Source organism: Eurosta solidaginis, chromosome X (genome assembly GCF_040869045.1).
Source record: "Eurosta solidaginis isolate ZX-2024a chromosome X, ASM4086904v1, whole genome shotgun sequence".
Lineage (NCBI taxonomy): Eukaryota > Metazoa > Arthropoda > Insecta > Diptera > Tephritidae > Eurosta > Eurosta solidaginis.
Window position 1 is genome coordinate 125931202 of NC_090324.1, and position 72089 is coordinate 126003290.

Genomic DNA, 72089 nt, shown 5'->3' on the forward strand with positions numbered 1-72089 from the left:
CAGGGATGCATACTGCATATACATGTGAGTCATGTGGGAAAAACTGCGGGAACGTGAGTCACTGCAATACTCAATGAATCTTCACATGGCGTGAGCCATGAAAGAGTGTTTTAAGGGGAGCAAGTCACTTAAACATCGCGCCCCCTTTGCACTGGTGCAAGGCTGTCCCTTAGTCTCTCCAATTTCTGAAGCGCTCTATACGGGTACGCGTATCTAACGATAATGACGGTGATCTGCGTGCTAGCTGAGTCGGTGCGGCCCATGGCAAATTTTGCACGATTCAGACGACTAACACTCGCGTACGTTGTCGTGGCTGCGCTCCAAACAATTAGGACAATATTTATGTTGTCATACACACTGAATATTCGAGACAATAACGCAAGGCGTGATACCGCTAACAAAGCAGACATATATGACGCCGTGCGTTTCGTGGTGTCCGAATCGGTGACGGAAGTTGTGGGGATCATGTGTAAATAAGGATGGCTTTAGTAAAATTTCAAAATAAGTTAAAATATGTGTATATGAAGATTGTTGTGTGAGATTGTGAAGTTAATATATGTGGAATTAGGAAGTTGAGGGATTTTGCAAATCGGGAGAAATTGGTAGGTGACAAATTTTTACGATTAGTGTAGTGAAACGAACATGCTGCATGAAGCAAGTAATTTCTACGACCATCGCCACTTACGGGGATATCTTTCTGAGGGTGTTTTCATTTATAACGCCGAGGATGTATGTAGCTCCTTGAGATATTCATCCTTCCATCTCTGGCTGGATTTTTGATTAAGAGTCTTTGGTTTCTTCCATCGATTTTGAAGTGAAAGATTATCTTTTCGTGGTTCTGGGGGAGCAACGGGTCCCCGCGCAGGAAATGACCTCGTGTTAAGCGAACAATTCTTCAGGGCTGTCCGACATAGGCGTTAGCGGACGGGAATCGATCCGCGCGCGAAATGTAGCAAATTCTTCAAAGGTTAAGTGATGGCTTCCAGCGGAAAGTTTAAAATACAACTTGAAAATTTAAGAGCTTCCTCTCACAGGCTACCCATGTGAGGTGCATTCAGTGGTAAGAACTGCAATTTAATTTAGCTTCCCAAGGCAACCGGTTTTGCGCGAATGTCCATATTCTAATGCTCCGGGAAGGTATCGAGGCCAATCTGTGACTTGTACCTGATCCCGGTCAAGAGAAATGGTTTTGCTGCGGTTGGCCGAAAAGAAACTTTTTAGGACGGTCACACACTTATCAGTGTGTCAGGGATGGTTACAACGGACGGGATGATCTGGGCTAGACCCAAAAACCCGTCGTCCTCGTAACTTTTACAAATCTTTAGTGGTACCTTGCTGTTCACGCCAACGGGCGTCCCGTAGTCTGCGCCTTAGCAATTGGGTTGGAGAAGCTGGCAACCCCTTGAGAGGGTTGCGCTACACAACCCCTTGAATCAATTTAGTATTTCAGTCGCTTCTTACGACATGCATACCTAACTTGGGTATATTCTAAGCCCTCTAGCCCGCTGGGGCAACCGCCCCACTGCGCCACTAGCTCATACGGACACTCCTATTCATAGCTACAATCGTCGTAGTAGAGTAGGTAGGCATGCCGAGCATCAGCCCCTGCCCCCGGTTTCTTCTCCCCCTCTTTCCAGCACTAGCAAACGAGTAGGTTAGAGAAACAGACTCTTAGTCCCTACCACCCTGTACACCGTTTGCCAGTGTTATATATGTATGTAAAGTTCTATTTCACTCAAATATATCCATATTGCTATACATATATGTATATGTAGTTAATGCTCCATTGCACATACTCTTATATAACCATGCAAATTCACCTCACTTCTATTCTATATTTTATACGTAGTTTTAAGTCTCATTATTTGAAATAAAACAAGTAAGGATGGGACTGTCTTCGGATGTGCCGAAGACTTCATACCTTTCATGAATGGGGCTGAAAAATAATCTTATCCCGTTCGTAATCTCCAAATAATCGGATGTATAAGATAAGAAATATATAGTGAACAGACCTACATACCCAAACGAATTTTAAGATAAATATAAAATAAAAAATAGGTAGGTACTTTGTGTGAGGATGCAAAGCTTCAGGTTTTTTGTGGTCTGCGTGTAAAAACTATGACTACGAATCACGTATTTCAACAATATATGACGTAAACGTAACTATGTGATGAAATTTGATGAATTTTGAAGCTTCTAGCCGTAAAAAAGGGGCAAAAATGACAGTTTATATGGGGTATTTAATATATATAACACCGACCTCTATGATTTTTTCAGACAACAATATATGCTATATACGTAAGCATTTGGTGAAATTTGAAGCTTCTAGCTGTTAAAACGGGGCAGAAATTGCGCAAAGTTTCTTATCTGAACAATCGGTTGTATGAGATATATACTATGTATTCCACCGATTTCAATGATTTTTTCAGACATCAATATATGCTATACACGTAAAAATTTGGTGAAATTTAAAGCTTATAGCTGTTAAAATGGGGCCGAAATCGCAAAAAAAAAATATATATACTATATATACCATCATATATATATTATATATATCACCGATCTCTATGATTTTTTGACACAACAATATATACTATATACGTAAGAAATCGGTGAAATTTGAAGCTTGTAGCTGTTAAAATTGGGTAGAAATTGCGAATTTTCATATCTGAACATTCGGTTGTATGAGATATATACTATATATACAACCGACCTCTATGATTTTTTCAGACAACAGTATATGCTATATACGTAAGCATTCGGTGAAATTTGAAGCTCCTAGCTGTTAAAATGGGGCTGAAATTGCGAAAATATATATATATACTATATTTACGACCATATATATACTATAAATACCACCGATCTTTATGATTCTTTCAAACAAAAATATATGCTATATACGTAAGCATTCGTTGAAATTTGAAGCCTCTAGCTCTTAAAATAGGGCAGTAATTACGAAAAGTTTCTTATCTGAAAAATCGGTTGTGGGGGATATATACTATATATACGACCGATCTCATAAATTGTTTCAGACAACAATATGTGCAATATACGAAAGTATGTGGTGAAGTTTGAAGCTTCAATCTGATAAATTGAGGAAGATATGACAAATATCCTCTTTTTCTGAAAAATCGGTTGTATGGAGGATATATGCTATAGTGGTCCGATCCGGCCGGTTCCGAAAAATGTCTAATCGGACACCCAAATACACTCGCTCACCAAATTTTATCAAGATATCTCAAAAATGGAGAGACTAGTTTGCTTACAAACAGACAGACGGACAGACGGACAGACGTACATGGCTAAATCAACTCAGCCCTTCATCCTGATTATTTCGGTATACTTAGTGATGAGTCTATCTATTTTCCTTTAAGGACTTATAATTTTGGGTTTCGTGACGAAATTAATATACCATTTCATTTTCATGAAAGGTATAATTAGTCTTTCATTTACCCTCAATCTATACGCGTGTAACTTCTTAAATATAACAAGTGGCGACGAGTTAGAAGTTTAGAAAATTTTTAGTATATTCGGTGGTCAACAACAAAAATAAGAAGTAAAGTTGTCTAACTTCGGGTGTAACCGAAAATTATATACTTAGCGTGAGCTTCAATTCCACATTTCGTTTCAGATAAATTACTTTTCTACATAACACGTGACACCGACCGTTTAAAAAAAATGTGTTCCCTTTTCCTCTTACACTAAAACTTGATAAGTGAAATATCATTGATTCAAAGCTATTTTTTGCTAAGTTATAGCTTATTATTCTTGTCTACGACCCTTTTAAACTTGTTTTATATCTAATATATGGAAAATTTGTGTACCCAATTTTATTAGGATTCGTTGATTTTTCTTCGAGTTATGGCTCCGGAAACAGAAAATTGCTTAGTCATAAGAGGGTCGGTGCCACATCCATTTTCAAAAATTTTAGTGTTTTCCAATTTAATGCTATAATTCAATTTAAAAAGTAAAATTCTATTGATACAAAGCTCTTTTTCGCTAAGACATAGCTTATTATTTTCATCTACGAGGGAAAATCTGTGTACCCAATTTTATTACGATCTGTTATATTTCTTCGAGTTATGGCTCCCGAAAGATGGAATATTACTTAGTCATAAAAGGTGCGGTGCCACGCCCATTTTTTTAAAATTCAAATTTTTATAAGGAGTCTCAATATCAGTCCACACGTCAAATTTCAACATTCTAGGTCTATTATTTACTAAATAATCTGGTTTTTGTGTTCTCCAAAATGGTATATATATATAAAAGGTGGGCGTGGTTATCATCCGGTTTCGCTCATTTTCAATGCCAAACTATTCTGGGTCCAGAGAAGTTCATGTACCAAATTAGGTGAAGATATCTTAATATTTACTCAATTTATCGTGTTATGGGGCAGACGGACGGACGGACGGACATGGCTCAATCAAATTTTCTTTCGACAGTGATGGTTTTGATACATGGAAGTCTATATCTATCTCGATTCCTTTATACCTGTACAACCAACCAGTATCCAATGAAATTTAATATACTCTGTGTGCAAAGCACGCTGAGTATAAAAATGCCAACCGATAATTTTGCAATTTCGCTTGAGCAACAGCAGCAATTTACGAAAAGTCTTATAGAAGAACAGCAAAATTGGATGAAATCTTTCATGGAGTGGACTAGTGGTCAAAGCCGTAGTGCAAGTGGATCAGTCAATTGTCCCCCATTTCATAATTTCAACAAGGACTTGCAGAATTGGGAGTCATATGTACAACAATTAACGCAGCATTTCATTGCTTATTCAGTTGAGAATGAGGAAAAAAAGCATATATTTTATCGTGGATTGGTTCAGATGTGTAAGTACTGTTGAACAATTTATTTGGCACCGATAATGTAATTGCGTGTTCTTACAAACTGTTAAACGACAAATTAACTGGACATTTCCAAATGAACAGACTCATTGTAGCGGCACGATATGATTTCTTTAAGAAAACAATGAGAGACTCACAAGCACATAGAGACTGGGTGGCCGACCTTAGAGGAATCGCGCGCGACTGTCATTTTGTTTGCACTACGGCAGGGTGTTCGTCAAATCTTGTCGATGATATGATCAGAGATCAAATAATTTTTCATACGCCTTACGATTCTGTTCGGGTAGCGGCTCTTCAAAAATTACAACCAACACTTGAAGATGTGTTAGTAATTGCTGAGACGTATGAAACAACAACAAAGACGGTAGCGAAAATAAAAAAAAAATTGCGAAAAGTAGTAAACCTTGTGCAAACACGCAAACAGCAAAGTGCGCAAAATAATAAAGAAGTGACAAACAAGTCTAATCTCAAATCTTGTACCGGTGGCGGACACTCCCATTCCCGAGACAAGTGTAAGTTTCGCAATGCAATATGTCATAACTGCGGTAAAAAAGGACACATAGCCGCTGTTTGTATGAAAAACAAAAGTAACAAGTAAGGAAGGCTAAGTTCGGGTGTAACCGAACATTACATACTCAGTTGAGCGCTGTGGAGACAAAATAAGGGAAAATCACGATGTAGTAAAAAGAACCTAGGGTAACCCTGGAATGTGTTTGTATAACATGTGTATCAAATGGAAGGCATTAAAGAGTATTTTAAGAGGGAGTGGGCCATAAAGGTGGACCAGGCCTGACTCTAGAATTTGTTTGTACGATATGGGTATCAAATGAAATGTGTTAATGATAATTTTAAAAGGGAGTGGGCCTAAGTTCTATAGGTGGAGGCCTTTTCGAGATATCGCCATAAAGGTGAACCACGGGTGACTCTAGAATTTGTTTATACGATATGGGTATCAAATGAAAGGTGTTAATGAGTATTTTAAAAGGGAGTGAGCCTTAGTTCTATAGGTGGACGCCTTTTCGAGATATCGCCATAAAGGTGGACCAGGGGTGACTCTAGAATTTGTTTGTACTATATGGGTATCAAATGAAAGGTATTAATGAGTATTTTAAAAGGGCGTGGGCCTAAGTTCAATAGGTGGACGCCTTTTCGAAATATCGCCTAAAGATGGACCAGGGTGACTCTAGAATTGGTTTGTACGATATGGGTATCAAAGGAAAGGTGTTAATGAGTATTTTAAAAGGGCGTCTTAGTTCTATATGTGGACGCCTTTTCGAGATATCGCCATAAAGGTGGACCAGGGGTGACTCTAGAATTTGTTTGTACTATATGGGTATCAAATGAAAGATGTTAATGAGTATTTTAAAAGGGAGTGGGCCTTAGTTCTATAGGTGGAGGCCTTTTCGGAATATCGTTATAAAGGTGGACCAGGGTTGACTCTGGAATGCGTTTGTACAATATGGGTATCAAACCAAAGGTGTCAATAAGTATTTTAAAAGGGAGTGGGCCTTAGTTCTATGGGTGGACGCCTTTTCGGGATATCGCCATAAATGTGGACAAGGGGTGACTCTAGAATGCGTTTGTACAATATGGGTATCAACTGAAAGGTGTTAATGAGTATTTTAAAAGGTCGTGGGCCTTACTTCTATATGTCGACGCCTTTTCGAGATATCGCCATTAAGGTGGACCAGGGGTGACTCTAGAATTTGTTTGTACGATATGGGTATCAAATGAAAGGTGTTAATGAGTATTTTAAAAGGAAGTGGGCCTTAGTTCTATAGGTGGACGCCTTTTCGAGATATCGCCATAAAGGTGGGCCAGAGGTCACTCTAGAATTTTTTTGTACGATATGGGTATCAAATGAAAGGTGCTAATGAGTATTTTAAAAGGGAGGGGGCCTTAGTTCTATATGTGGACGCCTTTTCGAGATATCGCCATAAACGTGAACCAGGGGTGACTTTAGAATGTCTTTGTACGATATGTGTATCAAATTAAAGGTATTAATGAGGGTTTTTAAAGGGAGTGGCCCTTAGTTGTATAAGTGAAGGCATTTTCGAGATATCGACCAAAATGTGGACCAGGGTGATCCAGAACATCATCTATCGGGTACCGCTAATTTATTTATATATGTAATACCACGAACAATATTCCATCCAAGATTCCAAGGGCTTTTGATTTCGCCCTGAAAAACTTTTTCATTTTCTTCCACTTAATATGGTAAGTGTCACACCCATTTTACCAAGTTTTTTTCTAAAGTTATATTTTGCGTCAATAGACCAATACAATTACCATGTTTCATCCCCTTTGTCGTACTTGGTATATAATTATGGCATTTTTTTCATTTTTCGTAATTTTCGATATCGAAAAAGTGGGCGTGGTCATAGTCGGATTTCGGCCATTTTTTACACCAATACAAAGTGAGTTCACATTAGTACGTGATCTGAGTTTAGTAAAGATATATCGATTTTTGCTCAACGGTCGACTGTGTATAAAAACTGGGCGTGGCTTCAACCAATTTCGCCCTTTTTCACAAAAAACAGTTATCGTCCAAGAATCTAAGCCTCTAGCAAATTTCACAAGGATTGGTAAATTTTTGTTCGACTTATGGCATTAAAAATTATCCTAGACAAATTAAATGAAAAAGGGCGGAACCACGCCCATTTTGAAATTTTCTTTCATTTTTGTATTTTGTTGCACCATATCGTTACTGGAGTTGAATGTTGACATATTTTACTTATATACTGTAAATATATTAATTTTTCTTTTAAAATTTGACTTTAAAAAAAATTTTTTTTAAAAAGTGGGTGTGGCCGTTCTCCGATTTTGCTAATTTTTATAAAGCATACACATAGTAATAAGGGTAACGTTCCTGCCAAATTTCATCATGATATCTTCAACGACTGCCAAATTACAGCTTGCAAAATTTAAAAATTACCTTCTTTTAAAAGTGGGCGGTGCCATCCCCATTGTCCTAAATTTTACTAGTTTTCAATTCTGCGTCATAAGTTCAACTCACCTACCAAGTTTCATCGCTTAATCCATATTTGGTAATGAACTATCGCACTTTTTCGATTTTTCGAAATTTTCGATATCAAAAAAGTGGGCGTGGTTATAGTCCGATATCGTTCATTTTAAATAGCGATCTGAGATGAGTGCCCAGGAACCTACATACCAAATTTCATCAAGATACCTCAAAATTTACTCAAGTTATCGTGTTTACGGACAGACGGACGGACGGACGGACGGACATGGCTCAATCGAATTTTTTTTCGATATTGATGATTTTACTCGCCGCTTTGTTTTTGTTTTGGGCACTTTCACTTCATCGAGATTCTTTTTATACTCAGTTGAGCAGAGCTCACAGAGTATATTAACTTTGATTGGATAACGGTTGGTTGTACAGGTATAAAGGAATCGAGATAGATATAGACTTCCATATAGTCTATGTCTATCTCGATTCCTTTATACCTGTACAACCGACCGTTATCCAATCAAAGTTAATATACTCTGTGAGCTCTGCTCAACTGAGTATAAAAAGAATCTCGATGAAGTGAAAGTGCCCAAAACAAAAACAAAGCGGCGAGTACGCAAAGAAACAATGCCAAAAGCACGAATAGATATAGTAGACTTGATTGAGGCAGTTTATAGTTTAACGGGAGTCGTAAAATTTGAGTCAAATAAAAATATTACTGACGTCGAACTTTTAAACCAAGTCATTTCATTTCAAATGGACTCCGGCGCAACAGTTTCGGTTATTAACTATACAACATATAAACAGCTAAACAATCCAAAATTAAATAAGTGTACATGCGTTCGGTCAACAACCAATTCGAATTTTGGGCGAGTTGCACACTGTCGCAAATTGTGGAAATAAATCAAAAGATATTGCTATGATTGTGACTAGCCTTGAGAATTGTAACAATTTATTCGGGTTGGATTTATTCAAAACTTTCGGGTTTGAAATTCAACAAGTCACGAACTTAGTTGCGGAAGTAACGCTGCAAATAGCAGAATTATGTGAAAAATATAAAGAGGTCTTTAAACCAGCTCAGTAGTATGTTTATCAGGCTTCTGGTTCACGTTTTGTATGGAAAACTGGGAGCATGTCTCACCCTAAAAACTCATACTTTTGGACAGTCTGTCACCAGTCTGGCCATAGGAATGAGCCAGTTTTATATATTCTGCCCAGTCTGGGTTGAGTCTGGTTGCATTAATGAGAACAGTCTTACATTTATCTTGATCTGACATTTTTACCACCTCTCAAAATCATTCAACAATTTCGGCGCATACGTTCTTCCAGTTTGTGTGCCGTTCTTCCGGTTTGTGTTCTGACTGCAAGAAAAAAAAGCGCTTAGACGTTCATCTGTGCAGGAGAGCATCGAGGTCAGATTTTAAATGGGGTACCTAAATTTTTAAAGGGCCCCAAATTTTTAAATGGCCGCTCATATTTCTAATGAGCTCTAGACTTCGCCTGATCGTTTTTAAAGAGTCCCTTAGATTTTTAAAGAGCCCCTTGACTTTGTCTTGTATACATACTCACACATATGTATGTACGTGAGAATTTCATAATTAACTAAAGTGCATCTTTATCATGAAATTGAGGGTTATTTATCACACAGTTCTGCAGTTTTTACATTTTGTATGGAAAACTCGGAGCAAAAGTCACCCTAACAACTCATTATACGTTCCTCCGGTTTGTGTTCTGGCTGATCTATAAGGAAAAGCTTAGAGCTTTTTGCATTTTGCATGAAAACCTCGGAGCATGTCTCACCCTAACAATTCCATACTTTAGGTCCAGAATGGGTTGAGTCTGGTCGAAGGAATGAGACCAGTTCTATATTTATCTTGAGCTGAAATTTATGTCACCTCTCAAGATCATTCAACAATTTCGTTGCCTAAATTTAGGCGCAAACGTTCATCGAAGCAGGAGAGTATCGAGCTCAGATTTTTAAATGGGCTCAGATTTTAAAAGGGGGCTCAAAATTTTTGAAGAGGCCCCTTACTTTGTCTTGGCGCTCCGATATACCACCCACCACCCATCCCCCACCACTCTTTTTTCACGGATACAAAAAGGACCAGCTGGGCACCTGTAGGGGCAGATTGAACATTTTATTTGTCTTTTTATTAGGGTGTAAATTTCTATGTACATACTGACACATATAAGTATATGAGAATTTCATATTAACTAAAGTGCATCTTTATAATGAACTTGTGGTTTCTTTGTCACAAAGTTTTGAGTTTTTTTTTTTTATTTTCAATTGTTTTTGTTTTTATCGGCCTATTGATAAATCATTCAAGGTTCGAATCGAGCTCAAGGCCAGAACAATAATTTTTTTCTAATGATAATTATTGTTATTTTTTAATTTTTCTAAATTTGAAAAATTGTATTTTGTTTTTGGAATAGTAAGTAGAAAATTTTTCAGACAACCTGCCATAGCTGCGCAGATAGATCCATTTCGAAGGGTGCTAAGCCTTCATCATCAGTACGCTTTAAGCATGCTGCGCTAACCATTTAGCTATACGGCTGTTGTTTGTTTGACTGGCAAATTTACTACTTCTATTCCTTTTTACCAATTATATTTATTCAGTGTTGCGCCATCAGGTGCAAATCACTGATAATGCTGGATTTTTGTTTATTGTCAATTACTTTGTTTGACATTCCCAAGTGCTCATGGTTTATTAACAATTGTTTTTGTTTTTATCGGCTTATTGATAAATAATTCAAGGTTCGAATCGAGCTCAATTAAAAAATAACAATAATTATCATTAGAAAAAAATTATTGTTCTGGCCTTGAGCTCGATTCGAACCTTGAATGATTTATCAATAGGCCGATAAAAACAAAAGCAATTGTTAATAAACCAAGAGCACTTGGGAATGTCAAACAAAGTAATTGACAATAAACAAAAATCCAGCATTATCAGTGATTTGCACCAGATGGCGCAAAACTGAATAAATATAGTTGGTAAAAAGGAATAGAAGTAGCAAATTTGCCAGTCAAACAAATAACCGCTGTATAGCTAAATGGTTAGCGCAGCATACCTAAAGCGTACTGATGATGAAGGCTTAGCACCCTTCGAAATGGATCTATCTGCGCAGCTATGGCAGGCTGTCTGAAAAATTTTCTACTTACTATTCCAAAAACAAAATACAATTTTTCAAATTTAGAAAAATTAAAAAATAACAATAATTATCATTAGAAAAAAATTATTGTTCTGGCCTTGAGCTCGATTCGAACCTTGAATGATTTATCAATAGGCCGATAAAAACAAAAACAATTGTTAATAAACCATGAGCACTTGGGAACGTCAAACAAAGTAATTGGCAATAAACAAAAATCCAGCATTATCAGTAATTTGCACCAGATGGCGCAACACTGAATAAATATAGTTGGTAAAAAGGAATAGAAGTAGCAAATTTGCCAGTCAAACAAACAACCGCTGTATAGCTAAATGGTTAGCGCAGCATGCCTAAAGCGTACTAATGATGAAGGCTTAGCACCCTTCGAAATGGATCTATCTGCGCAGCTATGGCAGGTTGTCTGAAAAATTTTCTACTTACTATTCCAAAAACAAAATATAATTTTTCAAATTTAGAAAAATTAAAAAATAACAATAATCATTAGCATTAGAAAAAAATTATTGTTCTGGCCTTGAGCTCGATTCGAACCTTGAATGGTTTTTTTATTTTAATAAAACGTGTTCTCACACTGATTACAACCATCTGGGCTCCTTAAAATTGTCAGCATTATTAGGAATGTATAAAACCATTTAATTAAATGCATACATTTTTATTAATTTTTCGAACACAATTTCTAAAAGTTCATCAATGAAATCCATTTTTAGTATAATTAAAATGCCTAGTTCAGCATTTAATTTTTCGTGTGAAGATGACGATGGTATTATTTTGGATTGCATTATATCTGAAGGAATTGGAATTTTGTCTCCCTTTTTAAATCGAAGGAGTTCCATCAGAAAGCAATGAAGGAATAACAATACTTGAGCATTTGATTTACAAATACTTTGTGAAAGTTTTATACAACAGTTACTTACAGAACACATGGAATATCATTTTCACTTAAAAACTTATGGAACTCCCAGAAAATTTGAAAAGGAGTCAACATATGGTGAATTTTGTAGTCAATATATTGGCATTTAAGAGAGATGCACATTGTGCTAAATATGCTACAATATTTCTTGTTGCTGTAAATTTTGATGAATGTGTGGTAATAAAAGAATCGGTATTGTTTTAAATATTTTTTTACTTAATTTTTTTTATATATTCACATAAAATATATTAATTCAAATTTAAAATATTTGTACAATAAAACATTTGTTTTGACTCCATATAAACTTTTTGTCAAGTGACAGCACCGATACGTTTATATTTGTAAACAATTCCTAAAAATTCATTAATAAATTAAAAAATAACAATAATTGTCATTAGAAAAAAATTATTGTTCTGGCCTTGAGCTCGATTCGAACCTTGAATGATTTATCAATAGGCCGATAAAAACAAAAACAATTGTTAATAAACCATGAGCACTTGGGAATGTCAAACAAAGTAATTGACAATAAACAAAAATCCAGCATTATCAGTGATTTGCACCAGATGGCGCAACACTGAATAAATATAGTTGGTAAAAAGGAATAGAAGTAGCAAATTTGCCAGTCAAACAAATAACCGCTGTATAGCTAAATGGTTAGCGCAGCATACCTAAAGCGTACTGATGATGAAGGCTTAGCACCCTTCGAAATGGATCTATCTGCGCAGCTATGGCAGGTTGTCTGAAAAATTTTCTACTTACTATTCCAAAAACAAAATACAATTTTTCAAATTTAGAAAAATTAAAAAATAACATTAATTATCATTAGAAAAAAATTATTGTTCTGGCCTTGAGCTCGATTCTAACCTTGAATGATTTATCAATAGGCCGATAAAAACAAAAACAATTGTTAATAAACCATGAGCACTTGGGAATGTCAAACAAAGTAATTGACAATAAACAAAAATCCAGCATTATCAGTAATTTGCACCAGATGGCGCAACACTGAATAAATATAGTTGGTAAAAAGGAATAGAAGTAGCAAATTTGCCAGTCAAACAAACAACCGCTGTATAGCTAAATGGTTAGCGCAGCATGCCTAAAGCGTACTAATGATGAAGGCTTAGCACCCTTCGAAATGGATCTATCTGCGCAGCTATGGCAGGTTGTCTGAAAAATTTTCTACTTACTATTCCAAAAACAAAATATAATTTTTCAAATTTAGAAAAATTAAAAAATAACAATAATCATTAGCATTAGAAAAAAATTATTGTTCTGGCCTTGAGCTCGATTCGAACCTTGAATGGTTTTTTTATTTTAATAAAACGTGTTCTCACACTGATTACAACCATCTGGGCTCCTTAAAATTGTCAGCATTATTAGGAATGTATAAAACCATTTAATTAAATGCATACATTTTTATTAATTTTTCGAACACAATTTCTAAAAGTTGATCAATGAAATCCATTTTAGTATAATTAAAATGCCTAGTTCAGCATTTAATTTTTCGTGTGAAGATGACGATGGTATTATTTTGGATTGCATTTCTTCTGAAGGAATTGGAATTTTGTCTCTCTTTTTAAATCCAACGAGTTCCATCAGAAAGCAATGGAGGAATAACAATACTTGAGCATTTGATTTACAAATACTTTGTGAAAGTTTTATACAACAGTTACTTACAGAACACATGGAATATCATTTTCACTTAAAAACTTATGGAACTCCCAGAAAATTTGAAAAGGAGTCAACATATGGAGAATTTTGTAGTCAATATATTGGCATTTAAGAGAGATGCACATTGTGCTAAATATGCTACAATATTTATTGTTGCTGTAAATTTTGATGAATGTGTGGTAATAAAAGAATCGGTATTGTTTTAAATATTTTTTTATTTATTTTTTTTTATATATTCACATAAAATATATTAATTCAAATTTAAAATATTTGTACATTTATAAATAAAACATTTGTTTTGACTCCATATAAACTTTTTGTCAAGTGACAACACCGATACCTTTATATTTGTAAACAATTCCAAAAATTAATTAATAAATTAAAAAATAACAATAATTATCATTAGAAAAAAATTATTGTTCTGGCCTTGAGCTCGATTCGAACCTTGAATGATTTATTAATAGGCCGATAAAAACAAAAACAATTGTTAATAAACCATGAGCACTTGGGAATGTCAAACAAAGTAATTGACAATAAACAAAAATCCAGCATTATCAGTGATTTGCACCAGATGGCGCAACACTGAATAAATATAGTTGGTAAAAAGGAATAGAAGTAGCAAATTTGCCAGTCAAACAAATAACCGCTGTATAGCTAAATGGTTAGCGCAGCATGCCTAAAGCGTACTGATGATGAAGGCTTAGCACCCTTCGAAATGGATCTATCTGCGCAGCTATGGCAGGTTGTCTGAAAAATTTTCTACTTACTATTCCAAAAACAAAATACAATTTTTCAAATTTAGAAAAATTAAAAAATAACAATAATTATCATTAGAAAAAAATTATTGTTCTGGCCTTGAGCTCGATTCGAACCTTGAATGATTTATCAATAGGCCGATGAAAACAAAAACAATTGTTAATAAACCATGGGCACTTGGGAATGTCAAACAAAGTAATTGACAATAAACAAAAATCCAGCATTATCAGTGATTTGCACCAGATGGCGCAACACTGAATAAATATAGTTGGTAAAAAGGAATAGAAGTAGCAAATTTGCCAGTCAAACAAACAACCGCTGTATAGCAAAATGGTTAGCGCAGCATGCCTAAAGCGTACTAATGATGAAGGCTTAGCACCCTTCGAAATGGATCTATCTGCGCAGCTATGGCAGGTTGTCTGAAAAATTTTCTACTTACTATTCCAAAAACAAAATATAATTTTTCAAATTTAGAAAAATTAAAAAATAACAATAATCATTAGCATTAGAAAAAAATTATTGTTCTGGCCTTGAGCTCGATTCGAACCTTGAATGGTTTTTTTATTTTAATAAAACGTGTTCTCACACTGATTACAACCATCTGGGCTCCTTAAAATTGTCAGCATTATTAGGAATGTATAAAACCATTTAATTAAATGCATACATTTTTATTAATTTTTCGAACACAATTTCTAAAAGTTCATCAATGAAATCAATTTTTAGTATAATTAAAATGCCTAGTTCAGCATTTAATTTTTCGTGTGAAGATGACGATGGTATTATTTTGGATTGCATTACTTCTGAAGGAATTGGAATTTTGTCTCCTTTTTTAAATCGAAGGAGTTCCATCAGAAAGCAATGGAGGAATAACAATACTTGAGCATTTGATTTACAAATACTTTGTGAAAGTTTTATACAACAGTTACTTACAGAACACATGGAATATCATTTTCACTTAAAAACTTATGGAATTCCCAGAAAATTTGAAAAGGAGTCAACATATGAAGAATTTTGTAGTCAATATATTGGCATTTAAGAGAGATGCACACTGTGCTAAAAATGCTACAATATTTCTTGTTGCTGTAAATTTTGATGAATGTGTGGTAATAAAAGAATCGGTATTGTTTTAAATATTTTTTTATTTAATTTTTTTTATATATTCACATAAAATATATTAATTCAAATTTAAAATATTTTTACATTTATAAATAAAACATTTGTTTTGACTCCATATAAACTTTTTGTCAAGTGACAACACCGATACGTTTATATTTGTATACAATTCCTAAAAATTCATTAATAAGTTTACCTTCAGAGATACACTCAATATCGCAACTAACATTATATTCTTTAGTTGAAGTTCGAGCGCATCCCAAATCAGTATCATTCGCTTTAATTTCGTCATCGAACCACTGTTGTATTAAAAGCTTTGATTTTTAATATCTACATCATTTTTATAATTAACTTCAAATGAAATTAATTAATTTTTCGAACATTTAATAACTCTTTAGTTTCTAAAATGTCATTTATAGGAACAGCTGCTTCTGTTGGCTCACAATACAATTATTTACATTGCTGGGGATAGCTTTTGGTTGGATGGCTTTTTGTATAGAACCTTCAGTTATTTTTACCTTTGAAGGTTGTTTTCTCTTGCGCTTATTCTGCTTATCAAATTCTTCTGCTAGTATTATCTTTGAAGGTTGTTTCCTCTTACGCTTATTTAATATATGCGGCTCCACTTCAGTTGTATTTTGTAGGGATTGGATGGGCTCTTCTAGTTTTTGAAGCTGCTTATCAAATTCTTCTGCTAGTATTATATTTGAAGGCTGTTTTCCCTTACACTTATTTAATATATGCGGCTCCAGTTCAGTTGCACTTTGTAGGGATTGGGTGGGCTCTTCTAGTTTTTGAAGCTGATTATCAAATTCGTCTTCATCAAAACTTTTTAACACCTTATCGAATTTCGATTGATCGATCACAAAGTTAAAGAATTGCTGTTCGTCATCAAAGTTTATATAATTTTCAGAATCAATTGTTCTACGTTATTTAAATAAACATATAATTACAAATAGCTCATTACACTTTAAAATTCATATTTATATCTCCTTGAACAGCAGCAATTGTTATCACACACAAAAAGGCAATTTCTCCAAACTGTTTCTTATATTATATACATTAGTCTTTGCCATGAAGTTGCGGTTTCTTTATCGCAAAGTTTTGAGGTTTTTTTTTTCGTATTTTAATAAAACTAGTTCTCACATTGATTACAACCATTTGGGCTCCTTAAACATGACAGCATATAAATTATAAATTTTTTTAAATATGAAGATTGAATATTTTGTTTTTCTTTTTATTTGGTTGTAAGTTTGCATGTACATACTGACACATATAAGTACATCAGAATTTCATAATTAACTAAAGTGCATCTTTATAATGAACTTGTGATTTCTTTATCATAAAGTTTTGAGGTTTTTTGTTTTGTATTTTGATAAAACGTGTTCTCATATTGATTACAACCATTTGGGCTCCTTAAACATGACAGCATATAAATTATAACCTTTTTTTAATGTTTTACATTGGGAATAATATATTTATTTATTATATTTTTGAGACACATTTGGCAAGAAAGTAATACCAATTATTTCCTCTCGCCGATAACACTGTGTGACATTCAAAAAAACCTGAGAAACGATGGTATTTTTCTGGTAGATCTTGAAGAGCTAAGCAAGACTGTATACAAGGAATTTGCCTTGCTTCTGTTTCTGTATCCTCAAGCCAAAGACTTGAGTTTTCCATTTTTTCTTTTAATTTCAACAGAAATTCACATGGAACTTTAGTTTCATCCAAAAATATTTAGACATTATTACCAAGAACACTTTATTACCAAGTTACTTTGAAATTTTACAAGTAATTAGTAAGACTACGCAAAATTTACGTGCACACTTTTTTTGTCACACCGATTAAGTTAACCGCGCACTTATAATTGACTAATTATTCACTTGTTTATACAACAATAAAACAAAGAAAGCACTGCACAGCGCTCATAGCGATAGGGCATAACGGTAAATGTAACTGGACTTTTTATGCGACATACACGTAAATTTACGTATATTACCTTTGTAGGGTTAACAATATATAAATCAATTAAGAAATCATAATAAAACTGTGAGAACTTGGTTAAAATTGTACCGAGTTATTGAAATGCAAAAAGAGCCAATTTGTTACCAATTTTCGGTATCAGTCAATTGCTATAAAACTTGAATAACTCTGTCAATTTCAATGAAAATGGACTATGGTTGGACTTGCTAATAAACGTTGCCTTTATACTTATTCAAGATACACTCTAAAGCGAAAATCGTAAATTTACTACCAAAATGGTAGGCAACACTTTAACCACTATAATTGTGTAATATTACACATCTTTATTTTTATAAATCTCTTTTTGAGTTTTACGCACAAAATGTGTAATAGTTTAGACATTATATGTCTAAAATTGTATGCACCCGTTGCTTATATTTACACCTTTAGAGAGCGATTTTAAACACTAAGTGCCTAATTTTTTGTAGCGAAAAAGTCGGAAGAAGCCATCGAACAATTCAATTTGTGGTACACACCTTCAACCACGGCGTCTTTAGCAGAATCATTTTTTGAAAAATGGACTGCATAGACATTGTAGCTTGAAAACTTTTTATTGCATTTTGGAAACAAACATTCAAACAAATTGGAACTCAGTTCCCTATGCGCATATAAATGCAAATTATAACTCCTTAATTTGCAGAACTGCTTTGCACACACTATACAAACAAACTTTTCCAATATATTTGTAAAGATTATTCACTTACTTATATTTACATATATTTTATAGCTTATTCACCTATTTATAATTATATTTTAAAGCTTATTAATTTTTTTTTCCACCACGAGGCTATAATAAGTGACCGAAATTTACACATTGTTTTGCGAAATTATAAAACGTATAATTTTGCACACTTCCTGCATAAAACTACGTACTTTTCTGGTGTAAATCAAAGTATTACACGTTTTTTTATAGTAATATCATAAATTTTTTTATTTTAAACATAAATACGTACAAAACATTGGCATTTTTACATCAAAATATTATTTCAACAGGAATTTACCCCCATTTTAATCTTAGTTTCACACAAAAGTTTTAGAGTGTAGGTATGGGCTCTATATAAAGTAGCGCATACAGATAGCGCCAAAGTTGACAAAACATGAAAAAAAAAATGTTTGTTGGACAAATTCTCATAGTTTTATTATGTTATCATAATTGATTTATCCATTGATAGAAATGTCTACATCTTTTGTTATAATATCCAAAAATAAAATTGAAAATCAGTCTATAACCAACTAAGTTATAAGGTCGTAAGTGTCCAAAGGTACGAAAAACCGGTTTTTTACCCGTAACTTAAGATTTTGGCGTCCCGCAAATTTCTTGAATGCAGTCTTGCCTAGTTCTTCAAGATCTACAAGAAAAATTCTATCATTTTCCAGGTGTTTTTACTTTTGCCTTTTTTATAACAATGTGTAATATTTTCTATTCACAACTTACAAATTATCAAACATCACTCTGAAGGTACGAACAGTACAAAAATATATGTCTGTACCTACGTGTAATGCTGTTTTATGTGGTTTCACTTCGATATTTTTTTATTTATTTACTTGCAATTATATTTTGCGTACTTTAACTTCAACATTCTTTTACTTGAAAACAGTCTTCACTTCGACGTACCATTTCAATAGAACGGTGACATGCACACATCTGAATAACGGGATATTGGACGCTCGCGATTTGATTTACTGAATTTTGCAGCTGAAGCGGAATAATCAGTGCAGTCATTAGGTATAATTGGGCGCTTTCAGAAAACTCAACTGATTAGTGATACGTGGAAAACATGTTTGCGTCAGTTGAGTAATATAAATTGTGCTTTATAAACATCGTTTTGAGCCAGCTGCCAAATGAAATATTTATTCTTAAATTTTAAGGAAAAGCACTTTTCAAATTATTTTTCGCCCTTCACTATAATATTAAAACGAAATGCAGATATTCGTTGCTTTAGAAATTCGGCTTAAAAATTACACATGGAACAACTAGAAACTCTCCTGAATTAAAAAAAAAAATGTCTTAGTACATCTAAATCGAGGGCCCCCTCAAAAACCCAGACACGGGGGGAATCCTCCCTTTTCCCCTTCCCTCTCGACCGGCCTGGATACGGTCGACCGCGGCACGTTACTGCAAGACCTGGAAGGGACTACCCTTCCCCCAAATCTTAAAAGGTGGACGCAAATTATCTGGGTGGCCGGCAGGCGTCGGTGCAATTTAGAAATGCAACATCAAAAACAAGAAGAATTGAAAAAGGGGTGCCACAGGGTGGCGTCCTATCCCCACGTTTGGTTAACTTCTACATTTCATAGCTACCTTCTCCACCAGAAGGATGACTGCACAATAATGGCCACAGGCCCAGGCCCACAGATCAATGAGCTTTGCAACAAAATAAACGGCTACCTCCCTGATCTCTCCAGTTTTTTTCAACTCGCGACACCTGACATTATCACCGACTAAATCATCGGCTACTTTATTTACAACTTGGACATCCCAAATGTCGACCATTTTGAACATCCACGTCAATGGCACTACGCTACCGACTGTCTTACACCCCAAAATCTTGGTTGTGACGTTCGATCAGGATATACATTTTGGTGAGCACGCAACCGCAATTGTTCCGAAAATCCGGAGCCGTAATAAAATCCCCAAATCCCTTGCTGGGTGTACTTGGGGAAAAGATAAAGAAACGCTCATTACCACTTACAAAGCAATTGGCCAGCCGATTGCATGCTACGCGTCCCCGATATGGTCGCCAAGCCTAAAGACTACTCACTGGAAGAAGCCACAGGCCTGCCAAAATACTGCCCTCAGAACCGCCACAGGTTGTCTTATCTTGTCCCAAGAACACCATCTACATAATGAGGCGAGAATACTCCCTATCAGGGAGAGAAATGAAATGATAACCAAACAGTACCTGCTGAATACCCAGAAACCTGGGCATCCCAACAGATATCTGATTAATGAACCAACACCGCCCAGAGGCTTAAGGAGTCATATCAGTAAGCATTATGAGGAAATACAGCACCTGAAAGCACAGCCGTATGAAGCCAAAAAACACAACCAGGTCCTCAGTGAACTCCACAAACAGGCGTCGGACCTCTATGTCAGGAATTGCCCGGTGAATCCTGTACTCAAAGAACAATACCCAAAACTTGCAGAAGAGGAATGCACACTCCCTAGGGAAACGCGAGTCACTCAACTTCGATCTGGGTACTGTAACAGGTTAAACTCTTACCTATCCAGTATCAACCCCGACATACAAAATGTATGCCCTGCTTACAATGTGTCAAACCATCTCTTCAATTGTAATGTGGAACCAACACCTCTAACACCACTCTCATTATGGTCCACTCCTGTTGAAACAACAAGCTTCCTTGGAGTCCCGTTGGAGGATATTGATGATAATTTGTGATCGGTCACCTATTGCATGGGGCGAAGCACTGATACAACAACAACAACAATTCTCCAAACTTAAGGGCCAAGAACCCGGTCAAAATCACAAGCCGAAGAAGAGGACGCACCTCACAACAAAAAATTCTGGTTTGAAACAACAACGCAAGATAAGTTCTGCAAAAATGGTGGAACATCAGTGAATGCGATCACACACAAGCGAGCCTATACACGTATACCCAATAAAATCTCAAATCAAGTAGAACAGACGTATGAAGCTGTCCACATGAATACGTCGGATGATAGGGTCCGGAAATCCATCGAGGCTAAATATGACGACTATCGGATACAACTAAACACACAAAGACGGGGATAAACGAGATTATCGGAACTCTACAAGTCCAAATATCCCAACCCAAACCTATAGTCCAACAGCTTCCACAAGCAGCAACAACTTCAACCAGAAACTATCTAAAAGTTCCAGCATGCAGAGATATGTTCACAGCAGTATACAAAAACCACCCCACATTGTCCCAAGCCCAAAAACTGTACCACCTCAGAGCGAAAACCCAGGCTGTAATACTGCAAAAACTTACTCACTTCCTGCCCTCGTTCAAGGCTGAAAATTTGGACTTGCAGGAGCTATCTTCACTTACTCTGGCAGACCCCAGTTGCTTCTCACTGACCAGAATAGACATGGTAATTGGTAGTGATATAGTCCCACAAATCCTACTAAAAGGGCTTGAAACCAACGTTGTTGGGAGTCTCATCGCACAGCAAACGATATTTGGATGGATACTGAGTGGCTCTCTCAACGCAAAAATCTCCGCATTCTCCACCCAAGTTATCGATAGTCCAGATAAATCTCTAAACGACCTCCTTAAAAAATTTTGGGAAGAAGAAGTTCAACCAATCTCATCCCTCTCGGAAACGATATATTTTGCGAGGAACTCTACAAAAATACCACTATTAGAAAAAAAGATGGTAGATATATGGTAAAACTCCATTTCTAGCAAGATTTCCCAGAAGCGATAGCTCTCAGTCATTCAAGACCAGCAGCTCAACAGCATGATATCAGCGTAGAAAGAACTCTAGAGGGAAAACCAGAATTAAGAGAAAAATACGCTGGCATATTAGAAGAATATTTAACCCTGGACCACATGGAACCAACTTCACCTCTCGAAGTTATAAATAAAGGCAAATATCTTTCTTTCTACTTGCCTCACCATTCTGTCATAAAACCCGACAGTAAAACGACAAAGGTACGAATAGTCTTCAATGCCTCCAAACTGACTCACTCCGGAAGCTCATTAAATGACGCAGTACATACCGGCCCCACACTTCAAACTGACTTAATACTGATAATACTATAATGGCGCATCTATAAATTCGTGTTCACCGGTGACATAGAAATGTACCGCCAAATTCTCGTCTACCCAGAAGATTAAGATTATCAATGAATCTTCTTTCGTAGATCTTCTAACCCCAAGCTTGAAGATTTCAAGTTAAAAACAGTGAACTTTGGTGTCAACTGCTCTTTTCTAGGCGGAAATTTGATCATATATCAGAGTTTTCCTACAAGATACTTAATTGCAGTCTCGTTAGCTTTCTGAATTATCGCAATTTGGGGTTCCTGCACGATTTAATCCATAAAAGGTAACCGGAATACCTCTTTAGAAATTTACGTTTTTCAAAATCCGACAAAACTGGCAACCTTATTGTTCCACGCTATAAGTATCTTACATCTTCCAGGACATTCTTTGTCAGTGCTATAAAATTATGGAACTCACTACCAAATGACATTAAAAATGAACGCAATAACAGGCGCTTTAAATTGGCTTTATCAGAATTTTTGCAAAATATACATGCATAATATCTTTTTTAATTTTTCTGAATCAGATTCATTCTGTTATTTTTGTTTCTTGTTTTGTTTTATTTTTGTGCTATCATACAAATATACACACATAGAATCAGGGCCATAGAGAGGAAACCGGGCCCGGGACTAAAAAATTAACGGGCCCCCTATAAAAAATCCACTAATATATTCGATTAATTTGCTTTAATGGCATCTCAAGTCATTACTCATTATTTATGGATTACATCAGCAAAAATTTTTGCAACATCAACTAAATGATTTTTGGACTAAGAGCTGAAAATAAAATTAACACTGAATATTTACTATTTATACTGTTTTATTGTAACGTAGAAATAAAATTCTCTTTTAACAGCCACGTCTTGATTTATATAATATTTTTAGTTACTTGGTAACATTATGGTACATTTCTGATAAATATAATAACGATTATACATATTAATTATTCAATATAAAAGGTTCGGATATCAAAAAGCGGTAAATTTTCGCTGCAAAATTTTGTTTAATAATATTACAACAAATTTAGGGAAACTCCGCTTATTTGACAGCTTCTACTAACGTTCGTATTGCTAAATTGTTGAATAAATAGCTCCAATATTCAATAATGCAAAATGGTCTTTATTAGACTACTTTGAAAGTACTTCACAATAACACTTATACTTCGCAACCAATAGCGTGCTTAAATCAAACTGATTACAGATTACTCAGCTTTCGCTGCTTTAATGCCCAAATGTCTAGACGTTTCTTCTGCTAGAACCCTGCAGTCAATAGCCAAAGTAGTCAGAAAACATTCTAGTTCGTTGACTAGAATTTTGTGGGGTTATTCATACTAGTCAGCTTTTGAATAGTTCATTGAGTATAATTTTGTGGTGTTATTTATACTAGTTAGTGTATGAGTAGTTAATTGACTAGATATTTGTGCTTTCATCATACTAGTCCGTTTTAGAATAGTTCATTACCTATAACTTTCTGTTGTTATTCATATTAGTTAGTATTTGAATAATTTATTCGACTGTCGGACTCGGCGAAATGCGCGGGTGCTTTCTGTAGCCATTTTGCAATGCATGCTTCAGTTGACAATGCTAGATATCGTCCAAATCAACGGGCATATAAACACAAGCATGACGAGTCGCACCTCAACGTTACCTCAGCAGAGGTTAAAGAAGCCATTGAAAAGGCCAAGCCTTCCATATCAATAGCCCCAGACGGAAAACCAATGCCGATGCCAAAACACTTTGGCAATGAGGGCATCAGCAGCCTAGCACATATTTTCTACTTGCCGTTAAAAGCCTTTTCCATTCCAGAATAACGGAGAATGGCAAGGAAAAACCCACTACCTAATACCGGAAACCCAGGCAGTATCTACCGAGATTATCCCTTTAGTCCGTAAAAAAACCTTTTAAAGCCGTTATGATTCCCTCATTTAAACGAAATTCTTCGGTTATCCAGCCATCAGCATGACTTCCGTAAAGTGCTTATCACTACCACGTCTGAACTCCATTAACACTCATCATAGGACAGTGCTTGTACAGCTTGACACAGTCAACCATGACTGGCTCGTTCCTTCTCCGTTAGATAGATAAATATTTTATTGAGGATTGCACTGCGACCATTAGTCTATTATGCCCTCACCTCCTTCACAGCACATCATCCAACCCGGCCTTCTTAATGAACCCTAGCAGTTCTCTTGGCTTGAGGGATTTAATTAGGGAATGTTCTGACCATGGCGAGCCCATAAACTTAGTCCTGCGCCTTGAGATTGCGTCACGTTCCAGGAGGATATGGTTCGCCGTCTCCGCTGAACGATCACAAAATTGGCATGAGTTATTCCGTTACTTTTTAATTTTTATATATATGTACGTATTTTTATAAAAATGTATTCCAAAGTTTTATAAAAATTTATTCCAATGTTGATGCAAATATCGACTAGTATGTCAACTGGTATTACAATTATGCATAGACTGAGTAGTATGCCAACTAGTTTGTTGATGTTGAATACACTAACTAGTATGTCAATTGGTATGATATTGGTGTATATAGTAACTAGTATGCCATCTGGTATAATGTATTGAAGTGATACATTTTAAAGTGATATATGCATATATATACATACTTTTTATATATATGAAATATAATGAATTTGAATTTGATCTAACTTATCAATTTTCAAGCCATTTTTCAACCCGACTATGACTAATATATTAACTAGTAGAATATTGATGCAAATATTGACTAGTATGTCAACTGGTATTACAATGATACATAGACTGAGTAGTATGCCAACTGGTATGTTGATGTTGATTACACCAACTAGTATGTCAATTGGTATGATATTGGTGTATATAATAACTAGTATGCCATCTGGTATAATGCTGGCGCAAAGGCTGAATATTATGTTAATTGGTATGACCCTGATAGGTATGCTGACTAGTATGGCATCTGGTACAATGATATGGCATATAATGACTAGGTTGTCAATGGGTATGATGCTGATGCAGAAACTGGCAATTGATATTTCGTAGGACATCACCGTGTTAAAAATACCAGTTCTTAATATGGAAAAATTACAGAACTCATACTAGTTGGGATTTTTGCCAAACTAGTATTTTTCTAATATCCCTGCAGTCAAAAGCCAAAGTAGTCAGCAAACATTCTAGTTCATTGACTAGAATTTTGTGGGTTTATTCATACTAGTCAGCTTTTGAATAGTTCATTGACTATAATTTTGTTGTGTTATTCATACTAGTTGGTGTATGAGTAGTTAATTGACTAGAATTGTGTGGCGTTCATCATACTGGTCAGTTTTAGAATAATTCATTGGCTATAATTTTGTGGTGTTATTAATACTAGTTAGTATTTAAATAATTCATTTGACTAGAATTTCGTCTGTCGGCTCGAGGAAATGCGCGAGTGCTTTCTGTAGCCAATATGCAATGCATACTTCAGTTGACAATGCTAGATATCTTCCAACTCAACGGGCACATAAACACAAGCATGACGAGTCAACCCTCACCGTTACCTCAACATAGGTTAAAGAAGTTATTGAAAAGGCCAAGTCATCCATATCAATAGTCCCAAACGGAAGACCTATACCGATGCCAAAACACCTGTGCCATGAGGGCATCAGTAGCCTAGGACATTTTTTCTACTTGTAGTTAAAAGCCTACGCCTTTCCAGAATAACAGAGAAAGACCGGAAATTCAGCCCGTATCTACCGATATTATCCCTTTAGTCAGTAACGAAAACGTTTAAAACCGTTATAATTCCCTCAATTAAATGAAATTGTTCGGTTATCCAGCCACAAGCATGACTTTCGTAAAGTGCATATCACTACCACCATTATGAACTCCATTAACACTCGTAACAGGACGGCGCTAGTGCAGCTTGGCCTGCTTTTACACAGTCAACCCATACTGGTTCGTCCCTTCTCCGATAGATAGATAATTTATTGAGGATTGCACTGCGAGCTTTGGTCAGCACCTCATCCCATCCGACTTCCATGATGAACCCTAGCAGTTCTCTTGGCTTGAGGGATTTAATGCGGGAATGTTCTGGCCATGGTGAACCCAAAAACTTAGCCCTGCGTCTTGAGATTGCGGCACATTCGTGTGTTATTCCGTTACTTTTTAGTTTTCATATATATGTACGTATTATATGAAATATAATGACAAACATAAATTTGAGCTAATTTATCAATTTTCAAGTAATTTTTCAACCCAACTGAGACTAGTATATTAAATAGTAGGATGCTGATGCAAATATCGACTAGTATGTCAACTATTATTACATTGATGCATAGACTGAGTAGTATGCCAACTGGCATGTTGATGTGGAATACACTGACTAGTAGACTGGGTCGAAAAAAAAAGTTGCTAATGTCCGTCCCTAAATTTGAAGTTTATGTTGAGAGGGTTTCGGAAAAAATTTTTTAAATTTTTTTGATCCTTCGAAATACAGCCAAAAAGGTTTTTTCATTGTAACTTGGTTATTTGCGACCGATTTTTAAAATTTTTATGTCATTATTTTGGCCTTGAGAAGCTCCACATTTCCGTTTAATGTCCTTTTAAGCTATGAAGTCGTTTTAACATGATTAGGTCAGCTAACAAATTTTCCTTACCAAACGAAAGTACTTAAAAATTCAAGAAAATTTTGCTTTGAAACCATATTACTAAAATAATAAACAAAGAAGTTATAGAACTTTCTATTTATTGCAACTGTTATTTTACCTGATTCTTATTATACATAGACCTGAAACTCATGATATTTTTGTAGGAAAAATTGCAGGGTTTGGATTGAAAACTTAATAAATATATGCCAAATATCAGAAATAGGGGAAGTCAAAGTAAATAAGTGAGTCAAACCTGTAGTTTCGTATTTATAATAATAACGCTATGCGACAAAATCAACTTTTTTCCTGGGTATTGGACAAAACCTACTTTTTTGTAGAGATTGAGGCTTAAGTAAACAATGTACTATCTCCGTTTTTCTAACCGAAATTTTATTTTTTTGTTAACGCGTTCAGCAAATTAAAAAGTAAAGGTGAAAAGTTAGAAGTCAGAAGTCGTATTCAGAAGTCAGAGTCTGACTTTTCTCCTTGTATAACAGCTGTTATACTAAATTTCTCAAAAAAAGAATCCAGCCCTTCTAATAAGGGAGAAGGGCGGACCCCGCCCACATTTTTACTTGTTCAATTTGCTGAACGCGTTAACAAAAAAATAAAATAAAATTTCGAAATGTAGAATTTCGAACTTCAAATTTCGGAAGCCGATATCTATTTTTTGGAGGCTAACTTCGAAAAACGGAGATAGTACGTTGTTTACTTAAGCCTCAATCTTTACAAAAAATTGGGGTTTGTCCAATACCCAGAAAAAAAGTTGATTTTGTCGCATAACGTTATTATTACAAATACGAAACTACAGGTTTGACTCACTTATTTACTTTGACTTCCCCTATTCCTGATATTTGCATATCTTTATTAACTTTTCAATCCAAACCCTGCAATTTTTCCTACAAAAATATCATGAATTTCAGGTCTAAGTATAATAAGAATCAGGTAAAATAACAGTTACAATAAATATTGAAAGTGCTATAACTTCTTTGTTTATCATTTTAGTAATATTGTTTCAAAGCAACATTTTCTTGAATTTTTAAGTACTTTCGTTTGGTAAGGAAAAAAATATACATTAGGGGGGTAAAATTTTGTTAGCTGACCTAATCATGTGAAGACGACTTCATAGCTCAAAAGGGCATTAAATGGAAATGTGGAGCTTCTCAAGGCCAAAATTATGACATATCCCAACCCAGTCTACTGACTAGTATGTCAATTGGTATGATATTGGTGTATATAATAACTAGATATATATACTATATATGCCATCTGGTATAATGCTGGCGCAAAGGCTGACTAGTATGTTAATTGGTATGAGTCTGATGGGTATGCTGACTAGTATGTCATCTGGTATGATGTTGGTGTATATAATGACTAGTTTGTCAATTGGTATGATGCTGATGCAGAGGCTGGCAATTGATATTTCGTAGGACATCGCCGTGTTAAAAATACCAGTTGGTAATATGGAAAAAAGACAGAACTCACGCTAGTTGAGATTTTTGGCAAACTAGTATTCTTCTAGTATACAACTAGTTGGTTTGACTGCAGGGATACAACTAGCTGGTTTGACTGCAAGGAATTTTCTACTTGGTTACCAGCTATACGCTACCAGCTATAAACTACAGATTCACGTTTATAGCCCTCGCATACCCTGCAGTCAAAAGCCAAAGTAGTCAGCAAACATTCTAGTTTATTGACTAGAATTTGGTGGGTTTATTCATACTAGTCAGCCTTCGAATAGTTTATTGACTATAATTTTGTGGTGTTATTCATACTAGTTAGTGTATGAGTAGTTAATTGACTAGAATTGTGTGTCGTTCATCATACTGGTCAGTTTTAGAATGGTTCATTGACTATAATTTTTTGGCGTTATTAATACTAGTTAGTATTTAAATAATTCATTTGACTAGAATTTCGTCTATCTGCTCGAGGGAATGCGCGAGTGCTTTCTGTAGCCAATTTGCAATGCATACTTCAGTTGACAATGCTAGATATCGTCCAAATCAACGGGCACATAAACACAAGCATGACGAGCCAACCCTCACCGTTACCTCAACGGAGGTTAAAGAAGTTTTTGAAAAGTCACAGACGGAAGACCTATACCGATGCCAAAACACCTTGGCAATGAGGATATCAGTAGCCTAGGACAGTTTTTCTACTTGTCGTTAAAAGCCTATGCCTTTCCAGAATAACAGAGAAAGACCGGAAACCCAGCCAGTATCTACCGATATTATCCCTTTAGTCAGTATCGAAAACGTTTAAAGCCGTCATGATTCCCTCAATTAAATGAAATTGTTCGGTTATCCAGCCACAAGCATGACTTTCGTAAAGTGCATATCACTACCACCATTCTGAACTCCATTAACACTCATAACAGGACGGCGCTAGTGCAGCTTGGCCTGTTTTTACACAGTCAACCACTACTGGTTCGTCCCTTCTACGTTATAGAGATAGATAATTTATTGAGGATTGCACTGCGACCTTTGGTCAGCACCTCATCCAATCCGACTTCCATGATGAACCCTAGCAGTTCTCTTGGCTTGAGAGATTAAAATTGGGAATGTTCTGGTCATACTGAACCCATAAACTTAGCCCTTCGTCTTGCGATTGCGTCACATTGGTGTGTTATTCCGTTACTTTTTAGTTTTCCTATATATGTACGTATTTTTATTAAAATTTATTCCAGAGTATAATGTATTGGAGTGATAAATTTTAAAGTTATATACATATGTATATATATACATACCTTTTATATATATGAAATATAATGAATAACATAAATTTGAGCTAATTTATAAATTTTCAAGTAATTTTTCAACCCAACTGAGACTAGTATATTAAATAGTAGGATGCTGATGCACATATCGACTAGTATGTCAACTGTTATTACACTGATGCATAGACTGAGTAGTATACCAACGGGTATGTTGATATTGAATACACTGACTAATATGTCAATTGGTATGATATTGGTATATATAATAACTAGTATGCCATCTGGTATAATGCTGGCGCAAAGGCTGACTAGTATGTTAATTGGTATGAGTCTGATCGGTATGCTGACTAGTATGTCAACCGGTATGATGTTGGTGTATATAATGACTAGTTTGTCAATTGGTATGATGCTGATGCAGAGGCTGGCAATTGATATTTCGTAGGACATCGCCGTGTTAAAAATACCAGTTGCTAATATGGAAAAAAGACAGAACTCATACTAGTTGAGATTTTTGGCAAACTAGTATTCTTCTAGTATACAACTAGTTGGCTTGACTGCAGGGTTCTTTCAGTATAACTCTCCCTTACTCTTTCGCTCTTTCCCTGCAGTCAAAAGCCAAAGTAGTCAGCAAACATTCTAGATCATTGACTAGAATTTTGTGGGTTTATTTTGAATTGTTAATTGACTAGAATTGTGTGGCGTTCATCATACTGGTCAGTTTTAGAATGGTTAATTGCCTATAATTTTGTGGTGTTATTAATACTAGTTAGTATTTAAACAATTCATTTGACTAGAAATTCGTCTGTCGGCTAGAGGAAATGCGCGAGTGCTTTCTGTAGCCAATTTGCAATGCATACTTCAGTTGACAATGCTAGATATCGTCCAAACCAACGGGCACATAAAACAAGCATGACGAGTCCACCCTCACCGTTACCTCAACAGAGGTTAACGAAGTTATTGAAAAGGCCAAGCCATCCATATCAATAGTCCCAGACGGAAGACCTATACCTGTGCCATGAGGGCATCAGTAGCCTAGGACATTTTTTCTACTTGTCTTTAAAAGCCTATGCCTGTCCAGAATAACAGAGAAAGACCGGAAACCCAGCCAGTATCTACCGATATTATCCCTTTAGTCAGTAACGAAAACGTTTAAAACCGTTATGATTCCCTCAATTAAATGAAATTGTTCGGTTATCCAGCCACAAGCATGACTTTCGTAAAGTGCATATCACTACCACCATTCTGAACTCCATTAACACTCATAACAGGACGGCGCTAGTGCAGCTTGGCCTGTTTTTACACAGTCAACCACTACTGGTTCGTCCCTTCTCCGTTAGATAGATAGATAATTTATTGAGGATTGCACTGCAACCTTTGGTCAGCACCTCATCCCATCCGCCTTCCATGATGAACCCTAGCAGTTCTCTTGGCTTGAGGGATTTACTGTGGGAATGTTCTGGCCATGGTGAACCCATAAACTTAGCCCTGCGTCTTAAGATTGCGTCACATTCGTGTGTTATTCCGTTACTTTTTAGTTTTCATATATATGTATGTACGTATTTTTATTAAAATTTATTCCAAAGTATAATGTATTGAAGTGATAAATTTTAAAGTTATATACATATGTATATATATATACATACATTTTATATATATGAAATATAATGAATAACATAAATTTGAGCTAATTTATCAATTTTCAAGTAATTTTTCAACCCAACTGAGACTAGTATACTAAATAGTAGGATGGTGATGCAAATATCGACTAGTATGTCAACTGTTATTACATTGATGCATAGACTGAGTAGTATGCCAACTGGTATGTTGATGTTGAATACACTGACTAGTATGTCAATTGTTTTGATATTGGTGTATATAATAACTAGTTTGCCATCTGCTATAATGCTGGCGCAAAGGCTGACTAGTATGTTAATTGGTATGAGTCTGTTGGGTATGCTGACTAGTATGTTATCTGGTATGATGTCGGTGTATATAATGACTAGTTTGTCAATTGGTATGATGCTGATGCAGAGGCTGGCAATTGATATTTCGTAGGACATCGGCGTGTTAAAAATATCAGTTGGTAATATGGAAAAAAGACAGAACTCATACTAGTTGAGATTTTTGGCAAACTAGTATTCTTCTAGTATACAACTAGTTGGTTTGACTGCAGGGCAACTGGTTGGTTTGACTGAAGGGTACATCTGTATGTGAGTTATCTCTTCGTTGCCTTGTATGTATGTGGGTAAATGATGATTAATGTTTTTATGTAGCTTGCTTACCCAGTTAGAACGCTACTTGTTATATAATGTATTAAATTATCCGTAGTGCTACAAAAACTATACGTGAGGAATTAAAAAAGTTTACATCAGTTTGTTAAGACAGAGCGACAAATCCTAACGTATATTTTTCTATACATGTGAGCAGCCTTCTCTTTTATGTTCACTAAATTCTGGTATTAAGCTTTCATATATTTTTCTCTTTTCAATATGCTATTCATATGCCATATATAACATGATTTATACAGCATCGAATGCCATAAAGCTATGCGTTAGCGTTATGGCATAAATAACATATTAACTAGCTGTTGTATTTATCTGATATTCCTAACGCATATATAATGAAATAAATAACAAATTATCTAGCTGTTATACTTATCTCATAGTCCTAACGCATTTATAACGAAAAAAATAACACTTAAATTTTTTTATAAAATTTTTATTAAAATGAATTATAAAATAAATAAAATTTAATATTAAGGTAAAATTAATTAAGTTTAATATTTAGGATAGGATAGGATAGGTTAGGTGGTAGCTGCCCTGATAAGGATAGCTCACTTGGACAACACGAAAGTCCGTTGTGATACCACATACACCAAAAATAACGGTGACTTAGATCTAGCTACTTAGAGAATCGTTGGGTAGCAACGATAAAGCTCCGAATGATACCGATCTCAAATTTGGATATATCCTCGGGAGATCCAAGTGAGTCGCGACCGAAGTACTTTCGCCTAATTCTGGCAAAAGCTGGACAATCTAGCATAAAGTGATTTGGTGATTCCACCTCATCATCCTCCATACAGCTGCCGCAGGATGGTGTTTCCAGTATATTGACACGTACCGCATGGATATCCTTGGGACAGTGCCCTGTCAAAACCCCAATGACCATTGAGAGTTGAGACTTAGTGAACCCAATTATTTCAGCAAGATCTTGCTACCCTGCAAGACGTGATATCCGACCAACCTTTGCTGAGCTGATTCGAGGCCCAGCTATTGAGGAGCAATCCACAGGTGGCCAGCGGGATCCCGAAATCCCTACAGCCATCTTCATCCGGTTCAGTTGTACCGATGCGGGCTAGAGATCCGCTTGAAAGTTATCCGGGATATCACTATGGCCCGGGACCCAGATAATCTTAATTGTAAAATAATTCGATGCAATCGCAAGCGAGGTCAGGCAATCCCCGACCACCCTCGATCGCACTGTAGTTGAGCTCAAGGCCTTGATAGCCGCTTGGCTATCAGAGCATATGTTAAATTCCCTAACCGTGGTAGCACTGGATAGAATTCCATCCACCGCATCCTTAATCGCAGCAATTTCCGCTTGGAATACACTGCAGTGATCAGCCAACTTAAACCTGCGGCTTAATTTTAGCTCTTGACAAAAGACCCCCCCACCAACCTTTCCATCGAGCTTTGACCCATCCGTGAACAAGTTAACCGGTCCCATGCCCCAGATAATTCCTCTTCCCCAATCCTCTCTCTCTGGAATAACTGGGGTGAAAGTTGTATAGGGAGCAGTTATCGGCATACAGTAGTCCGTTCTGTCCGGGATAAAGTCGAAACTGGTAAGAAGGCTAGAGTGTCCGCGGTCAGAAATTCTATATTCCATTTCACGAAGCCTGACCAACGACCTTGCTTCGGCCGCCTTTCCCACAATATCTACTGGGTATATGTTCAGCATGACGTTCAGTGCCAAGGAAGGTGTTGTTCTGAGAGCACCACTGATACCGATCAGCGCCGTCCGTTGCACTGACACTAACATTTTGGAGGTGCTCGCCGTGTCCAGTGCTTTCCACCAGACCAGCACCCCATATAGCAGAATCATTTTGTCCACCATCTCATAAAGCCAGTGTACTATTCTTGGCGATAGTCCCCATCTCTTTCCGATAGATCCTCTGCAGCAGTACAAGGCAATGGCGGCCTTCCTGGCCCGATCTTCCACATTGGGTCTCCAGTACAGTTTCTTGTCCAAAACAATCCCCAAAAAGTACCAACGGTACCCCTCCAATCGAGGGAGTTCTGAAATCGGGCTTCTTATATCTCCTTGTGAAAAGGACCAGTTCCGTTTTTCCCGGGTTGACCGCCAATCCACATGATTCAGCCCACCTAGCCACAGTATCCAGGTAGCCCTGCAGAACATCACGCAGGGTGCCCAGAAATTTGCCTCTGACTAGGATAGCGAGGTCATCTGCATAGGCAACCACCCGACAACCATTGGCTTCCAGCTCCACAAGAAGCTCGTTGACTACCACAACCCAGAGGAGAGGAGATAGGACACCCCCTGTGGCGTGCCCCTGCACACCTTCCTCTTAATTATGGCCCCTCCCCACTCCGCTGCCACAATTCTGCCGCATAGATATTTGCTAATAAATTCAACCAGAGCCGCCTCGACTCCCAAACCCACCAGAACTCTTTCGATTGCCCCCGGTAAGACATTGTTAAAAGCTCCCTCGATGTCTAGAAAGGCACCCAGAGCATACTCTTTGTGTTCTAGGGACCCCTCTATTTGCTTTACAATCGAATGGAGAGCGGTTTCCGTCGATCTGCCCTTGCAGTACGCATGCTGTGAAGCCGACAGTAACCCCCGAGGTATCCTTTCCCGTAGGCACAGGTCAATCAACCGCACAAACGTCTTAAGAAGAAACGACGACAAACTGATTAGCCTGAAATCCTTAGGTGATACATGAGAGCTTCTGCCGGCCTTCGGAATGAAAATAACCCTAACGGTGTGCCAAGACTTCGGGATATAGTTAAGCCTGAGGCAGTTAGTATATATGATGGCCAACTAGCGGCAGGAAATCCCCAAAGACCTTTGAAGCTGCGCAAGAATGATTTCATCCGGGCCCGGAGACTTATAGGGCTTGAACGACCCTATAGCCAAGGTTATTTGACTTTCCCGTATTGGAATGGCAGGCACTTCTGCATAGCAAACGACCGCCGACCATGCAGGCGAAGATCCCTGCGCAACTGGGACATCGGGAAAATGATTGTCCAGTAAAATCCTTAGGGACTCCTCTCTACTCATCGACCAGTCCCCACTATCATCTCTCAGATACCCCAGAGGAGCGGGGTTCCTAGAGAGTATTTTTTTAAACCTCGCGGATTCATTGCAGCCTTCTACGTTTTCGCAGAAGCTTCGCCATGCATCTCGCTTGGCTACCCTTATTTCATATTTATAAATCCCCAGACTCACCTTATAGAGCTCCCAGTCCGAGGGTAATTTACTCCTCCTGGCTCTGTTGAAGAGCCGCCGACTGGACGCTCTTAGGTCGTCAAGAGAATCCGACCACCAGGGCGGCTTGCCCTTCCCCCCGTAAGTTTTCAATGGGCAGGAGAGCTGAAAGGCGCATTTGCTTGCCGAGGTGAAGTTTTCCACCAGAACGTCTATCTCAGATTCGGACAGGCCCGAACTAATGATAGGCACCGCAGGCAGTAGCTCTCCCAGCTTCCTACAATGCAAGTCCCAAATAGTACTTTTAGGGTTCCTAAAAGATATTTTACCGGGACGTTCTTCGTTCACTGAGAATTGAATATATCGGTGATCAGAGAAGGAGTGCTCGTTGAGAACCCTCCATCCAGATATCCGACCTTCCAGTTCTCTACTAACCAGGGTGAGGTCCAGGACCTCCTCCCTTACCGCAGTAATAAAAGTCGGGTCATTCCCCCTATTACATATACAAAGTCCCTCATCTACAATAAAAGTAAATAAAGACTCACCTCTAGTGTTGGTATCCGAGCTTCCCCAAATGCTATGATGAGCATTAGCATCGGCACCGATGATCACGCCAACACCTCTCTGCCTTGCTTCAGCGGTGATTTCACCCAGTATCACAGGTGGTGGTCCCGCTACGTCCCCGTGGGGCATGTACGCTGAGACCACCCATATTTCATTACTTCCTCGCTCGAGGCAGACCGTTGTTACGTCAGCATTGCTGAAATTAGAGAGAATAAAAGCTTTAATCTCTTTTTTAACAAGCACACAGGATCTAGACCTACTTGCCTCCCCATGCACCAAGGTGTTGAATTTTCCAGTCCTTAATCCAGAAATCTTACTGCCGTTACTACTCAGCCACGGCTCCTGGACAAGGACTATATCCACTTCGCCTTTTTCAAGGCAGTATTTAAAAGTTAATAAATAAATTATTAAAGTTAATAAATAATCTATTAATTAAGCAGAAATTTATTATTTAGTTATTAAGCAGTTATCACTAATAAAATGGATTATAAATAATTAATTCATTCAATAAAGAAATGTATTATTAAAGCTATTAATATTATAACAGGTAATACTAGCACTAAAATAATGTAGTTAAACAAGTAATTAATTAATAATAAAATAGTCTAAGATAATGGCTTGAAGAATCGTTCGCACTAGTTGGCAGCAGCTCGGCGAAGAAATAATTGCTTTTTCGCCACCACATTTTCTTAAAGTTTTGTCAAAGGCAGGGCGTCCTTCCAATTCAAATACGTCTACAAAAAGATATGTATATGTTCTGTATTACCATATAATTCAATTTTAATATCTAAAAATCTAAAATCATTTAAAATATTGAATTTATTGCTATATCCCGCAATCGACATAAATTTAATTGGCTTCAATTGCCATACCGCTGAACATCCAGCTGTATGTTCTAATGGTATATTCGCTTGTATATCACCATTCATGGCATAAAACTGAGCATGACCAGCAACCAGTAAATTTCCTTCTTACCTGTAAAAGCGAAATCACGCAAACATTCCATTATGCGTAGATGCCATATCGAGAATTTCGGTCCACCGCCACAAATTAACCAATCATTATTTGTAGAAACAGCACGAATCCATTTGCCATATTCCGGCCGCATCAACTGTGTATTTTCGCATGGTACTAACTTGCCTGTTGATTATTTTTGTTGTTCACTCCAAAAGCGTACGGTATCATCTTCCGATACTGAATATATTTGTCCATTATCACTGCCGGTTACACTTTGTATACAATCCCGTGTGTCCACGATAGCCATCTTCCAAATTTATTTGATATATAACATTGTCACCATACCCGGCATATAAAAAATCCGTGCCTACACGCAGCCACAAAAAGTTAACATCTGGTGCCACAACTGCATCTACATCAAGCGGAATTTTTATTTCCCATTTATGTAATGTGCTCAATTCACGCTTTTCTTCATTCTATGCGAGACCATAAATGACACTAATGGCGCCAACTATAAAGAAATCGCGATGAAAGCAAAGGCTATTAATTTCCGTCTCTGCGGCTTGCGGGGAGATGCGCACTTTGGAGCGTGGTGCCTCGGTGTTCTCAAGATCCTGTACACTGTTGGAGGACAAGTTTTTTTGGCATTTTTAAGTACTTTTTCATAAAAATAAAAAAAAAATAAATGTAAGGCGCGATAACCTCCGAAGAGATCTAAGGCCGAGCTTCTCTTCCAATTTGCGTCGTGCTCCTCTTGATTTTTCCCTACAAATTGGCCGGACGGGACCTACATGTTTTATGCCGACTCCGAACGGCATCTGCAAGGCAGATGAGTTTTCACTGAGAGCTTTTCATGGCAGAAATACAATCGGAGCGCTTGCCAGACACTGCCGAGGGGCGACCCCGCTTAGAAAAATTTTCTTCTAATTGAAAAATCTTATTTCTAAAATTTTGATGTTGCTTTGCCCGGGAGTTGAACCCAGGACATACGGTGTGATAGGCGGAGCACGCTACCATCATATCTCGGCACTTACTCTTTTACAAAAATATCACCAAGGCTATTACCGGCAAACAAAAATCGGCCAGATTCGGAAATCGCTTGTGAAATAACATTATACATGGCTTTCAACTTTTAGTCACTCATTTCTTTGCTTTACACTATAACAGCTTGTAAGCGCCAATAATTGCATAAAGAAAAGCAATTAGTGCTATAAAATTACCTTTTTTTAATATTATTAATATTTGCTAATAATGGCTATTCACATTTGTCCACAATGGCTGTTGATGTGCAATGGCACATCTGGCAAGAAATTGAAACAAATGAGTGGGAATGCATACAATAGACTATAATGCAAAAATGATATCTCCCCTTCCCTCTCTGATATTCAGCCAGAACCGTGGCGGAACCATACAAGGTGGTAGCATGGTGACATAGCTACAAACATAAATAAAATTTCCACGTACTTTGTTTTTGTAAATCGATAGACTAATGTCAAAACTGTAATGCGCCGGAAGTTGATGTAGCAAATCACATTAAAAAAATTCAAATCACCGGTCACCGTGCTACCACCTGGTATAGTTCCGCCATAGCCAGAACAAACTTTTTTTGTTGTAGAGGAGATGACAGCCGAAGATTTTGCATTTGTATACGTGAACGCGTTCGGCAGTTTTTGCTGGGTAATGTTTCTGTTGTGCCCATGGTTCAATTATGTACAGGTTGGCTCATCTCATCAGCTGATTTTATTTATGTCATTGCATGGTCGAAGGGATTGTCAAAAGGAGATGGCAAACTCAAAATGAAACCAACACATTACCAACATTTTACTTACACATACAAAAACTGCTAAGGTTTATGTTTCCATTCCATACCATTCGCACCAACACCAATACACAGATTTTGACAATTTGAACAGACATATTTTGTTGCTTTACAGATGAGCCAACCTGTATATAGTTGAACCATGGTTGTGCCTTTATTTAATAACCTTAGAGATGGTCATATTCGTCACAATATCAAAATTTAACTGTCTTGCTAAAACAGATTCAACACAAAACATGGCAAGTCCTGAAACTCGCTCTTGAGATGAACACGATCTATGAAAGTTTTTGATTCTTGAAAGAAGGCTGAAAGAACTTTCTGCACTAGCTAAAGTGACAGGTATAGTGCAAAAGATACGTAAAACAACACAAATGTTGGGGAAAATTGTATACAGATTTTGAACATAGATGGAATTTAGCAATGCCAATGGTGACAGACCTTTATCAAAATTTCCTTCGTAAATGTATTTCAAGTGAATTATTTCGCATTCTAAGCTTTGAGAAACGTCCGACTTGTAATTTTCGACCAATTTTGCTGCGCTCACCCGAATCGTAATTTCTCCATGTCTTCAAATTGCCACAAAAAAGAAAACGTCTCGTTCAAATTTCTCATAGTTGCAAATCGTTCGGTAATGCCAGTGATTACCGAATCAACGATCACCAAGAATGTATTGTTTTTAAAATCAGACACTGGATCATCCGTAATCGTTTCATTTCCATTATCTTCAAGACGTCTTTTTCTCTTTCGGTTGTCCGGAAATTTTGGCGAGATGTTCAATTGAATAGCAACTGTTTTGCATTCGTTTAAAATTGTTTCCCATTGGTTCCTGATCAACTTCAAATCAGCTAATAAGGCATCTAGATGCCGGACCTCAAAATCTATGGTGGCATCTCTAGCTTGGATGGAGTACGACGTTTCTTTCATTAATGGTTGTCAGTATTTTGAACCAAATTGAGAACAGCAAGATACATTCGAACTTGTTGATGTACTTGAGAATGCCGGTAACATCTCCGTATGCTTGTACAGTCATATTTAGCTTAAGTAATGCGTTTAGTGCTTGTGTTAATCCTGGAACATGGTTTGCCGAATAGTCTGGATGCCTTAATTCTAGCCGACCACCTAGTGTCTGAAAGACTGTGAAGAGAGCTCGGTACATTTTTTTTGAGGATGTCCCATCGTTGTGGACTGCTGCTGAAAATAGTAAAACATTTTTGTACAACTCCGAAGAAAGTAATTGCAGCCGCACAACATTCTGCAGCATTAACACCACATAAATTGAGACTGTGGGTTGCACAAGGAGAGTAATCAACATTCGAGTTTTTGGCGAGAATATGACGTTGTGCTCCGTTGTAAGCTCCATTCATGTATGCACGGTTATCCGTACCCTGCACCGTGCATGACAATCTTTTAATGAGATTTCATGTTTCCTTAGAGTATGGCAAACTAAATCCTCGATTTCCTTACCAGTTTTTTGGTTACAATCCACGAAAGCAAAAAACCGTTCTTAAATTTTAAAATTTGTTGCTTTCGCATTGAAATGGGGTAGCGCAAAATGCACGTAGTCTGCTAAACGTGACTAGCATCAGGCGTATCATCAACAATAATAGCAAAATACTTGGCTTTCTTGCCTTTATCTAATATAGTTTCCCTCATGTGTTTTGCACAAATTTCTATAAACTCGTTCTGAATGTCTGGGGAAAGATAGTGAACTTGTAAACGTTTATGCTGCTGTTGTGATATCCTAACTTTCTCCAAATGATCTCTAAGCATCGGATCATAATGGCTTATGAGTTCTAAAATGCCTAAAAAATTTCCATTGTTTCGTTCACCAAGATATATACTTTCACCTCTGAAAGCTAGGCCTCTTTCAACCAAAAATAAAATAGTGTCCAAAACTCTATATAAATTTCTTTCCACTGTTGAGGTTCAGTGATTAGCTGTTCATTGATAAGTGTGTCAATTGTAGCCTCCTTTTGAATTCGATTTTGTAAAGATCGCCATTGAATATAACATTTAATTTGATCTTGAGTATTTTCGTGTGCTGGCAATTTATCGTATAGCTTCTTCCACACCTGAAATTTCGAATATCAGCCAGGTCGATTTAAAGTATTGGTGCTTAACAGACGACATGGTAGGCAATAAAAAGTGTTGCTACTGGCACTGCACACCAACCAATCACGCTCCCCTTTCTCTCCATTTGGCAAGATTCTGTTTAACAACGAGGTAGAAAATGCGTCGTAATGACGATCATGTGGAAAAATAAAAGGACACTTTTGATGACCTCGACGAATTATTTCGTTGACTTCTTCAGATCGCAAAAACTCACTATTCACGGTTCCGATATCGAAGTCGTTTAAATAATCTGGACTTTGATACAGGAGGTGGTATTGTTGGAAAACTTTTTGAAGATGAACCTTCATCAGTGTCACTACGAAACTTTACGATTCCGGATCCATGTAAACATACATTTTTGTTTGATGTTTTTATTGTCACTGTTCGTAGGTCCAGACAAAAAATCATTATCAATATTCGTTGCTTTTGAAATCCGGCTTAAAATTTGCACATGGAACAACTAAAGACTCTCCTGAATTAAAAAAAAATGTCTTAGTACATCTAAATCACGGGCCCCTCAGAAACCTCGGGCCCGGGGGATCCCCCCATTCCCCCTCCCCTCTCGGCAGACCAGCATAGAGTAGTTGATAGTGTTAAGATTTAATTCTACGATTAGTTTTAATAAACTACTTATTTAACATAATATATATTAAAAAAAAATTTTGAAATTCGAAATATTGTATAAGATCCGAATGTTGATGTACGTTAAGAGACAATAGTCTCACCTGTACAAATTTATTAATAAACTTTATTGGAACTATATATTGGAATTCTATGACCCAAGTCATCGAAGCGCTCAAATCGCCAGGTTTTCCTCTCAGGAAAATAACGGAAAACCACCCAAAACTACTCGAAGGTGTGATATGCCACAGATCTTTTAGACATAGATTTCCTCAAATTCCACGACTCCAGCTACACAAAAACGCTTGGAATAAGATGGAATGCCTTTACAGACTCCTTCACGTACTCCTACGATCCCAGCTCGTCGAATAATTCGCGGACGAAAAGGCAAATTCTGTCGGCGGTAGCGAAACTTTTCGACCCGGAAGAATGGCTATCACAGCAAAAACTCTACTGCAGCAACTATGGATGGAAGGAACTGACTGGCGTCCTCCAAAAATGGACGACTTTTCACGAAAGTCTCAAGGCAATAATAATAATACTAATAATAAAAATGGAACGTTGTGGCAGCGCACTGCCCTCAAGTGGCCCAATGACACCAGGCTAATCCTGTTCATTATTTTTTTTTATACCTTTCATGAACATGAAATGGTATATTAACTTTGGTCCGATGTTTGTAACGTTGAGAAATATAGAAGATATACTCACCATTAAGTATACCGAATTGATCAGGGCGACGAACTGAGTTGATATAGCCATGTCCGTCCGTCCGTCTGTGCGTTCGTCTGTCTGTTTGAACGCAAACTAGTCCCTCAAATTTTGAGATATCTCAATGTAATTTGGCACAAGGATGTATTTTTGTATTATATTAGACATTTGTCCGACCCGGTAGGTTCGGACCACTATAACATATATCTCCCATACAACCGATCGTTCAGATAAGACAATTTAGAAAGTATAAACGTGAAACTCGGTGATATATATTCTAATATATCATAGAAGATATCCTGAAAAAATCAATTTGATCGGAGCTATATATAGTTATATCCCACACAACCGACCGTTCAGATAGAAAGATTGTTGGCCATTTCTCCCTTTATTTAGAAAGTATAAACGTGAAACTCGGTGATATATATTTCAATATATCATAGAAGATTTTCTGAAAAAATCACTTTGATGGGAGCTATATATAGTATATATCCCATACAACGGATCGTTCAGTTAGAAAATTTTTTGGCAATTTCTCCCTTAATTTCCAATATAAAAGCGTTAAACATGGTGATATTTATTCTAATATATCATAGAAGATTTCATAAAAAAATCATTCCGATCGGAGCTATATATAATATATATCCCATACAACCGATCGTTCAGATAGAAAGATTTTTAGCCTTTCTCCCTTAATTTCCAATATAAAAACGTTAAACTTGGTGATATTCATTCTAATACATCATAGAAGATTTCCTGAAAAAATCACTTTGATCGGAACTTTATGTATATAGTATATACCTATCCCATACAACCGATCGTTCAGATAGAAAGATTTTTGGTCATTTCTCCCTTAGTTTTTAATATAAAAACGGGAAATTTGGTGATATATATTCTAATATATCATAGAAGATTTCCTGTAAAAATCATTTTGATCGGAGCTATATATAATATATGTGGCGTATCAGCCTACGTTTTAAATCATTTAATCCTGCTACGTAAGCATATCTGCAAAATTACGTTCTCCAACACACGTATAATAGAACTTTCGTAATAGTTATTCAACACTGTAAATTTTGACATTTGTATTGTTTACATTCCACCGTATTTCGCAATGACTAAACTAAATTATAAAATTGTAGTGAAGATGAATAAAGAAGTGAACTTAGAACAGAAAAGTCGTGTTTTAACATAACCACAGTGGTGACCCCGAACATTTTTAACACGCGGTTTTTTGTAGAAAAATTTTAAGAGAAATGCCTCTAAACGATAGCAGTACGATCACGGAGGGCCAAAATTTTAGTATTTTGGACAACCACAATGGTGCTCCTCGAATTCCACTACCCGTGTTGAGTGAAGAAAACATCGAGGCATACTTTTACGCATTAGAATTTTGGTTTCAAGCCTCGCTCGTGCAGAGTGATCTACGAAAATTTCACCTAGTACTTGCGAGCTTACCACCAAAAAAACTTCTGGAATTTAAGCAGCTAATTTATGCAGCTCCGTTTACGGATAAATTTACTTACATGAAGCAAAAAATCATCGATCACTACACTGAAAGTCAACAACGCCGCCTGCAACGCGTCCTAAAAGACATGCCACTCGGCGACCGAAAACCAAGCGGTTGGATCTTTTCGTTTACGACTTGATTGAGTACTGCACCAGCAGCTAAGTTAGATGCGTCGACCCGAAGTGATAGCTCGGCGATCGGAAGTGGATGTTCGAGCATAGCAGCATCAGCAAACTCTCTTTTACAGGACTCAAAGCAGCGCACGGTATCGTCAGACCACACGAGATGCGTTAAATCGTTGCGTTTGTTTGTCGGTATCATATCGAAAAGAGGTGCCTGCGATTTGAGTGCGTGAGGCAAAAAGCGTCGATAAAAATTTAAAGTAGCTAAAAAACGCTTTAACTCTTTCGCCACTGTTGGAAGTTTAAAGTTCACTAAAGCATCCACCCGACTCTTGAGAGGTTTTATACCATCTTTCGTAAGAGAGTGGCCGAGAAACTCTAGTTCCGCTACTCCAAATCCTGATTTCGTAACGTTTATAGTAAGGTTGTTGTTTTTTAAGCGCGTAAACACTTGCCGTAGATGGTCTCGATGTTCTGCTACTGACGTTGACGCAACGCAAATATCATCGAAGTATGTAAAAACGAAATCAAGTCCACGAAGCACCTCATTTATTAGACGCTGGAACGTTTGAGCTGCGTTCCTCAGACCAAACGTCATCTGAGTAAACTCAAACAGACCAAAAGGTGAAAATAACGCAGTAGCAGATTTTATGTCTCGTATTGAGTCGACTACACACCAGCCGATAGATTACAAGAAACTAGCTGCAGATCAAAAAACCGATTCAGAGTTCCAATCACTCTTGAAAGGTAACACTGCTAACTCACTTAAATTTGCTTTGCTTTCTGTTCCCTCTAGTGAACATAAAATCTACTGTGACTGTTCAACTGGGAAAGTACGACCGTTCATCACCAAAAAATTTCGCTCCAGTGTTCTGCAATCGATACACGGTCTCGCACATCCCGGAATAAGAGCTACAGCCCGGCTTATGACAGAAATATTCGTTTGGCCGTCAATACAACGAGATAGCAGGGAATTCGCTCGAAGTTGCATAGATTGTCAACGAAATAAAGTCTTTCGGCACAATAGAACGCAGCTGCAACGACGAGCCATACCCAACGAAAGATTTGCTCACCTTCATATCGACATTGTTGGGCCGTTTCCGCTTTCGGATGGAAATCGGTACTGCGTTACAATAATTGATCGCTTCACAAGGTGGCCAGACGCGATTCCACTCCCCGATATTACCGCACCGTCTGTGGCCACCGCCTTAGTAAGAGAGTGGATATCTCGTTTCGGAGTTCCTACGTCAATTACCACCGATCGTGGTCGGCAATTTGAGTGTGCACTTTTTCGACAACTTCTTCAGCGCTTAGGAGTTAGCCATTTGCGAACGACGTCCTATCACTCACAAGCCAATAACATGGTGGAACGATGGCACCGCACTCTAAAATCTGCCATCCTCTCATGGTGCTGACCAGTGGACAAAGCATTTACCGTTAATATTACTTGGTCTTCGATCCGCGTTTAAAGACGACTTAATGGCAACAACTTCGGAACTAGTTTATGGCACGAATCTTCGCCTACCGGCGGAATTTTTTATCGACAACAAACCGTCGACCGATGAACATGATTTCATAATTGATTTTAGACGAGCTATGCAAGACATTCGCCCAGTTGACACATCCTGGCATGCATCTCCTAAAGTTTTCGTTCATCCAGAATTGAAGTCTTGTGCGCAAGTATTTGTTAGAGATGACTCTGTACGGTCATCGCTCACAGCCCCGTACAATGTGTTAAGGCGAACTTCCAAATACTACGTTATACAATTTAATAACAACGAAACAAAGGTATCGCTCGACAGACTTAAACCTGCTTTCACCGCAACCCTACCTGGTTCCTAAGAGGGGGGTAATGTGGCGTATCAGCCTACGTTTTAAATCATTTAATACTGCTACGTAAGCATATCTGCAAAATTACGTTCTCCAACACACGTATAATAGCAACTTTCGTAATAGTTATTCAACACTGTAAATTTTGACATTTGTATTGTTTACATTCCACCGTATTTCGCAATGACTAAACTAAATTATAAAATTGTAGTGAAGATGAATAAAGAAGTGAACTTAGAACAGAAAATTAGTGTTTTAACATAACCACATATATATCCCATAAAACCGATAGTTCAGATAAGCGGGTTTGTTGCCATTTTTTATTTTATATTTATCTTAAAAATCGTTTAGGTATGTACATATGTTCACTGTATATTTCTTATCTTATACATCCGATTATTTGGAGATTACGAACGGGATAAGATTATTGTTCAGCCCCATTCATGAAAGGTAAGAAGTCTTCGGCAAAGCCGAAGACAGTCCCGTCCTTACTTGTTATTTATTAATTTTATTACATATTTATGAATTTTTTGTTTTTTTGTTAATTTTTTTTGTTTTGGGCCGAGTCATTGATGGGCAGTGGTTTGTCAAGCGTCGAGATTTAAATTGCTCAGCTACACAAGAAATATCATCAGCTGGGGGTAAAACTTAAATCAATAGAATACAGAAACAAACATATACAGGCATTGACGATTAAGAGAGATGAGGACAGTCTTTTTATATAGAAAAAAGGGAGTCCGACATATCAAATGTGTTTGAGTGAGAGTCATAATCTTGGCACAAACACCGGAAAGGTTCGTTAGGTTCGAAATTCGTTCTACATTGTTTTAAAAGGTGAAGTTTGTAGTGTCTCGTAGTGCGACAGGGAAAACTAAAGTTCACTTTATTCAGAAGAAATGGACTTGAAATCGATCCATTCAGTAGTTTTGTCATAAATATTACGCCAAGCATTTCTCTACGACTAGCTAGAATTGGAAGATTGATAAGTTTTAATCGATTAGTGTGTTCAAATATAAATACATTAGAACATGTTGATATACATAAATACATACTTACACATATATCTACTCACATACTTACACACATATAATACCTTCTAACATAAATATATAAATTCCATAACTAAATAAACAGTGTGGTAGACATTTGTTAACACAGCTATCATTAAAACTCAGTGTAGGTATAATAAAAAATAAGCTTTCATTCAAGAAAATCTATGGACCAATACAAAACTTATAAGCATTCATGTAAATATTCCCAAAATGGAAAAAATCCATAATTATTGTTCGTTATCTTTGAATCTGCAGAGCTTAGCAAAAAGTGTTGTATGCACAGTTTATAGAAAATTTTATTGCCTTTTAAAGGCTTCAAACCGTTTTGGATTTGCTTAATTCGTTCTTGAGATATATATGATTAAATGGACCCAATTTTTTTTTTTTTTTGGAAAAAACCGTTATTCATAAATATCTAAAAAACGTTACCATAGAATTAAAAATATCTTAATTTTCGAAATCAGGCGGTGATTTTACATAGGAATTTCATAATGGCGTCTCTGGTGCAGAAAAAAAAATTGGAATTTGTGATCCAGTGGAATCGGTGCCCTCACACAAACACATACATTTAGAATAGAAACATAGTTTTAAGATTTTGTATATAAACTACTGTAAATATTTTAATAAAGTAGCAGTCTTATAAACTCTCAAAGCAGTTGATCTCTTTATTCAGCGAAATTTTTTCTGCCCCCCACCAGTGGTAAGGCAGATTCAATTAAATAATTAACATAGTGTAAGGTGAAACATTAAATGAAGAATCCCATTAAAAATTCCTTAAGGCAAATAGTAAAAACTGTTTTTGTATTGATTCGAGCCTGTTAGTATGGACTTGAAAACGCGGATTCCAGACTATTGAGAAATACTCTAATATCGATCTATGTATTCGTAACGTGGGGGTCGCTAAACTCTTTTGACCATCTTTTCACAAATGCTAAGAAACCTTTAGCTCTATTGACAGTGACACTTTTATGAGCGTTGAAGCTAAGTTTGCAGTTCATTTTTACTCCCAAGTCTACAAAAACATTAACACTTTCAAGGTTTGGTTGTTAATTGTGTAAGAAGGTGGTTGTAAACTCCTACGCGAAAAACACATAAATTTAAATTTCTGAAGATTAAGCGGCATGTGGTTCATATTGGACCAAGCAGCTAAGCAATTTAAATCCGTCTCAAGTAAAGAACGTTCTTCAATCGACGCGTAATAGCTCTGTCACATAAGCAGTTTTTCATATAGATGAGTTTAACACAAGCTTATGCATTATGAGTAGATTGCACGTATTTTTATGGAGAACGGTAGATTGAGCGACACTGGCGCCATCTGAAATGGAAAAGTAGCCAACTCCCAAATTTTGTTGCAAGCAAATCATAAGAAGAAGAACTTGACATTTGCTCACATATAGATTTTAGAATATTTTATAATTGTAGAGATATCGTTTATAAATAGCAAAACAGGCTCGGGCCAAGATGGCTGCCCTGAGGAACACCAGAGGTGACACTAGTGATGCTCGAAAAAATATTTTTAAAGATTACTCTTTGTGTTCTGCCACAGAGATAGGAGGAAATCCAACGAGTGAGACTAGGTTGAAACCCAAGCATGCCGAGTTTATAGACAAGTAAAAGAGTGGCATACTTTATCGAATTCTTTACCAAAATCGGTGTATATAACGTCGGTGTGAAGAATTTCTCTTAACCCGTTCGAAATGTGAGTTGTGAACTGAAGTAAATTAGTTATGGTTGATTTACTTCTTTCTTACTTACTAAATTGGCGCTTAACTGTCTAACGGTTATGGCCGTTCAACAAGGCGCGCCAGTCGCTCCTTCGCTCCACCAACCGGCGCCAATTGGTCACACAAAGGGAGTTTAAATCATTTTCTACCTGGTCCTCTCAACGGAGTGGGGCCGCCCTCTACCTGCTTCTATAGGCGGGTTCCGATAGAAACACTTTCTTGGCCTGATCATCATCTTTCATTCGAATAACATGGCCAAGCCAGCGCAGCCGCTGCGTTTTAATTCGCTGGACTATGTGTCTGCGTATAGCTCGTACAGCTCATCATTAAATCTTCTTCGGTACTCGCCATCACCAACGCGTATAGGTCCATAAATCTTTCTAAGAACTTTTCTCTGGAACACTCCCAGAGCCGTTTCATCTGCTGTTGTCATGGTTCACGTTTCTGCCCCATACAGCAGGACGGGTACGATAAGTGACTTGTAGAGTATAATTTTCGTTCGCCGAGGGAGGACTTTACTTCGTTTTGTCCTCATTCACCATCAAACCCATCTGTGCCGCTTCTTTTTCCAGCTTGGAGTAAGCAGAACTAACAGCGCGGGTGTTTACGCCGATGATATCAGTGTTATCCGCATATGCCAGTAATTGCACGCTTTTATAGAATATTGTTCCAGTGCGGCTAAGTTCTGCAGCTAGTATAATTTTCCCCAGCATCAATTGAAAGAAATCGCAAGATAGGGGGTCACCCTGTCTGAAACCTAGTTTAGTTTCGAGCGGCTTGGAGAGGTCCTTCCCAATTCTGACTGAGCTGATGGTGTTGCTCAACGTCACTTTGCACAGCCGTATAAGTTTTGTGAGGAAACCAAATTCAGACATAGCGGCATATAGACAGCTCCTTTTCGTGCTATCGAAGGTGGCTTTAAAATCGACGAAAAGGTGATGTGTGTCGATTTTCATTTCACGGATTTTTTCCAAGATTTGGCCCTTTGTGAAAATCTGGGCGATGGTAGATTTACCAGGTCTGAAGCCGCACTGATAAGGTCCAATAAGCCGGTTCACGGTGGGCTTCAATCTTTCGCACAATACACTTGAAAGGACTTTATATACGATATTAAGGAGGCTGATTCCACGATATTTGGTGCATTTTGCAGTATCCCCCTTCTTGTGGACTGTGCAAAGAACACTTAGATTCCAATCGTGGGGCATGCTCTCGTCCGCCCATATTTTGCGAAGAAGCTGCTGCATGCGCCTTACCAACTCCTAGCCGCCGTACTTGAATAGCTCCACAAGCAATCCATCAGAGCCCACGGCCTTGTTGTTTTTCAATCTAGTTATTGCTATTCTAGCTTCGTCATAATCGGGCGGGGGGATATATATTCCATTATCGATTGCGGGGTCGGGTTCGTCATCTCTGCGCGGTGAATAGCTGCCTCCATTTAGGAGAGCAGAGAAGTGTTCCCTCCATAATCTAAGCACTCTCTGGACATCAGTTACAAGGTCGCCGTTTTCGTTCCTACAGGAGTCCCCGGTCTTAAAACCTTCCGTCTGTCGCTATATTTTTTGGTAAAATTTTCAGGCGTTATTCCTGGTGGCTAGCAACTCAAGCTCCTTGCACTCGCGCCTTTCTGCTTCTGCTTTTTTCTTCCTGAAAAGGCGTCTCGCTTCCCTTTTCAACTCACGATAGCGCTCACACACTCCTCTTTTTGTGCTCGCTTTTAACGTAGTCCTGTAGGCAGCATCTTTTCTTTCGGTTGCAACACGGCATTCTTCATCGTACCAGTTGTTTTTTCGTGGCCGCCGGTAACCAATTTTTTCCTCAGCGGCAGTACGAAATGCTTTGGAGATATGCTCCCACTGCCCCTGTATTCCTTCAGGCTATGTTGTGCTCTCAGAGAGCAGGTGTGAGAGCCGAGTTGCGAAATCATTGGCAGTCTGTTGTGATTGAAGCTTTTCGACGTCTAGCTTTCCTTGTGTTTTTTGTTCCTTGGTTTTAGCCGCGCTGAGGCGGGTGCGTATTTTGGCTGCAACGAGATAATGGTCCGAGTCGATGTTAGGTCCTCGGATCGTGCGCATATCTAAAACACTGAAGGCATGCCGTCCGTATATCACAACGTGATCGATCTGATTGCGAGTACTTCGATCAAGAGACAGCCATGTAGCTTGATGTATCTTTTTATACATAAACCTCGTGTTGGATATGACCATGTTGATTTGCCCTTACAAATTCCATGCTGAAAACTTGCAATTAATGTTTAAATTAAAAATGTTAGGTGATTTGTAACGATTGCTTAGAATAACTTTGGAATAGCGGACAGTCTAGCTATGCCACGATAGTTTCAATGGAAGACTTAATGCCACTTTTATGGAGAGGGATGAGAAAGAATTCCTTCCATGCCGTCGGGAAAATCCCATACTTCAAAGATAGGTTAAACAGATCAGTAAGAAGTGTGTAGATGAATTCTGCATATTTTTTAAGAAACCATGTGGGAATTTAATCAGGGCCGTATGTAAAATATTCTTTTAGGGTTGTTGAATTTTTCAACTGAATAAGAATATTAAGCTAAATAAGTACACAGCACTAAATAAGCTTACCCGCTTTACTACCAAAAAATTAAATTTTATGTATATTAGTTTCTACCGATTTAAGAAGAAGAATTTATTTTGCTTTAAAAAGTTTTTGATGATGCAAATGCATAAAACAGCTGCAGCCGCTAATCAAAGCAATCGGTGTTCAAAGAAAGAGAATAATGAGCGTAAATATTTATGTACATAATAACGTGAGCTATTTGCGAAGTGATTTATGCATGTGCCTCTCTTATGTATAATGAAAGGTTCTATTATAACAAAGTTACATAGTAATGACTAATTATGATTTAACAAGATCAAATCTAAACCATGTTTTGTTTGTAGGTTGTTAGATTAATAATACCGGAACATTCTTCCCTCCAAGAACGACTGTACTTAGACCAAGTAGATATAAGAGGAAGGACGGCCTATTGTTGAGAGTGTTTTAGTCGAGTATTGTTTACTCCGCTATGCTCCGATTCACAGCGCCTTCAGCAGCAGGTTCCATCTCTTCGCCCCTAATTCTACTCACCACAAGATTAGGTCGTTCAGGGCTGCCACCTTCATGTTCATCCAATGGTAGAAGACACATTTTGGAAATAGGCCTTTTGATGAGTTTTTGGTTTGTATATATTGAAACAAGACGCACTCGTCCATCCTTTCCAGGATGCACTTCATGAATATGGCCAAGGCACCACTGCCCAGGGGCACAACGATCATCGGCTACAAGGACTAGGTCGTCAATTTGTATATCGGTTCGGCGATGAAGCCACTTAGGGCGAGCTTGTAGACGACTAAGGTAATCCCGATACCAGCGTTTCCAGAAGTGTTGCTTTATTTGTTCAATCGCCTTCCAATGACTAACGCGGTTGATGTTGACTTCTAAAAGGATTTCTTCTTGTATGCAGCTGGTAGGCTCGCCTATCAAAAATTGCCCGGGTGTTAATGCGCTGGCGTCTCGCGGATCGGATGATAAGGGACAAAGTGGCCTAGAATAAAGACATCCGTCAATCTGTGAAAGTAAAGTAGTTAGTTCTTTAAAACTTAAAATTCTATCATGTATAACACGTTTAAGATGGTACTTCATAGATTTAACCCCGGCTTCCCACAAACCACCGAAATGTGGTGAAGCAGGAGGAATAAAATGCCAATCAGTTCCAAGGTTAGATAAGCTTTCACGTAAGTCCTCTGCTATTGAAAGTTGACTCCTGTGCAACAATGCTTTTAATTCTTTAGACGCACCTGCAAAATTTGTGCCGCAGTCGGAATATAAATCAGTGCATGCTCCTCGTCTAGAGACAAAACGACGAAAGGCTGCAAAAACACACTCGATGTTAAATCATACACTGCCTCCAGGTGAGTTGCTTTGGTTGTCATACACACAAATAGGCAAACATAATCCTTTGTTATTATGGCGCGTCTTATGGTTGCATTTTTTATTGGTATAGGTCCGGCGTAGTCGACGCCACTATGTTTAAATGGCCTGGTGAGGTTTAAGCGAACAGCAGGAAGATCACTTTTTGAGCACCCTTAGCAGCATATCGAAAGCAGGTTATGCATCGACTAAGTATTGTTTTAGCTAGACGGACCCCAGACAAAATCCAAACTTCGCGACTAACATAAGACATGGTTAAGGTGATCCCACCTTGCAATGTGCGCTCGTGTGCATCTGAAATTGTAAGCTCCGACAAAGGATCTTGTTTGGTTAATATTGGTGGGTGTTTGGTATTAGGCAGTAAATTAGAGTGCCTGAGGCGGCCGCCGACTCGGAGGATGCCGTTTTCATCAAAAAAGGGTGACAATTTTAGTAAAGGTTTTTCTTTGGCTTCCCTATGTCTGCGTAAGGCCGAAATACATTGAGAAAATTCAATTTCTTAAGTTAACCTTATGATACAAAGTTTAGTGGCACGAATTTCTCTCGCGGTCATGTTTCCAAAGTAACGATTTCTCTTACTACGCTTACGATTGTTGATGAGTCGGCAACACCAAGAAATAACGCGCAATAATCTAGAAAGCTGATTGTCAGATTCGATTAGAAATTTAGGACCACGCCACCAAATTTAAAGTTCATTTGGAAACAACCCCCTCGATGCACTATCAGCTACATTCTCAGCCGAAGGAACATACTGTCACTGTATGACATTGGCATAAAGCTGAATTTCACCCACACGGTTTGCTACGTAGACATTCCAACGAGATGGCGGATGCCTTATCTAGCTGAGAACTCTTGTGCTATCGCTCCAATAGGTTACTGAATTAATGCAATCTGAAGAATTTTGAGAAAAGGACTCTATCACATTTGCGGCGAGTTTGACTAGAAGAGTAGCTGCACATAGCTCCAATCTTGGTATGGATACGGTTTTGATAGGCGCCACCTTTGACTTGGCTTCAAGAACTGAAACCCTCACTCTTTCGTTGACGGAAATACGTGCGTACACTACAGTGGCATAGGCAACTTGTGATGCATCGTAAAAGCAGTGCAAATCGAATTTACAGGCAGGGAAGTAACATATTCACCTAGGAATTTCTATCTCAAGAAAAGCAATCAAGTTTGAATTGTACTTATACCAGGCAGACTTAATATCGGCGGGAACTTCTTCATCCCAGTCAAAACCGGCAAGCCACAATTTCTGAAAAAGTATTTTTGCAACAATTGTGGATGAAGTGCGCCAACCTAATGGGTCAAATAGACGTGCACTGTCAGCAAGTATAGAGCGTTTTGTTTTCTTTACCTCAAACTCGAAATACGTTTTAAAATTAAAGGAATCAACGGTGGTATTCCACTGAACTCCGAGTGTCTTAACTACGTTATCTATATATTAATACGCTAACAAAATTACCATACAATCAATTGACAGGCTGTTTCGCATACCTAGCATACGTAAAATCATATAAAAGTTATATGAATCGATTCGTATTGATCAGCCGCAGTGCATAGGCCTACTTTTGTTAACAAATATTACTCTATTTGTTTATAATTAATATAAAAAGTTTTTTGTAAATTCGAACAATTCATACAAATATCGTAATTCATTATCGTGCACAAGCGCGCCATCTTTGGGAACAATTATCTAAGTTTGCTAATGCGAATTTCAAATACCTAAACCTTTATGCACAAGCGCGCCGTGTTTGGGAACAATTATCTAAGTGTTTAATGTGAATTTCAAATTTTATGTATCCCCGCTAAATTCGAAGGCACAAATGTTTCACCTGCATACAAATATGGTTTCCCATTGTTGCCGCTTACCTATAATAGCCTCTACCAAAATCCTAAAAAATTGTTCCAAAATAATTTATAGCGTATCAAAAATCTTAAATAGAATTAATTTTTGACCGGCCCATTTTTTGTGGCAAATTTTACCTACATGTAAATACATAAGTCTTTATTTAACATATTCTTTGTTTTTTATTTTAGTTGTTTTCAAAAAAACATGAAATCACAAATAATGAGTTAACTTTTGTTGAAACTAATTTATTTATAACAATTAATGGCAAATTTGCTCGAAAATGTTGTTGCATTTGTAGATTTAATCCCCATTTTAGATAAAGTACGCCTTATATTGAACAAAAAAGAAAAAGTTACAAAAATATAACATTACATTTTTTACATTGCCTTTTATGCTAATTACGAAACAAAAAAACCTCCCAAAAACTTTTTTGATTTTAAGTCAGAGCGGCAACCGGCATCATAGCAGTATATTACCCACTATCTATATATTAATACGCTAACAAAATTTCCATACAATTAATTGGCAGGCTGTTTCGCATACTTAGCATACGTAAAATCATATAAAGGTTATATGAATCGATTCGTATTGATCAGCCGCAGTGCATAGGCCTATTTTTGTTAACAAATATTACTCTATTTGTTTATAATTAATAGAAAAAGTTTTTTGTAAATTCGAACAATTCATACAAATATCGAAATTAATTTTCGTGCACAAGCGCGCCATCTTTGGGAACAATTATCTAAGTTTTCTAATCCGAATTTCAAAGACCTAAACCTTTATGATTCCCTGCTAAATTCGATAGCACAAATGTTTCACGTACATATAAATATGGTGCCCAATGCTGCCACTTACCTAAAATAGCCTCTACCAAAATCCTAAAAAACTGTTCCAAAATAATTTGTAGCGTACCAAAAGACCTTAAATAGAATTAATTTTTGACCGGCCCATTTTTTGTGGCAAATTTTACCTACACGTAAATACATAAGTCTTTATTTAACAGATTATTTGTTTTTTATTTTAGTTGTTTTCAAGAAAACATGAAATCACAAATAATGAGTTAACTTTTGTTGAAACTAACTAAATTCATTTATAACAATTAATGGCAAATTTGCCCGAAAATGTTTTTGCATTTGCAGATTAAACCTCATTTTAAATAAAGTACGTCTTATACTGAACAAAAAACAAAAAATTTACAAAAATATAACATTAAATTTTTTATATTGTCTTTTATGCTAATTTATTTTATTTCTTATTTTACTTTATTATATATTCGTTTATTTCAACTTAGTTTATTATCATTTAAATGCAACTTGACTGAATCGGAAAATTTCACGTTGTATATTAAACGAAAAAAAAAAACGTCCCTTGATTTTAGGTGAAAACGGCAACCGGCATCATGGCGGCCGTATTGCATAGGCAGTATTTTACCCACTATCTATATATTAATACGCTAACAAAATTTCCATACAATCAATTGATAGGCTGTTTCGCATACTTAGCATACGTAGAATCATATAAAAGTTATATGAATCCATTCGTATTGATCAGCCGCAGTGCATAGAATTAATTTTTGAACGGCCCATTTTTTGTTTCAAATTTTACTTACACGTAAATACACAAGTCTTTATTTAACAGATTATTTGTTTTTTATTTTAGTTGTTTTCAAGAAAACATGAAATCACAAATAATGAGTTAACTTTTGTTGAAAATAACTAAATCCATTTATAACAATTAATGGCAAATTTGCCCGAAAATGTTTTTGCATTTGCAGATTTAATCCTCATTTTAGATAAAGTACGTCTTATACTGAACAAAAAAGAAAAAGTTACAAAAATATAACATTACATTTTTTATATTGCCTTTTATGCTAATTACGAAACAAAAAAACGTCCCAAAAACTTTTTTGATTTTAGGTCAGAGCGGCAACCGGCATCATAGCGGCCGTCTTGCATAGGCAGTATATTACCCACTATCTATATATTAATACGCTAACAAAATTTCCATACAATCAATTGACAGGCTGTTTCGCATACTTAGCATACGTAAAATCATTTAAAAGTTATATGAATCGATTCGTATTGATCAGCCGCAGTGCATAGGCCTATTTTTGTTAACAAATATTACTCTATTTGTTTATAATTTAAAAAAAAATTTTTTTGTAAATTCGAACAATTCATACAAATATCGAAATTAATTTTCGTGCACAAGCGCGCCATTTTTGGGAACAAGTATCTAAGTTTTCTAATGCGAATTTCAAAGACCTAAACCTTTATGATTCCCTGCTAAATTCGATAGCACAAATGTTTCCCGTACATACAAATATAGTGCCCAATGCTGCAACTTACCTATAATAGCCTCTACCAAAATCCTAAAAAACTGTTCCAAAATAATTCGTAGCGTACCAAAAAACCTTAAATAGAATTAATTTTTGAACAGCCCATTTTTTTTGGCAAATTTTACTTACACGTAAATACGTAAGTCTTTATTTAACAGATTATTTGTTTTTTATTTTAGTTGTTTTCAAGAAAACATGAAATTACAAATAATGAGTTTACTTTTGTTGAAACTAACTAAATTCATTTATAACAATTTATGGGAAATTTGCCCGAAAATTTTTTTGCATTTGCAGATTTAATCCTCATTTTAAATAAAGTACGTCTTATACTGAACAAAAAACAAAAAATTTACAAAAATATAACATAAAATTTTTTATATTGTCTTTTATGCCAATTTATTTTATTTCTTATTTTACTTTATTATTATTTAAATGCAACTTGACTGAATCGGAAAATTTCACGTTGTATATTAAACGAAAAAAAACGTAACTTGATTTTAGGTGAAAACGGCATCCGGCATCATGGCGGCCGTATTGCATAGGCAGTATTTTACCCACTATCTATATATTAATACGCTAACAAAATTTCCAGACAATCAATTGACAGGCTGTTTCGCATACTTAGCATACGTAAAATCATATAAAGGTTATATGAATCGATTCGTATTGATCAGCCGCAGTGCATAGGCCTATTTTTGTTAACAAATATTACTCTATTTGTTTATAATTAATAGAAAAAGTTTTTTGTAAATTGGAACAATTCATACAAATATCGTAATTCATTATCGTGCACAAAAGCCCCATCTTTGGGAACAATTATCTAAGTTTGCTAATGCGAATTTCAAAGACCTAAATCTTTATGCACAAGCGCGCCGTCTTTGGGAACAATTATCTAAGTTTTCTAATGCGAATTTCAAAGACATAAACCTTTATGATTCCCTTCTAAATTCGATAGCACAAATGTTTCACGTACATACAAATATAGTGCCCAATGCTGCAACTTACCTATAATAGCCTCTACCAAAATCCTAAAAAACTGTTCCAAAATAATTTGTAGCGTACCAAAAGACCTTAAATAGAATTAATTTTTGACCGGCCCATTTTTTGTGGCAAATTTTACCTACACGTAAATACATAAGTCTTTATTTAACAGAATATTTGTTTTTTATTTTAGTTGTTTTCAAGAAAACATGAAATCACAAATAATAAATTAACTTTTGTTGAAACTAACCAAATTCATTTATAACAGTTAATGGCAAATTTGCTCGAAAATGTTGTTGCATTTGCAGATTTAATCCTCATTTTGGAAAAAGTATGTCTTATATTGAACAAAAAAGAAAAAGTTACAAAAATATAACATTACATTTTTTATATTGCCTTTTATGCTAATTACGAAACAAAAAAGCGTCCCAAAAACTTTTTTGATTTTAGGTCAGAGCGGCAACCGGCATCATAGCGGCCGTCTTGCATAGGCAGTATATTACCCACTATCTATATATTAATACGCTAACAAAATTTACATACAATCAATTGACAGGCTGTTTCGCATACTTAGCATACGTAAAATCATTTAAAAGTTATATGAATCGATTCGTATTGATCAGCCGCAGTGCATAGGCTTATTTTTGTTAACAAATATTACTCTATTTGTTTATAATAAAAAAAAAAAAAATTTTTTTGCAAATTCGAACAATTCATACAAATATCGAAATTAATTTTCGTGCACAAGCGCGCCATCTTTGGGAACAATTATCTAAGTTTTCTAATGCGAATTTCAAAGACCTAAACCTTTATGATTCCCTGCTAAATTCGATAGCACAAATGTTTCACGTACATACACATATAGTGCCCAATGCTGCAACTTACCTATAATAGCCTCTACCAAAATCCTAAAAAACTGTTCCAAAATAATTTGTAGCGTACCAAAAGACCTTAAATAGAATTAATTTTTGACCGGCCCATTTTTTGTGGCAAATTTTACCTACACGTAAATACATAAGTCTTTATTTAACAGAATATTTGTTTTTTATTTTAGATGTTTTCAAGAAAACATGAAATCACAAATAATGAGTTAACTTTTGTTGAAACTAACTAAATTCATTTATAACAATTAATGGCAAATTTGCCCGAAAATGTTTTTGAATTTGCAGATTTAATCCTCATTTTAAATAAAGTACGTCTTATACTGAACAAAAAACAAAAAATTTACAAAAAAATAACATAAAATTTTTTTATTGTCTTTTATGCTAATTTATTTTATTTCTTATTTTACTTTATTATATATTCGTTTATTTCAACTTAGTTTATTATTATTTAAATGCAACTTTTTTTGTGGCAAATTTTACTTACATGTAAATACATAAGTCTTTATTTAACAGATTCTTTGTTTTTAATTTTAGTTGTTTTCAAAAAAAACATGAAATCACAAATAATCAATTAACTTTTGTTGAAACTAACCAAATTCATTTATAACAATTAATGGAAAATTTGCTCGAAAATGTTGTTGCGTTTGCAGATTTAATCCTCATTTTAGATAAAGTACGTCTTATACTGAACAAAAAAGAAAAAGTTACAAAAATATAACATTACATTTTTTATATTGCCTTTTATGCTAATTACGAAACAAAAAACGTCCCAAAAACTTTTTTGATTTTAGGTCAGAGCGGCAACCGGCATCATAGCGGCCGTCTTGCATTGGCAGTATATTACCCACTATCTATATATTAATACGCTAACAAAATTTACATACAATCAATTGACAGGCTGTTTCGCATACTTAGCATACGTAAAATCATTTAAAAGTTATATGAATCGATTCGTATTGATCAAGCGCAGTGCATAGGCCTATTTTTGTTAACAAATATTACTCTATTTGTTTATAATTAAAAAAAAATTTTTTTTTGCAAATTCGAACAATTCATACAAATATCGAAATAAATTTTCGTGCATAAGCGCGCCATCTTTGGGAACAATTATCTAAGTTTTCTAATGCGAATTTCAAAGACCTAAACCGTTATGATTCCCTGCTAAATTCGATAGCACAAATGTTTCACCCACATACAAATATACTGCCCAATGCTGCAACTTACCTATAATAGCCTCTACCAAAATCCTAAAAAACTGTTCCAAAATAATTTGTAGTGTACCAAAAGACCTTAAATAGAATTAATTTTTGACCGGCCCATTTTTTGTGGCAAATTTTACCTACACGTAAGTACATAAGTCTTTATTTAACAGATTATTTGTTTTTTATTTTAGTTGTTTTCAAGAAAACATGAAATCACAAATAATGAGTTAACTTTTGTTGAAACTAACTAAATTCATTTATAACAATTAATGGCAAATTTGCCCGAAAATGTTTTTGCATTTGTAGATTTAATCCTCATTTTAAATAAAGTACGTCTTATACTGAACAAAAAACAAAAAATTTACAAAAATATAACATTAAATTTTTTATATTGTCTTTTATGCTAATTTATTTTATTTCTTATTTTAGTTTATTATATATTCGTTTATTTCAACTTAGTTTATTATTCTTTAAATGCAACTTTTTTTGTGGCAAATTTTACTTACACGTAAATACATAAGTCTTTATTTAACAAATTATTTGTTTTTTATTTTAGTTGTTTTAATGAAAACATGAAATCACAAATAATGAGTTAACTTTTGTTGAAACTAACTAAATTCATTTATAACAATTAATGGCAAATTTGCCTGAAAATGTTTTTGCATTTGCAGATTTAATCCTCATTTTAAATAAAGTACGTCTTATACTGAACAAAAAACAAAAAATTTATAAAAATATAACATAAAATTTTTTATATTGTCTTTTATGCTAATTTATTTTATTTCTTATTTTACTTTATTATTATTTAAATGCAACTTGACTGAATCAGAAAATTTCACGTTGTATATTAAACGAAAAAAAAAAAACGCCCCTTGATTTTAGGTGAAAACGGCATCCGGCATCATGGCGGCCGTATTGCATAGGCAATATTTTACCCACTATCTATATATTAATACGCTAACAAAATTTCCATACAATCAATTGACAGGCTGTTTCGCATATTTAGCATACGTAAAATCATATAAAAGTTATATGAGTCGATTCGTATTGATCAGCCGCAGTGCATAGAATTAATTTTTGAACGGCCCATTTTTGTGGCAAATTTTACTTACACGTAAATACATAAGTTTTTATTTAACAGATTATTTGTTTTTTATTTTAGTTGTTTTCAAGAAAACATAAAATCACATATAGTGAGTTAACTTTTGTTGAAACTAACTAAATTCATTTATAACAATGAATGGCAAATTTGCCCGAAAATGTTTTTGCATTAGCAGATTAAACCTCATTTTAAATAAAGTACGTCTTATACTGAACAAAAAACAAAAAATTTATAAAAATATAACATAAAATTTTTTATATTGTCTTTTATGCTAATTTATTTTATTTCTTATTTTACTTTATTATATATTCGTTTATTTCAACTAAGTTTATTATTATTTAAATGCAACTTGACTGAATCGGAAAATTTCACGTTGTATATTAAACGAAAAAAAACGTAACTTGGTTTTAGGTAAAAACGGAATCCGGCATCATGGCGGCCGTATTGCATAGGCAGTATTTTACCCACTATCTATATATTAATACGCTAACAAAATTTCCATACAATCAATTGATAAGCTGTTTCGCATACTTAGCATACGTAGAATCATATAAAAGTTATATGAATCGATTCGTATTGATCAGCCGCAGTGGATAGAATTAATTTTTGAACGGCCCATTTTTTTAACAGATTCTTTGTTTTTTATTTTAGTTGTTTTCAAAAAAACATGAAATCACAAATAATGATTTAACTTTTGTTGAAACTAACTAAATTCATTTATAACAATTAATGGCAAATTTGCTCGAAAATGTTGTTGCATTTGCAGATTTAATCCTCATTTTAGATAAAGTACGTCTTATACTGAACAAAAAAGAAAAAGTTACAAAATATAACATTGCATTTTTTATATTGCCCTTATGCTAATTACGAAACAAAAAAACGTCCCAAAAACTTTTTTGATTTTAGGTCAAAGCGGCAACCGGCATCATAGCGGCCGTCTTGCGTAGGCAGTATATTACCCACTATCTATATATTAATACGCTAACAAAATTTCCATACAATCAATTGACAGGCTGTTTGGCATACTTAGCATACGTAAAATCATTTAGAAGTTATATGAATCGATTCGTATTGATAAGCCGCAGTGCATAGGCCTATTTTTGTTAACAAATATTACTCTACCTTTATGATTCCCTGCTAAATTCGATAGCACAAATGTTTCACGTATATACAAATATGGTGCCCAATGCAGCAACTTACCTATAATAGCCTCTACCAAAATCCTAAAAAACTGTTCCTCAATAATTTGTAGCGTACCAAAAGACCTTAAATATAATTAATTTTTGACCGGCCCATTTTTTGTGGCAAATTTTACCTACACGTAAATACATAAGTCTTTATTTAACAGATTATTTGTTTTTTATTTTAGTTGTTTTCAAGAAAACATGAAATCACAAATAATGAGTTAACTTTTGTTGAAACTAACTAAATTCATTTATTACAATTAAAGGCAAATTTGCCCGAAAATGTTTTTGCATTTGCAGATTTAATCCTCATTTTAAATAAAGTACGTCTTATACTGAACAAAAAACAAAAAATTTACAAAATTATAACATACAAATATAGTGCCCAATGCTGCAACTTACCTATAATAGCCTCTACCAAAATCCTAAAAAACTGTTCCAAAATAATTTGTAGCGTACCAAAAGACCTTAAATAGAATTAATTTTTGACCGGCCCATTTTTTGTGGCAAATTTTACCTACACGTAAATACATAAGTCTTTATTTAACAGAATATTTGTTTTTTATTTTAGATGTTTTCAAGAAAACATGAAATCACAAATAATGAGTTAACTTTTGTTGAAACTAACTAAATTCATTTATAACAATTAATGGCAAATTTGCCCGAAAATGTTTTTGAATTTGCAGATTTAATCCTCATTTTAAATAAAGTACGTCTTATACTGAACAAAAAACAAAAAATTTACAAAAAAATAACATAAAATTTTTTTATTGTCTTTTATGCTAATTTATTTTATTTCTTATTTTACTTTATTATATATTCGTTTATTTCAATTTAGTTTATTATTATTTAAATGCAACTTGACTGAATCGGAAAATTTCACGTTGTATATTAAACGATAAAAAAACGTCCCTTGATTTTAGGTGAAAAAGGCAACCGGCATCATGGCGGCCGTATTGCATAGGCAGTATTTTACCCACTATCTATATATTAATACGCTAACAAAATTTCCATACAATCAATTGATAAGCTGTTTCGCATACTTACCATACGTAAAATCATATAAAAGTTATATGAGTCGATTCGTATTGATCAGCCGCAGTGCATAGGCCTATTTTTGTTAACAAATATTACTCTATTTGTTTATAATTAAAAAAATTTTTTTGTAAATTCGAACAATTCATACAAATATCGAAATAAATTTTCGTGCACAAGCGCGCCATCTTTGGGAACAATTATCTAAGTTTTCTAATGCGAATTTCAAAGACCTAAACCTTTATGATTCCCTGCTAAATTCGATAGCACAAGTGTTTCACGTACTGTGAGGACCAAATAAATCCTCATTAATTTGGCCCACACAAAACGACCCCACAACATATTTGACACGACATTAACACAACAAGTGGCCACAAAAGGCTCTAGCAACACGATCAACCAACAAGTCTCAGCAACACAACGAGCGGTCGGAACATTTAACAGCAACACGGCCAACCAACAAATCTCAGCAACACCACGAGCGCTCGCAAAATTCAACAGCAACACGGTGACCATGGCAACGCAACCATTTGAGCTAGCAACACCAGACACAACGGCCATAAAAGGAGCGACACAGCAGCACAGCAGTCAGTCAGCATGGAGCTGTGGTCGTGACCAGAGCTACTAGCGAAGTATATCCCTTTTGCAGTTGATCTTCTCTATGCAATAGGAATCCACTTCATAGGAGCGAGTCGTGGAGATGTGATTGCGGTTGATCTTCTCTACGCATCACCCCCAAAGACCAAAGGCCCCGCCACAGTAACGCGCAACCGCGACAGGTGACACCCGCTCACCTCCGTCAGTAGAAGTACGCCGGCAGAGGCCGCAACAGAGCGGCAACGCACGTAAACCAGCGCGGCAGCAGAGCGCAGCAGAGATCCGCCGACGCACAACGTAACCAGGGTAAGCCAGCGCGAACCGCGGCGGTAGAAGTACGCCGGCAGAGGCCGCAACAGATCGGCAACGCACGTAAACCAGCAGTCAGTCAGCACGGAGCTGTGGTCGTGACCAGAGCTACTAGCGAAGTATATCCCTATTGCAGTTGATCTTCTCTATGCAATAGGAATCCACTTCATAGGAGAGAGTCGTGGAGCGGTGATTGCGGTTGATCTTCTCTACGCATCACCTCCAAAGACCAAAGGCCCCGCCACAGTAACGCGCAACCGCGACAGGTTACACCCGCTCACCTCCGTCAGTAGAAGTACGCCGGCAGAGGCCGCAACAGAGCGGCAACGCACGTAAACCAGCGCAAAGCGCGGCAGCAAAGCGCAGCAGAGGTCCGCCGACGCGCAACGTAACCAGGGTAAGCCAGCGCGAACCGCGGCAGCAGAGGTACGCCGACAGAAATCACGTCAACGCGGCGACGCATAGCGCAGCCAGGCTAAGCCAGCGCCAAGCGCGGCGGCAGAGCGCAGCAGAGGTACACCGACAGAGTAATACAAGTAAACGCCGACGTAAAGCGCGTCAAGGCACCGACGCCACATACTAACGGAATCCGTCTAACGGAACACGGCGACAGAGCATCGCCTCAGCAATACAAGTAAACGCCGACGTAGGGCGCGACAGAGTATCGCCCAGCAAATACGAGTAGACGCCGACGCAAGGCATGGCAGAGAATCACCCAGCAACCAGCAATACAAATAGACGCCGACGCAAGGCGCAGCAGAGTAATACAAGTAAACGCCGACGTAAGGCGTGTCAAGGCACCGACGCCACATACTAACGAAATCCGTCTAACGGAACACGGCGACAGAGCATCGCCTCAGCAATACAAGTAAACGCCGACGTAGGGCGCGACAGAGTATCGCCCAGCGAATACGAATAGACGCCGACGCAAGGCGTGGCAGAGAATCACCCAGCAACCAGCAATACAAATAGACGCCGACGCAAGGCGCAGCAGAGTAATACAAGTAAACGCCGACGTAAGGCGCGTCAATGCACCGACGCCACATACTAACGGGATCCGTCTAACGGAACACGGCGACAGAGCATCGCCTCAGCAATACAAGTAGACGCCGACGGAAGGCGCGACAGAGCACCGCTGCAGAGAGAGACGCCGTCATAAGGCGCGTCAATGCACCGACGCCACATACTAACGGGACCCAGCTAACGGAATACGGCCGGACCGCTAAGGCCCGCCACCGCAATCAAGGATACCGCAAGATAATCCAAGTAAAATTGAAAATGAAGTATACAAACACGTTTTATTTTATATTATAGAATTTAGAACCAATAAAGAGAGTGAAGTTTTTATATTAAATCGATTTGCAAGGTGCCCCTTTAATACAAATTTATTGTAAACGAACCCTGGGCACGGGGAGTATACCCCAGCAAATATCAAAGAAGAAACGAGGCACGAAAAAGCTTCGTTACAATTGGCGCCCGAGCAGGGACCCTGCAAATCGTTACCACGTCAGAAGGAACATTTCTGACGAGAAACCTAACCGTAAAATGGTCGACCAGATCGATACCACGTGGTTAGACACAATTTCAAAGGAACAGCTGATATCCATCACACATGAATTGGGTATTGAGCACACAGGCACCACCCGGGAGATCCGAAAGCGCATAGCAGCTCTGGCTTCGAAAGCAAATGTTGACGCGGAAATCCACGAAAATTTTTTATCCCTACAAGCCACCTACAAGGAAACTACGCACATGAGCGACGTAAGTGAGGTTAAGACACCGACTCCGTCGAACGGAGGAGGCACACCGAAGGCCGCCGTTACAACAGTAGAACAAACTCAATTCGCGTTTCCTCCCAGGAGTACAGTACCCACACAACTGTACTTACCATCAGGAATAGCGGTACCACCCAACGGTACATCTCAGGCACCTCCCAGGAGTACAGTACCCACACGACAGCACGTACCATCAGAAGTTACGGCATCATCAACCGGCATATCTCAACCCACGCAACCGTACTTACCAGCGGGAATGACGGCACCAGCCATGAACTATACAGGCCAGGTAACTCAAGCACCGACCGTGGTGTTCGCGCCCATCATCGACCAGGTAAGAAAGTGGTCCGTAAAGTATGAAGGTGGACGGGACCCGCTAGCGTTCATCGAACGGTTAGAGGAGTTAGCCGAAGTATACGCGCTAAACATGGACCTCCTGCCAAAAACCATACCCGAGATACTAGGGGGCGCCGCGCTACAATGGTACCGCAATAACAATGCGCACTGGGGAGAGTGGACAAGCTTCAAAAAGGATTTTTTACGTTTCTTCCTACCAGTCAGGTACTTCGGGCGGCTCGACGACGACATACGCCAACGAAGGCAGCACAACAAGGAGAGGTATAAGGACTACGTACTAGGAATCCAGAGCTTGATGAGACACGCAGGGTACACCAGCGAACAGCGGCTGGAACGAATCTTCCGTAACAGCCACCCCGATTACCAACTTTACATCCGTCGGAGGGACTTCACTAATCTCGCAGATCTCCTGACACTCGACGAAGAATACGAGAACATACGCGAGGACTATCGAAGATCATCAGGCGGACATCACCGCGAAGTTACGCGACACATCGCCAGTGACACAACCCGGGTGTCACCATCAAAACCTGAAACACAACCACCACCATCACCGAACCTAACGAACCGCACGCCACCAAGCAATCAGAGATACGACCCCAACGGCGTATGCAGGAGATGCGGCGAACGAGGACATGACACTAATAGGTGCCGAAACCCACAGAAAATTGTTTGCTGATAATGTGGCCGCAACGACATACGAACCATCGAATGCTGCCGCCGACGTCAGGGAAACGACAGAGGGCTCCACGAAGAAGAAGGCGCCGTGAGCCCAAGGGACCTAGCGCCGAAACGGCAGTAACGATACCCAAGGAACCCAGCGCTGAAACGGCAGTAACAATGTACCAAGAGCATGGTCGCCTCTACGCCGTAGCCAAGCTCGGCGCGGAATCAGCCGAGGCAGTCATCGACACAGGGGCATCAAGAAGTTTCGTCTAGAGCAGCTTAGCAGAACGTGTGGTGAACTCGGGAAGCGGAGAAATGGTGAGAGTGGCCACCCAAATAACGATGGCAGACGGGACTAATACTACCATCTTCGACGCCATAATGACTGAGGTACGCCTCGGAGAAGCGTCACTCCACACAGTTTTACACGTCATGCCCGGAGCGATCGACGACATCATACTGGGCCTAGATACGCTAGGAAGCATGGGAGCCACCATATCATGTGGAGAAGGCCACCTCGTGCTAACCAGACCCCTTGCCCAGCACACACCGAATCCGGGAGCCGCGCCAGAAACTATTCAAAGTACACCATCAGCCAGAACGGATATCGCCAGGTACGACAGCCCTGGGACTATTCCAAGTTCCATATCATCAAGAAGGAATATCGCCAGGTACGACAGCCCTGGGACTATTCAAAGTTCACCATCAGCCAGAACGGATATCGCCAGGTACTACAGCCCCGGGACTATTCAAAATTCAACATCATCAAGAACGGATATCGCCAGGTACGACAGCCCTGGGACTATTCAAAGTACACCATCAGCCAGAACGGATATCGCCAGGTACGACAGCCCTGGGACTATTCAAAATTCAACATCATCAAGAACGGATATCGCCAGGTACGATAGCCCTGGGACTATTCAAAGTACACCATCAGCCAGAACGGATATCGCCAGGTACGACAGCCCTGGGACTATTCAAAATTCAACATCATCAAGAACGGATAACGCCGGGTACGACACCCCTGGAGCCTCATCTGGAACCATTCAGAGTATAACAGCACCGAGCAGCAGTAACTTCAAGCACGACGGCATTATGCAAAACAACGGCAACCGGTCATTCTATCGCAAACCACCGAGGTGACAACACGTGCTTTTGCTACGAATTTCTTTTCCAAAAAAAAAAAAAAAAAACCAACACCCTAAGATGGAGAGCCATTACGCCAAACTAAATAACAGCGTCAAGCGTATGCGTCAGCATTACGAGGAGGAGGAAGCAAAGCACCCCAGGGTAGTACTGCTGGAAGGAGCTACCAGCGCCGACGTCAGCAACACGCGTGGAACCACACGCACAAACACGTACTCTGACGTCGCACGCAACGTTACACCACCAAGCGCTACTGGCGCCGACGTCAGCAACACGCGTGCAACTAAGCGCGAAAACACGTACGCTGACGTCGCACGTATCATCACGCCACGGAACACCACAGGCGGCGACGTCAACAACATGCGTGCAACTAAACACGCAAACACGTGCGCTGACGTCGCACGCACCATTACATCACCAAAAACTGCAGACACCTACACCAACACCACGAACACCGAGTCAGCCGCAGCCGCAGCTTATGCCAACACCAACATCAGACGCGCGGCGGAAGCAGCCAGACGGGCAACGGAAATCGTGACACGCACCACGCGCATATCTAAATGGGAGGAAGTCGCGGCCAAGGCCCACGGCAAGACCAGCACATCACCACTAACAGCCACACTGGGTAGGATAGACGTGGAGGCAGGGCAGTTGCCGGCAGCCATCAAGCTCTCCTCTGGCGAGGACACAGCCCCACCAGAGAGGGAAACGACCAAAACAATATTCCCGGCAGGACCAGGCGGCATAACACTCTACGCGACTTACCTCAACGCCCTCAAGGAATATAGATGGCTAACCGATACCGTCATTGACGCTTGGGCAAAGGGACTGGAAGAGCAACACGGACAACACAATACGACTCTCAGCCCTTTTGTGATCTGGCAGCTGACCCAGAAGAGGAACACGGAAGAAAATTACCGACGCATACACCGCTGGGTCCCGAACGTCGACCTGTTTGGCAAGAGCGTGATCCTTGGGCCCCACAACGTCGCCAAACACTGGTACCTACTCGGCCTGGCGTACGCAGCAGTCACACACCACATCACTGACACGGAATGCTGGCAGGAGCGGTACGTATGGATAGCGGACTCGATGCACAGGGCCAAAGTTCCGCACGCAACACAGGCTTGGGTGGATTTCCTTCGGTGGGAGTATGCACAGCGGTACGGGTATGACGGGTTTAAGGCCCAGGAGCTAGTACTCAAGGTCCCTCAACAATGCAACAACAACGACTGTGGCGTATACGTAGCCGAGAACATGGAGAGGGTATTGCGATACACAGGGAACGGAGAAGGAGTACCCGGACTGTGCAGACAGCCGTTCACCGAGGAAATGGCGAGCCAGAAGCGCACGGAAATGTTGAACCGATTTCTACGGGACGGTCGAGAGTCCACGAAGACTACGCAAACCATAACCACCACATACAATCCTTACACAGTCAAACAACCAATCCCAGAAGACAACACTGAACCGGTAGCACCAGACGCCGAAACAGAGCCACAACAAACAACAGCAGACCACCAAGAGGTGATAATCGAGGCCTACGACGCGGATGGACCAACGCTAAACCAATTCCCGAAAATTGCAGAAAGCGTGCGAGACATTTTCCGACGCATCGCCGAAGGCAAAGGACGCTCCCGCGTAAAATTTCGCACACGGGAATACACCGTCACGGGGGTAAAAGGCAGGGCCCGCATACGAATACGGGGCACCGAGGGCTAAAGTTCTGAAGTGGGGGGGGGGGGGGGGGGGGGGAGTGTGAGGACCAAATAAATCCTCATTAATTTGGCCCACACAAAACGACCCCAAAACATATTTGATACGACATTAACACAACAAGTGGCCACAAAAGGCTCTAGCAACACGATCAACCAAAAAGTCTCAGCAACACAACGAGCGGTCGCAACATTTAACAGCAACACGGCCAACCAACAAATCTCAGCAACACCACGAGCACTCGCAACATTCAACAGCAACACGGTGACCATGGCAACGCAACCATTTGAGCTAGCAACACCAAACACAACGGCCATAAAAGGAGCGAGCACAGCAGTCAGTCAGCACGGAGCTGTGGTCGTGACCAGAGCTACTAGCGAAGTATATCCCTATTGCAGTTGATCTTCTCTATGCAATAGCAATCCACTTCATAGGAGCGAGTCGTGGAGCGGTGATTGCGGTTGATCTTCTCTACGCATCACCCCCAAAGCCCAAAGGCCCCGCCAAAGTAACGCGCAACCGCGACAGGTGACACCCGCTCACCTCCGTAAGTAGAAGTACGCCGGCAGAGGCCGCAACAGAGCGGCAACGCACGTAAACCAGCGCAGAGCGCGGCAGCAAAGCGCAGCAGAGGTCCGCCGACGCACAACGTAACCAGGGTAAGCCAGCGCGAACCGCGGCAGCAGAGGTACGCCGACAGAGACCACGTCAACGCGGCGACGCATAGCGCAGCCAGGCTAAGCCAGCGCCAAGCGCGGCGGCAGAGCGGAGCAGAGGTACACCGACAGAGTAATAAAAATAGACGCCGACGCAAGGCGCAGCAGAGTAATACAAGTAAACGCCGACGTAAGGCGCGTCAAGGCACCGACGCCACATACTAACGGGATCCGTCTAACGGAACACGGCGACAGAGCATCGCCTCAGCAATACAAGTAGACGCCGACGTAAGGCGCGACAGAGCACCGCTGCAGAGAGAGACGCCGTCATAAGGCGCCTCAAGGCACCGACGCCACATACTAACGGGACCCAGCTAACGGAATACGGCCGGACCGCTAAGGCCCGCCACCGCAATCAAGGATACCACAAGATAATCCAAGTAAAATTGAAAATGAAGTATACAAACATGTTTTATTTTATATTATAGAATTTAGAACCAATAAAGAGAGTGAAGTTTTTATATTAAATCGATTTGCAAGGTGCCCCTTTAATACAAATTTATTGTAAACGAACCCTGGGCACAGCGAGTATACCCCAGCAAATATCAAAGAAGCAACGGGGCACGAAAAGGCTTCGTTACAGTACATACAAATATGGTGCCCAATGCTGCAACTTACCTATAATAGCCTCTACCAAAATCCTAAAAAACTGTTCCAAAATAATTTGTAGCGTACCAAAAGACCTTAAATAGAATTAATTTTTAAACGGCCCATTTTTTGTGGCAAATTTTACCTACACGTAAATACATAAGTCTTTATTTAACAGATTATTTGTTTTTTATTTTAGTTGTTTTCAAGAAAACATGAAATCACAAATAATGAGTTAACTTTTGTTGAAAATAACTAAATTCATTTATAAAAATTAATGGCAAATTTGCCCGAAAATGTTTTTGCATTTGCAGATTTAATCCTCATTTTAAATAAAGTACGTCTTATACTGAACAAAAAACAAAAAATTTACAAAAATATAACATTAAATTTTTTATATTGTCTTTTATGCTAATTTATTTTATTTCTTATTTTACTTTATTATATATTCGTTTATTTCAACTTAGTTTATTATTATTTAAATGCAACTTTTTTTGTGGCAAATTTTACTTACATGTAAATACATAAGTCTTTATTTAACAGATTCTTTGTTTTTAATTTTAGTTGTTTTCAAAAAAAACATGAAATCACAAATAATCAATTAACTTTTGTTGAAACTAACCAAATTCATTTATAACAATTAATGGAAAATTTGCTCGAAAATGTTGTTGCGTTTGCAGATTTAATCCTCATTTTAGATAAAGTACGTCTTATACTGAACAAAAAAGAAAAAGTTACAAAAATATAACATTACATTTTTTATATTGCCTTTTATGCTAATTACGAAACAAAAAACGTCCCAAAAACTTTTTTGATTTTAGGTCAGAGCGGCAACCGGCATCATAGCGGCCGTCTTGCATTGGCAGTATATTACCCACTATCTATATATTAATACGCTAACAAAATTTACATACAATCAATTGACAGGCTGTTTCGCATACTTAGCATACGTAAAATCATTTAAAAGTTATATGAATCGATTCGTATTGATCAAGCGCAGTGCATAGGCCTATTTTTGTTAACAAATATTACTCTATTTGTTTATAATTAAAAAAAAAATTTTTTTTTTGCAAATTCGAACAATTCATACAAATATCGAAATAAATTTTCGTGCATAAGCGCACCATCTTTGGGAACAATTATCTAAGTTTTCTAATGCGAATTTCAAAGACCTAAACCTTTATGATTCCCTGCTAAATTCGATAGCACAAATGTTTCACCCACATACAAATATACTGCCCAATGCTGCAACTTACCTATAACAGCCTCTACCAAAATCCTAAAAAACTGTTCCAAAATAATTTGTAGTGTACCAAAAGACCTTAAATAGAATTAATTTTTGACCGGCCCATTTTTTGTGGCAAATTTTACCTACACGTAAGTACATAAGTCTTTATTTAACAGATTATTTGTTTTTTATTTTAGTTGTTTTCAAGAAAACATGAAATCACAAATAATGAGTTAACTTTTGTTGAAACTAACTAAATTCATTTATAACAATTAATGGCAAATTTGCCCGAAAATGTTTTTGCATTTGTAGATTTAATCCTCATTTTAAATAAAGTACGTCTTATACTGAACAAAAAACAAAAAATTTACAAAAATATAACATTAAATTTTTTATATTGTCTTTTATGCTAATTTATTTTATTTCTTATTTTAGTTTATTATATATTCGTTTATTTCAACTTA

General features: G+C 37.6%; 1 pseudogene; it reads right to left on the bottom strand.

The window, feature by feature from the left end:
- Positions 1–15570: 15570 nt before the first annotated feature.
- On the bottom strand, positions 15571–37656 carry LOC137235134 (THO complex subunit 6-like; annotated as a pseudogene).
- Between the last annotated feature and the right edge of the window lie 34433 nt (positions 37657–72089).